General features: G+C 46.7%; 2 protein-coding genes and 1 pseudogene across 15 annotated transcripts; all 3 read left to right on the top strand.

Annotated features, from left to right (window-relative positions):
• The first annotated feature begins 23,502 nt into the window (after positions 1–23,502).
• On the top strand, positions 23,503–40,517 carry LOC125528006 (ARM repeat superfamily protein). Of its 14 annotated transcripts, XR_015618879.1 has the most exons (9): positions 23,503–23,781; positions 24,650–24,997; positions 31,258–31,473; positions 33,496–34,142; positions 38,827–38,923; positions 39,020–39,073; positions 39,154–39,278; positions 40,040–40,235; positions 40,380–40,517. XR_015618879.1 is itself a non-coding variant. In XM_087547032.1 (8 exons), exons 1-8 carry the CDS (start codon positions 23,503–23,505, stop codon positions 40,146–40,148), a joined length of 1,857 nt encoding a protein of 618 aa, XP_087403158.1. In that variant the 3' UTR covers positions 40,149–40,346. The 14 variants fall into 14 exon arrangements, 13 of the variants coding, with proteins under 13 accessions (XP_087403158.1, XP_087403157.1, XP_087403169.1 ...); XM_087547032.1 differs by lacking the exon at positions 40,380–40,517 and having other exon boundaries at positions 39,020–39,055; positions 40,040–40,346; XM_087547031.1 differs by lacking the exon at positions 40,380–40,517 and having other exon boundaries at positions 40,040–40,346.
• Positions 40,518–41,051: 534 nt separating this feature from the next.
• LOC147979646 (uncharacterized) lies at positions 41,052–42,450 on the top strand. The gene has a single exon (XM_087547044.1). The coding sequence runs from the start codon at positions 41,052–41,054 to the stop codon at positions 42,366–42,368; it is 1,317 nt and encodes a 438-aa protein (XP_087403170.1). The 3' UTR covers positions 42,369–42,450.
• Positions 42,451–47,886: 5,436 nt separating this feature from the next.
• On the top strand, positions 47,887–48,456 carry LOC147979645 (uncharacterized; annotated as a pseudogene).
• The last annotated feature ends 23,633 nt before the right edge of the window (positions 48,457–72,089 follow it).

The following is a 72,089-nucleotide window of genomic DNA, read 5'->3' as shown; positions in this document are numbered from 1 at the left end:
CAATGGAGCTGATGTGAGTATCAATACCCAATCAGAGGAAGAAAGAATGCAAATGCATCATTTTATAGAACATCTGAATAATTCAACGTTTAAATAACAAAGGAATTATGATTTTCGAATCAAGGGATCAGGAGCAAACGCTCTGATCAAGGACGGACAAGTTGAATAGACTTAGGGGTACAATCGATGGCAATCTGATTGGCCGAGGACCAGCTCGCGTTTTAAATGACATCTGAGCTGGAAGGATGAATTCTATGATCTGAGTGAGGATTGCGAGCATTCGCAACATATTGAGTCAATGGACTCAAAATGATATCGACAAAGGTTGCCAATAAGATTACTATACTTAATTATGGGATTAACCATAATGCAAGCAAGCAAGAATTTCAGGAGCAATAGGTTGCTCAGGATTTTCGGAAGACCAGATGGTATTTCGAAGAATTTTGTGAACTGCAGGAATATCTGGGGATGAGCGGATACTCGATGAGTGCGAGAATTATCCGTAGGGGTATTCAGGTGACAAAGAACAGCAAGGCAGTAAGCTCAGAGGATTCTCGAAAATACGACGAGTATTTCGGGGTATCTTGTAATAACAAGACCAACTAGGGATGTATGTAAGCATAACAACTGCAAGTATTTATCCATAAGGGTTGACGGTGGAAGGGGAAGTGTAAACACGATGAACACAAGTTCTCGGGTTAACAGCGGTGAGTATCTTCAGGGTCTTCACGTGCAGCAGACGATCATCAGTAATAAGGGGCTCTCCGGGTGAATGTGATAACGAGATCCTAATGTTAGATTTAGCAAAATTCATTTAACCCGAATAGAAGAGAATTCAGAGTCCCGGAGTAAGGATCAAGGAGTAAAAGATCCTAATACCACCCAGATGGCGACGTGGGCCCGTAAGCCGCACAGCCATGTTAGTAAAAGTTTTTCAATGACTAGACTCGACTTCGGCCAAGGAGTTGGAAAGGGGGATTCCTACAGGCAGTCGGCTCTGATACCAACTTGTGACGCCCCCGATTTAATCGTACACTAATCATAGACGCAAACGTGTACGATCAAGATCAGGGACTCACGGGAAGATATCACAACACAACTCTACAAATAAAATAAGTCATACAAGCATCATATTACAAGCCAGGGGCCTCGAGGGCTCGAATACAAGAGCTCGATCATAGACGAGTCAGCGGAAGCAACAATATCTGAGTACAGACATAAGTTAAACAAGTTTGCCTTAAGAAGGCTAGCACAAACTGGGATACAGATCGAAAGAGGCACAGGCCTCCTGCCTGGGATCCTCCTAACTACTCCTGGTCGTCGTCAGCGGGCATCACGTAGTAGTAGGCACCTCCGGTGTAGTAGGAGTCGTCGTCGACGATGGCGTCTGGATTCTGGGCTCCAACATCTGGTTGCGACAACCAGGTAGAAGGGATAGGGGGAAAAGAGGAAGAAAGCAACCGTGAGTGCTCATCCAAAGTACTCGCAAGCAAGGAGCTACACTACATATGTATGCATTGGTATCAACTGGAATAAGGCTATTATATGTGGACTGGACTGCAGAAAGCCGGAATAAGAGGGGGATAGCTAGTCCTTTCGAAGACTACGCTTCTGGCAACCTCCATCTTGCAGCATGTAGAAGAGAGTAGACTGAAGACCTCCAAGTAGCATCGCATAGCATAACCCTAACCGATGATCCTCCCCTCGTCGCCCTGTGAGAGAGCGACCACCGGTTGTATCTGGCACTTGGAAGGGTGTGTTTTATTAAGTATCCGGTTCTAGTTGTCATAAGGTCAAGGTACAACTCCAAATCGTCCTGTTACCGAAGATCACGGCTATTCGAATAGATTAACTTCCCTGCAGGGGTGCACCACATACCCCAACACACTCGATCCCATTTGGCCGGACACACTTTCCTGGGTCATGCCCGGCCTCGGAAGATCAACACGTCGCAGCCCCACCTAGGCACAACAGAGAGGTCAGCACGCCGGTCTAAACCTAAGCGCACAGGGGTCTGGGCCCATCGCCCTTAGCACACCTGCACGTTGCGAACGCGGCCGAAAGCAGACCTTGCCTAGTGGCGTTCCAGTCCAATCCGGCGCGCGCCACTCAGTCGCTGACCTCACGAAGGCTTCGGCTGATACCACGACGCCGGGATACCCATAACTACTCCCGCGTAGATGGTTAGTGCGTATAGACCAAATGGCCAGACTCGGATCAAATACCCAGATCTCGTTAAGCGTGTTAAGTATCCGCGAACGTCGACCAGGGCCAGGCCCACCTCTCTCCTAGGTGGTCAGAACCTGCCCTGTCGCTCCGCCACAAGGTAACAGTCGGGGGCCGTCGGGAACCCAGGCCCACCTCTACCGGGATGGAGCCACCTGCCCCTTCAGCCCCCATCTCCGAACAGTATCACAAGTAATGGCACATGTATAAAGTGTATAGTATATGCCCATGATCACTTCCCGAAGTGATCACGGCCCAGTAGATAGCATGGCAGACGGACAAGAGTGTAGGGCCACTGATGGAACACTAGCATCCTATACTAAGCATTAGGATAGCAGGTAAAGGTAACAACAGTAGTAGCAAGGACAGGCTATGCATCAGAATAGGATTAACGGAAAGCAGTAACATGCTACACTACTCTAATGCAAGCAGTAGAGATAAGAATAGGCGATATCTGGTGATCAAAGGGGGGGCTTGCCTGGTTGCTCTGGCAAGAGAGAGGGGTCGTCAACACTGTAGTCGTACTGGGTAGTAGCGGCGTCGGTCTCGGTGTCTAGCGGAAGAAGATGGGGAAAGAAACAATAAATATAATGCAAACAAATGCATAACGATGCATGACAAGGCAAGTAACGGTGCTAGGGGTGCCCTAACGCGGTATTAGGTGATACCGGTGAAGGGGGGAAACATTCGGGAAAGTATCCCCGGTGTTTCGCGTTTTCGGACAGATGAAACGGAGGGGGAAAGTTGCGTGTTCACTATGCTAGGGATGCGTGGCGGACGAACGGGCTGCGTATTCGAATTCGTCTCGTCGTTCTGAGCAACTTTCATGTTGAAAATATTTTAATCCGAGTTACGGATTAAAAGATATGATTTTTTAAAAGATTTTATTAATTTCTGGAATTTATTTAATTATTTAAATTAATTCAAAAAATAGATTAATGACATCAGCATGATGTCATGCTGACATCAGCAGTCAACAGAGTTGACTTGGTCAACCTGACCAGTGCACTACAGGAATCAGCTACTTTGTCGTCCGCCACGGCGGACGGCAAAGGCATGAACGGCGGACGGCAAAGGCCTTTGCCGTCAGCCGCGGACGGCAAAAGGCTCCGGCAAAGTAGGCTTCGGTAAACAGCTACTTTGCCGTCTGCTACTGATGGCAAAGTCTTTGCCGTCCGCCGCAGACGGCAAAGAGAGCTCGGCAGACGGCAAAGAAGGCGGACGGCAATAATTGCACTGTCAGTCCGTTAAGTGGCTAACGGCAGGCCTTTGCCGTCCGCCGCTGACGGCAAACTTTCTAGTGTCTTTGCCGTCCGCCGTGTGATGTCATCTACACGTCACTACATGGCATGTTCTTTGCCGTCTGCCACTGATGGCAAAGTCTTTGCCGTCTGCCACTGTAGGCAAATTGGCCAAATGGGTCAGCTCCCAGGAAGCACAGCTGGATGCCACGTGTCTTCTTTGCCGTCCGCGGCAGACGGCAAAGAGCTCGTTGCCGTCGGTGGCAGACGGCAAAGAGCCTGCATATTGGCTCTTTTATCTGTTTTTTTATTAAATCCAACAATTTTTATCACAAATATAGATGACATATATAGATATATTTCAAAAGGCCATTACAGAGCAAACATATAAGATATCCAACCATATATATTACATGCATCCAACACATAACTTCATCATAGTTCCATCATACATAACAAGTTCAACATAGAGGCATCCAACCATATATATTACAATAGTTTCATCCAACGATACATGCATAGTTCAACGATACAAAAAGAAACAGAGAAAGGGATAAGGAGCACTCCATCTATGCAAGCTTTCGTCAAGTGAATGAACTCTGCAAAATGAAAAATAAGAAAGTTAGAACAAGAAGAGTAGAACAAGAAGAAGAGTAGAACAAGAAGAAGACTAGAACAAGAAGAGTAGAACAAGAAGAAGACTATAACAAGAAGAGTATGTCATTTATGAGCTAACTTACGTGAAATGGATCATATATGAGCTAACTAAGTTGAAATGGGTCGTTTATGAGCTAGCTAAGGTGAAATTGATCATTTATGAGCTAACTTAGTTGAAATGGGCCATTTATGAGCTAGCTAAGGTGAAATGGATCATTTTTGAGGTAACTAAGGTGAAATGGATCGTTTTTTAGCTAACTTAGGTGAAATGGATTACTTATGAGCTAACTTAGTTAAAATGGATCGTTTTTGAGCTAACTTAGGTGAAATGGATCATTTATGAGCTAATTTAGTTGAAATGGATCTTTTTGAGCTAACATTTTAGTTTTAATATTTGAAAAACTTTTATTGTTTGCTTGATTTTGATTTTGAATTTGAATCGGTTTCGAACTAACGCGAGATTACTAACAGTAATCAAAGTGACGTGGCATCGTTAACGTGGGATTACTGTAGCCTAATTATCCGGGCGTCACATCGGTGCCGGATTTTCGGGGGAGATGCCGGATGTCCGGGCTGTCGGGAGGCGCCGGATGTCTGGGGTTGGTGCTGGATGTCCGGCCGCTGAGGCTTGTTCGGCCGACTGTTGGTGCAGCAGTTGGGCGGCTGCACATGCGCGGGATGTCCGGCCTCTGGCTCGGATGTCCGGCCGCTATAGCTTCAGCAGCTCCGTCTTCTTCCGTCGTCGCTTCCAGGCTTCCCTCACGGATGGTGTAGTTGTTCCTTGGCGCTTGCACTCCTTGTCGTCGTCCGTAGTATTCCGACAATACTTATGCATGCACACGAGTGGAGTGTCAAGTAGTATACCATCCTCGAAGGGGTCAAGTGAGCACGCATATAGGACATGATTCACCTTTGTGTATGTGAAGTAGATGTCGCACGAGTCACCCGCCAAACGAACTCTTGACATGGTGATGTTCATAGGATGCTCCGCATCATCTCCCCTCCCTTGGGAAAGATCCGACCTCGGATCGAAAACCAAATCACCATGGGAAAGAGATGGCTTCGCCGTGTAGAAGTGGACATTCACCAAGTACTGGTCATCTTGAAGCTCGAAATGGGCACTCTCTAATGTCGCACCATCTTGTGGTTCCTTCAAAAGGAGTAAGGACAACAAACACTTGGAAAAACAAATGTGGTTAGCGTTAGTGCAAAACCAAGCATTCAAGATGTGAGTGACCAAACAAGTGTCGTCATCATGCGAAGCATATGGTGTGACAAGGGATTGTGACATGGCATGTAAGCATATCAATCGAGCACAAGCAAAGATATCATGGGGACAAGCATGTAAATGTGAGGTAGTGATGCAAATATGTGTAACAAAAGAATAAGCATCTACCTCAAAGTCATAGCAAGAATTGGCAAAGCGCTCAATGAAAGGTCTATGGTAGGCATAAGAATCATTCACAACACCAAATAAAATGAAGTGTCTAAACGCATGGGTCAAGTGCAAGACAATCCAAGCATAATGTGCATGGGGTGTAGTGAATATCGTGTGGCACTCAACACAATGGAAAGAGAAATTGTTCATCATGTGTGAGGCAATCAAGGCAAGCATGTAGCAATCAATGGGGCATCGCATATGTGAAGTGATGACATTGTTGCAACCAAACATATGAGAGGAGCAAGTAATCCAAGAATTGGATGCAACACACAAGGCATATATATCATGACGCATGGAACGATGAAAATGACAAGTCGAAGTAAGATCTCTAACATGTGTGCAATCAAGTGGTCCAAGATGAACAACAAGTCTCATGGTGCAAGCAACACAAGTGGTATGATCCGTCATATCCATGCTCAAGAAAGATGTCACCTTGTAGGCGTGTCTTTGTGCGTCCTTCACAATGCCGAAGTACAAGCATGTGCGTTGTAGAATCGTCGTGGTAGAAGGTGGTTCGCTCTCAAGAGCTCGGATGGTCAACTCATGTGAAGTGGAAGTTGACACGAAGTTCAAGTATCCTACACATGCACACAAAGAAAGAACGTATGCGCATGGTAGATAAACACATCATCCATCATGATGGTTCTCTTCTCTTACACATAACCATTAGAAGCACAAATGCATGAATAATATGATGCAACAACGGCAATATGGCACTAGGTATATGGTGCAAAGAGGTAAGACAAGCATGCTTCACAAGAGAAATGTCAAAATCTCCAAATATATGTGAGAATGCTATGGGGGCAATCTCATGAGCAAGAGTAGAAGCATTGTTGCACTCAATACATGGCAAATCGTCTAACATGAGAGTGGCAACACATGGAGATATATGACAAGATGCAATAACAATCATGTGCAAAGCATGTAAATGGTTGTCACCAACTGCATGAAGTGAACAAGTATGAATCATTGGTGATGCAACATAAGCAAGCATAGTAATCAAGTCGTGCAAGCTAGTAGTGCGAAGATGCAACATGCAAGAGGAAATCATGGCAATCATGTCATGTTGGCAAATAATAGGCATAGGCAATAAACATGACATATCACAAGCACGAACACAAAAGCAAGATCATAGTATCATCATAGGAATGGGTCATAGATGGAACATGGCAATAACAAGCAATATCTTCACCAAGCTTGCAAATACACATACAAGTATAAGAATCAATCATCATGTGTAATGCAAAGCATGGGTCACGAATGCATGGCAAAGGCATAGTAATGAGCATATCATGGAAAGTGAACATGGCAAGATGGGCATATAATATATAATGGACAATAACCCATAGCCAAGTGAGGGCCATGTAGAAGAAATGCGCGAAGTCTTTGCGCGAAGAGAGCGGTGGGAAAGACAATCCATGGGATCCCAAATCATCATTGCTCTCTAGAGCTCGTTTTGTCAACTCGTGGGATTGCGAGGTTGACAAGTATTCATTGGTACCTACACAAAAGAGACACAAATCAAAGAAATTGTGTGCATGGTAAATGTACACATCATCCATCATGATGTGTATGTGCACGTGTGAGTTAGCACAAGATAAGCAATGCTCGAAGAAATTTGATGCATGGTATAAGAACATGTCATCCATCATGAAAGAATAGTTATTGTGTATAACACGATGGGGATGCAAATTGAGCATACAAGTATAAGGATCATGCAATGGATGGGAGTGATCAAAATCTCCTAAAATGTATGAGGAAACTATGGGGGTCTCCTCATGAGAAATATTCGAAACATCATATGGAGAAAATGGACAACATCCAAAACAATGCATATCCGAAGCTAGGTGGTCATGGCATGGCATATGCGATAAAGGATGCAAAGGGAGCATATCAATACCATCACAAGAAAAACAAATGCCAATAACCATGGGCTTGTTATCTATGCCATAATTGCAAATTGTGTTAATCTTAATGGCATATGCATAGTAACTATGAAGAGATTGCAAATATGACATGTGGTCGATCTCATGCATAGCATATGACAAGTCAAGCGGATTGGCAAACATGATGTGACCGAGAGAATTGGCACAAGAAATCCTATGTAATATGGCATCACAACTAATAGACTCCACATGGCAATCATCATACTCATCATAAAAGGGTAAATCATCGCATGGGGTAGTCACACTAGCATGAAGCATGGAAATAGGTTGATCAACATCATGCAAGCAATCAACGTCAAGAATGTCCACTAGTGGGACTAGAGCATCACCTTCACCTATGTTACCTTTGTCATTCCACTCATGTGGTGTAGGTGAGGTGAGAAAGACCAAATGGTGGTCATCTTCATCTTGATGGAACCATGTGGGGGGTGCATCACATTCCACCATGGCCATCGTCTTGTCCAAAGGTAGGACGAAGTCGTCACGAATCGATGCGTCATCATATAAGGGACATAGCACCAAATGAGAAGACACAATAGAGGTAGAGGTCAAGTCGTTAGTGTTGGACGTGGCCTCACATGACCTATCAACTATCTCACTCTCTCTATGTGGTAGTTCACTCACTCCCTCAAAATAGGTGCACTCAAACTCACATATGGTGGAGTCACTCATCTCACTCAAGAGGTGGGGGTTGTGGTTCTCCTCACATGGGAATTGGGGCAACACATCATATATGGGGCTAGTGGTGAAGTCACTCTCGCTCTCAATATGGTGGCTAAAGTCACTCAAATCATCACATGTCGTCGTGGTCGAAGGGAAAATCCCATGCTCAACCATATCATCGTCGTCGCCTTGGATGAAGGCTGAAGATGGCACAACATCACACTCGCCTCCTAAGATGGAAGCATCATCCTTGCTCGCCACCTTGTCGCTCGCCTCCAAAGCTTGGTCCTTGAGGGTTTCCGTAGTTGTAATCGTCGCCGCACCGTCTTGAAAAAGAGTCATGGAGGACTCGGCATCATCAATGCCATAAAGAGGGATGGCGGTGAAGTGGAACTTGGGAGCATCGTCTTGGAGCTCGTCGGGCTTGGACATCGTGGTGGTACTAGCCCCATGCTCGTTCTCATGAAGCTTGGTCGTCGCGAAGTGAGCTTGGGGTGGATAAGCTTTGGCCTTCATGAGTTCTTGTTCCGCCTTGAGAGCACCAATGTAGTTGTCGTCGAGAGACTTGTAGTTCTCGAGGAAGATCGTCTTGGAGATGTTGTTGTGCAATCCCATCATGAAGTGGAACTTCATCGAAATGGGGTCGTCCACCGACTCGTCGCAAGGCAATCTTCATCTCCTTGAAGTACTCGTCGATGGACTTGGATCCTTGGATGGTGTTCTCTAATTGGCGTTGAAGTTGTTCCGTGTAGGTTGGAGGCACAAACTCTCGCCGCAAAGCTCTCTTCGTCTTAGGACAACTCATGTCGTAGGTCTCCGAAGGTGCGTGAAGCCACCATGTGGACGCGTAGTCGTGGAAGTTCCTTGTGGCGCACTTCACTTGATCTTCGGGAGGAACTTGATGTAGCTTGAGGTAGTCGTCCATCAAATGCTCCCACTCGAGATACTCCTCGGGTTCTAGAGTCCCATAGAAAGGAATCTCATGGTCGATGTCGAGGTCGTAGTAGCTCATGGAAGTCACGGACTTGAGCTTGGGGAGCTTATCTTGAAGTGCTTGTGGGCGAAGATGCCGTATGTCCGTAGGCGAAGATGCCTTTAATTCGCTTGGAGAAGATGCCAAGGGCGATGGTGAAGTCGTTGAGCGGTTGTTGGTGTTGAGCTCTTGACCTTCACGTTCATGGTGGTGATGGTGTCGATGCCGATGTGACCTTGCCGAAGATGGTAGCTCGGAGGCATGTGCTCTTGAGCGTCTTCTCGAAGATGAGGAAGACCGATTGTAGGACTTGATGAGGGCTTTGATCTCCTCCATTTGAGCTTGCATCTTGGCGTCGGTGGAGTTTTGTGTGGCATCGAACTCATCGTTGTTGTTGTAGACCGAAGATGAAATGCCTTGCCTATCCATCACTCCAAGAGAAAAGTGTGAGTGGTAGAAAGAGAAGAACGATTACCAAATGTACCTTGACCGAAGTTGAAAGTGGATCAATGATCACTCCAATGTGGACAAGGAAATAACACAATTGGTATCAATTCTTGTCGGTTTCTCACACCTACACAAGTAAGGCTTATGGTGGAGCTCGGTGAGGATAGTGGCACAAAAATTTAATGCAAAATGTTAGCAAGAGTCAATAATGTTGAAAGAGATTCACAAATTCACAAGTGAAACAAGTAGACCAATAGCAATGAATGGCACACGGAAACACACACAGAGATAGATAAATGGGGTCGTGCAACCAAGGAATGAGCACAAAATGTGGAATCCACGGAAAACGCTCGTGTTGCACAACTCAAGAGAGACTCTAGCATGATTGCTCTATAGGAGGATACGACACTTGTGCACAACCTATAAGATGCAAAATGTATCGACTTTCTATCCCAAGTATGCTATATATGTATGATGTTCCGGTGGTATGATCCAAGATGATCGGATATGACAATCTTATATGCAATGTGGTATGATGCTATGGCACTTGCTTACAAGCTTCTTTGCTCTTTCTCTTTTGCTTAAAAGCTTATTCTCCTTTCTTTTTTTTGTATGGCCACTATGCGAAATGCACAAACCAAGATAGCAATTGGGTATATACGGGAACAATCTTGTGACACAAGGGATGATATGATACCAATATGATATGGTATGTATGCAATGTATGGTGTAGATCACTAATGTGCACAAGTAATGTTGCTGGCAATACTCAAAGGCTAGTCTCGATAGGTAAGTGACACAAAATGGGCTAGGGGTTAACAATGCAATGGCAAGGGAATATACAATGAAGGGATACCACGATACCAAGATGATATGGAGGTTACCATCCTTGGCAATGATGAGTGGCGGTGATCTTGATGGAGATACCAAGATGATGTAGACTCGTCCCTAAGTAGCCGAAACACCTTAGGAAACGAAAAAATCGCGAACTCAAAATCTCAAACGTCAAATGTCAAATGGTGGTAGCAGGAAAGCGGTGGTGGTTTTATGGAAGTTCAATGGAATTGGGGAATGGCAATGATGGGTTGTGAGTACGCAATGCGGAAGTCGAGGGTCAGGTGGTGGACTATACACGGTGTCGGAGTTGGAAGCAAGGTCCCTAAGTAGCCGAAACACCTTAGGAGACACAACTCACAACACAAACAAAATTGGGTTAAGTTGGGATGGTGGAAGTGTATGGTGGTCAAGCCTATGCGGTAGTGGTGGTGGTTGATGAAGAAGCAACCGTACCTAAGTAGCCTAGACACCTTAGGAGACTCAAATCACTCCTCAAGCAACCACTAATGCGATGGGGAATAAAATTGGTTAGGTTGCGAAAGTCGGTGGTGGTTATGCGAAGGTTGTGGTGGAAGCCCTAGGCAAAGATGCCAAAGTTCCAAAAATTTTATGGAGTCAAATGGTGATGGTAGTATTTTTGTTGGAAGGGGGATGTCAAGAGCTTTTCAACGAGTTAAAGAACGCGAAAATCGGACTCCGGATGAATTAGTTATGGACAAAACGGTGAAACGGGAAAGCTGAAATGTACAGGGGCCGGACATCCGGGGCTCGGGCCGGATTTCCGGGGGTGTATGTCTAGAACCGTGCGGATTTTGCATTCCAGGTGCCGGATGTCTGGCCCGATGGCCCGGATGTCCGGCCCGACGATTCCAGATCTCGTTTAGGGCGGAAATTTTCGAATTGGGGGCAGAAATTGATGATTTCAACGGCAAAATTTGATGGATTTCGTGGATGGAAAGTGGTGAAACTTGGGGGAAAGATAGATCTACTCAAGACACAACGAATCCATGGATCAAAATCAACAAAATATCATCACACCAACAAATCACAAAAAAATTTGGGGCTATTTTTGTGGGGAATTTTCGAAATTGGGAAAGAACACAACAAAATTAGGCTAGAAAACACAATGGGGAGGCTCCGAAATCGTGATCAACGTGGCTCATGATACCAAGATGATGGTATCAAGAGACAAGCGGGCTCTGATCCAAGATGATGTAGGGTATAACCCTAGTGGCCCGATCTTTCACGAAAGGAGCGGATCCCGCGAAGAACGCGAAAAACACGAGGAGGGAAACGAGGGGAAAATCACGAGGGGAACACAAGAGAACACTCAAACCAACAAGTATGATCACACATGTGCTAGATCCTCGAAACACAAAGAGAGATACAAGATCCAAAGTCAACAACGGACGATACAAGAGGTAACCGGTTCTTCTCCGTGAGGAGGTCTTGAATCCACAAGGGGATCTTCCCGTGAGGGGTCTTGAATCCAAGGTAGATCTTCTCCGTAGAGGGGCCGCGGTCTCTCTCGTGGAGTAGATCCGATACGGATGAGCGAAGCTCTATCTCTCAAACGAGCTATCACAACACTAACCCTAACTAGAAGAAGGTGGAGGAGTATATATAGTCTAACTAGAAGGAGGTGGAGGAGTATATATAGTCTAGAGCCACGAAGGGGTAAGTGAGGAGGGGATACATGGGCCTTTGGCCCGGTTAGGCACACGCAGGTGCCGGACGTCCGGGGCTTCGGGACGAGCCGGATGTCCGGGGTCGCGGCCGGATGTCCGGGCTGAAGTGGAGGTTCAGCTGCTCTCTGGATACGTCGGTGCCGGATTTCCGCGGGAGATGCCGGATGTCCGGCCTCTGGCCCGGATGTCCGGCCGCTATAGCTTCAGCAGCTCCGTCTTCTTCCGTCGTCGCTTCCAGGCTTCCCTCGCGGATGGTGTAATTGTTCCTTGGCGCTTGCACTCCTCGTCGTCGTCCGTAGTGTTTCGACAATACCTATGCATGCACACGAGTGGAGTGTCAAGTAGTATACCATCCTCGAAGGGGTCAAGTGAGCACGTGTATAGGAGATGATTCACCTTTGTGTATGTGAAGTAGATGTCGCACGAGTCACCCGCCGAATGAACTCTTGATATGGTGATGTCCCCGATGCTCCACATCAGAATTGCTTACCTAGGCATTTGTATTTTCTTAGAGGAATCTGCACTATGCTCTTATGCTTTAGCCATACCCATCTCATTTTGTTTCTTGTATAATTGCCTATCTAGGCATAAAAATGGGATCTGTGCACACGTCTTATTTAGATCCCTGGGTTCTCAGCCATGTTGACTTCTGAATAGTTATTCATTGATGTTTTCTTATGTTCTTCTGTTAGCGCAGGTGCATTAGCTAGGTATGCATGTATGTATGGAAAATTTGTTAGGCATCTGTATTTTGTTAGAGGAATCTGCACTATGCTCTTATGCTTTTAGCCATACCCATCTCATTTTGTTTCTTATATAATTGCCTACCTAGGCATAAAAATGGGATCTGTGCACACGTCTTATTTAGATCCCTGGGTTCTCAGCCATGTTGACTTCTGAATAGTTATTCATTGATGTTTTCTTATGTTCTTCTGTTAGCGCAGGTGCATTAGCTAGGTATGCATGTATGTATGGAAAATTTGTTGGCGAAGGTTCAATTGTTTTAGTTCAGTTTGAAGGGCTCTCCAAGCTTAGGATCTTGGTTCAAGAACTAACGAATTACTTTGCTTAGCTGTCTTGCCGGTGGTGACAGGTTTTACTTTGTGAGGTGGATGAGGTTGTGGCAGTATCTATCTTGATAAAGCGACCGATCAGGGCGCATTAGAGGCAGAAGAAGAGAAAATGTTTGGGGCGTATATGGCGTTGAACATTCAGTGCTTATGTACTTTGTACATGCACGGCCAGTTCAGTAACTAGCTGGCCTTTTTTACTGCATTGGTGCTACTACTTTTCACATGCTAGCTTATTCGAAAAGCGTCAACAGTGTGCAACGTAAACATTCCGTATTGAAAGAACAGAAGCAGAAGTGTGGAGATGATGTAAATGGTTAGTCAGGGAATTCAGTTCCGATAAGCTTACCTAATGACATGTATGAATTTGAGCCTGAAGTCATTTTCAAAGTAACGGAAGTATTTTATTTGTCCTTTTCATGTCAGTGGTCGATGATGCTTGCATGTTTTATAAAAAAAAAGAGACTGATGAGGACATCAATACCATTGTTACACCCACAGCCCCTACTGTTACATATACTGGACCAATTACTAGAGCTCGCGCACGCCAATTAAATTACCAGGTACTTTCGTTTCTTGGTAATGATTCTAATGTTCATGAGATTATGATGCTGCCTAAATTGGATACATTTGTTTTGCTTACAAATGAAGGGCCTAGCTTGGAGAAGGATGAACATTGGAGCAAGAACACGCATGGAGTTGATGGCATGCGCAAGGGGATCAAGAACGGAGTTACAAGTGATGATTTCAGGACTTTGAAGCCGCCATAAGGAGTGCATGAAGCCTTGGACGAAATATACAAGATGCCACTTCATAATATTCGTCCATAGGCTATTCTAGGTGCTGCGTCACCTTATTAATGGGCCATGCCCATGTAATTTCGAAATACTTAAGTATAGGCTATTTTTAGAGTCCGTATGTGTGGGAAAACAAGAGTTAGGGTTGGTTTCGGACCCCACCCTCAAGGGCCACGAAATTCCCCCCTCTTCCTCCATATATACAGCCCTTAGGGCGTCGTTTAGACTTTGGGTTTTGTTTAGATTAAAAGTTCGCCATAGCTGCAACTTCGCGTACTTCGTTTGTGTCCAACGACCAGACCAAGACGTCACAGAACCCCACCTTGATCAATAAAGCTTTCATCTTATATTCGCAATATCCAGATTGCAATCTCAGTTTCTTGCTTGTTCTTCGTTTGCTCGCAGGAAACAGACCCTCGTGGTCAAGTTGATCGTGCTCCGGCGTGGTCAATAACCCTCGGAAGTTGGTTTAGCGATTGCTAAGGCGCGACGTCTCGCACGTTCGTAGTCGGATCGTCAAGGTCAACTCCCACAAAAAACGATAGCCACCATCTCATCGAAACATCGGGACACCTTAGCCTCTATCAAGTGGTATCAGATTTCCAGGTTGCTCGGTGAGATTTTACAGTTTTTCGTAGATTAGATCGAGTCTGTTCTTCATACCTACAGTCCACGAAAAAGCCAGAAAAAAAATTAGGGTTAGTTCATCATATCCGAACCACTCCGAGCCTTTGCATAATCTTTTTAGGGTTTTTGCTTTGTTGAATTTGCGGTTGCATCTCGTGTCAAGTTGCTGGTCTTAGAGTCTAGTATTTTAGAGTTTCGAGTTCTGGTCACAAGTTGTCACGCCGCCGCCGCACCATCATCATCGCCCATCTACCACTTTTGCTTATCCGCCACCGCTCTGAATCCATATCCATATACCACCACCAATCCGTATCCATATACCACCATCAATCTCTATCCATATACCACCACCGCTACCATATACCACCACCGCTGCCATATACCACAACCATATATCCACCACCAATCCGAGTTCTTCTCATATTAGGTTTGTTCTTGAGATCAATCTAAATTCCGATTCGTGTTTCCTTGCCTGCGTAGGTCTCGAAAAAAAAAAAGTCTGGAGACCCCCGGGCAGTTTTTAGGCCAAAATTTTCACGGGCAAATTTTTTTTCCCTATCCTATTTTTAGACTTTTCTGAGTCTTTTGAGCCACGTGCCATCATAGTGATTTTTTGTCGCACTTTTTCGTCGTCGCTCCCCTGATTTTCGAAAAAAAAGTGAAAAAAAAATTTCGTGCCCATCCTATCAGTTTGACGAGGGAAGAGTTTTGAGACACTCGCCATTATAGTGATTTTTCGCAAAAAAAAGAGGAGCGCAAAAAAAAAGAGGAGCGCAAAAAAAAGGAGCGCAAAAAAAAGAGAGCGAAAAAAAGAGAGAGTTCCAGAGTGTGCTTTTCCCTTATTTACGTGCAGCGCCGTGATTTTGTTAGTGTTCTAGGCTCGCGTCTCTAGCACGGTCTAGCCTAGGACCAGCACAGTACCGTCGTTGAGCGTTTATTCAACTTTGCATCTCTGAATTGATTATTGCTGACCCTTTTTGCTACCATATTATAAGCCTTTCCAGCTCCACATACATCTACGTCGTGCGTTTGACTCTCCCTGGCAATCGCTCTATCCAAGCTTTTGAGAGTTTTTGACTACAACCGTTGCCGATCACCGCCTGCTGCTGGGTAAGAACTGGTAAGAATTTGAGATTTGCTTGACGGATTTGTGACACCCGCCACCACCACCACTTGTTAGTAGTCTGTAGGATCATATTCTTGTGTGTTTCTATTGCTGCTAACCATGCCAGGATCACAAGCCGACGAGACTGACTGGGAGAACTTGACGAACAAGGAGCTTCATGATACGTTTCAGCAAATGATGAATGGACAGGTGCAAGATGTGATAAACAAATTTGAAGAGGCCATGGAGAAGATAGATGGCATGGAGAAGACGTTTGAAACAAAGCTCGATAACAAGTTTGCTGAATTGCTGTCGCGTTTTTCACCACCACCACTGGCTGCTCCTGCCGCACCTCTGCAACAACAGCAACAACACCGACTACCTCCACGTCGGGAAACAACCCTCCGCCGAGCGAGCCGTGTCCCTCTTCAGTCGGGCCAAACTGCTGGTGCTGCTGTTGATACTTCTGTGGCTCCTACTGCTGATGTGGAGGAGGATGCTTATGTGGGAGATTATGAGGATGAGGTTGATCAAAATCAGAACTACGTGCCACCAACAGCACAGCAACCACCAGGTCGTCCACATGCAAATAATGACAATGGTAGGGCTCACCCTCAGGTACGAGATCATGACCATCTCCCTAAACTAAAATTGAATATTCCACCATTTGAGGGTAGATATGTTCCTGATATATATCTTACTTGGGAGTTAGAAACTGAACAACGATTTACATGTTTACAATATCCCGAGGAGAGACGTGTTCCTGCTGCTGTTTGTGCTTTTACTAGTTTTGCATGTGTTTGGTGGTCTGAGCATTGTAGATTATATCCTATTCCGGCTACTTGGGCTGCTTTGAAAACTGCTATGCGTACTCGTTGGGTTCCACCATATTATCAATGTGAATTACTTCAAAAATTGCAGCGCTTAAGACAGGGAAAAAATTCTGTAGAAGAATATTATCAGGAATTACAAACTGGCATGATTAGATGTGGTATTGTTGAGGAGAATGAACCTATGCTTGCACGTTTTATGGGTGGATTAAATAGAGAGATTCAAACGATTCTAGAGTATAAGGAGTATACTAATATCACTCGTTTATTCCATCTTGCTTGTAAAGCTGAACGTAAAGTGCAGGATCGACAGGCATTGGCGCGGACTAACTTTTCTGCAGGTCGACCTTCATCATGGACACCACATGCATCATCTACTTCCACACGTTCTGCTACACCGGCGCCTCCGTCGGCTGCCACCTCCAACCGTGATACAATAAAGCAGGCACAATCACCACTATCTGCCAAGAGCACACCTTCTGGGCCTGCAAAGAGCTCTTCTTCATCCATGGCATCATCAGGGCAAACACATGATATTATTTGTCGACGTTGCAAGGGTGGAGGTCATTATGCGAGAGAATGCCCATCTAAGCGTGTGATGATTGTTACTGAGGATGGTGGGTATGAGTCCGCTAGTGACTATGATGAGGAGACTTTGGCTCTTATTACACGTGACGAACACGGTGGAGACGATTCTGATCATGAGACGCAATACATGGCTCCTGAAGATGCTGACAGGTATGAATGTTTAGTTGCTCAACGTGTTTTGAGTGTGCAGGTTACACAAGCTGAGCAAAATTAGAGGCATAATTTGTTCCATACAAAGGGAGTTGTGAAGGAACGTTCTGTCCGCGTGATCATAGATGGAGGGAGCTGCAATAACTTGGCTAGCATGGAGATGGTGGAGAAGCTATCTCTCACCACAAGACCACATCCACATCCTTACTACATCCAATGGTTCAACAACAGCGGCAAGATTAAGGTAACACGTACTGTTCGTGTGCATTTTAGTATCTCTACATATGCTGATTATGTTGATTGTGATGTGGTACCTATGCAAGCATGTTCCTTATTACTTGGTAGACCATGGCAATTTGATAAAAATTCTGTACACCATGGTAGAAACAATCAGTATACTCTTATTCATAACGATAAAAATATTACTTTGCTTCCTATGACTCCTGATTCCATTTTGAAGGATGATATTAATAGAGCTAATAAAGCAAAACAGGAGACAAATAAGAGTGAAAATCAGATTGTGGCAAAAGAATTTGAGCACCAAATGAAGCCTAATAATAAACCATCTACTGTTGTTTCTGAAATTAAATTGAAAAGTGCATGTTTACTTGCCACCAAATCTGATATTGATGAGCTAGATTTTAGCAAATCTGTTTGCTATGCTTTTGTGTGCAAAGAGGCATTATTTTCATTCGAGGACGTGCCTTCCTCTTTGCCCCCTGCTGCCACTAACATTTTGCAGGAGTTCGCTGATGTCTTTCCACAAGACGTGCCACCGGGATTACCACCTATTCGAGGGATTGAGCATCAAATTGACTTAATTCCCGGTGCTTCGCTACCCAACCGTGCACCATACCGTACCAATCCAGAGGAGACGAAGGAGATTATGCGTCAAGTACAAGACCTGCTCGACAAAGGTTATATACGCGAATCCCTTAGTCCTTGTGCTGTTCCTATCATTTTAGTGCCGAAAAAGGATGGTACATCGCGTATGTGCGTTGATTGTAGAGGCATTAATAATATTACTATTCGTTATCGTCATCCTATTCCTAGGTTAGATGATATGCTTGATGAATTGAGTGGCTCTACAATATTCTCCAAAGTTGATTTGCGTAGTGGATACCATCAAATTCATATGAAATTGGGAGATGAATGGAAAACAGCATTTAAAACTAAGTTTGGATTATATGAGTGGTTAGTCATGCCTTTTGGGTTAACTAATGCACCTAGTACTTTCATGAGGTTAATGAACGAAGTTTTACGTGCTTTCATTGGACGATTTGTGGTAGTTTACTTTGATGACATATTGATTTATAGCAAATCTTTGGAGGAACATTTGGAACATTTACGTACTGTTTTTATTGCTCTACGTGATGCACGTTTGTTTGGAAACCTTGGAAAGTGCACCTTTTGCACCGACCGAGTATCTTTTCTTGGCTATGTTGTTACTCCCCAGGGAATTGAAGTTGATAAAGCCAAGATTGAAGCTATTGAGAGCTGGCCGCAGCCCAAAACGGTCACACAAGTGAGGAGTTTCCTTGGCCTCGCTGGTTTCTATAGGCGTTTTGTGAGAGATTTCAGCACCATTGCTGCACCTCTCAACGAGCTTACAAAGAAGGATGTGCCTTTTGTTTGGGGTACCGCACAGGAAGAAGCCTTCACGGTATTGAAAGATAAGTTGACACATGCTCCTTTACTCCAACTTCCTAATTTCAATAAGACTTTTGAGCTTGAATGTGATGCTAGTGGAATTGGATTAGGAGGTGTTTTATTACAAGATGGAAAACCTGTTGCATACTTTTCTGAAAAATTGAGTGGGCCTAGTCTGAACTATTCTACTTATGATAAAGAATTATATGCTCTTGTTCGGACCTTAGAAACATGGCAACATTATTTATGGCCCAAGGAATTTGTTATACATTCTGATCATGAATCTTTGAAACACATTAAAGTCAAGCAAAACTGAACCGTAGACATGCTAAATGGGTTGAATTCATTGAGACTTTCCCTTATGTCATTAAACACAAGAAGGGTAAAGAAAATGTTATTGCTGATGCCTTGTCTCGTCGTTATACTATGCTTTCACAACTTGACTTTAAAATATTTGGTTTGGAGACCATCAAAGATCAATATGTTCATGATGCTGAATTTAAATATGTATTGCAGAATTGTAAGGAAGGGAGAACTTGGAACAAGTTCGTTCTTAACGATGGATTTGTGTTTCGTGCTAACAAGCTATGCATTCCAGCTAGCTCCGTTCGTATTTTGTTGTTGCAGGAGGCGCATGGAGGAGGATTAATGGGACACTTTGGCGTCAAGAAGACGGAGGATATACTTGCTACACGTTTCTTTTGGCCAAAGATGAGACGGGATGTTGAGCGTTTTGTTGCTCGCTGCACTACATGTCAAAGAGCTAAGTCACGACTCAATCCTCATGGTTTATATATGCCTTTGCCTGTACCTAGTGTTCCTTGGGAGGATATATCTATGGACTTTGTTTTAGGTTTACCTCGAACAAAGAAGGGGAGGGATAGCATATTTGTTGTCGTGGATAGGTTCTCGAAAATGGCACACTTTATACCATGTCATAAAAGCGATGATGCTGTTAATGTTGCTGATTTGTTCTTTCGTGAAATTATTCGCTTACATGGTGTGCCAAATACTATTGTTTCAGATCGTGATACTAAATTTCTTAGCCACTTTTGGAGATGTTTATGGGCTAAGTTAGGGACTAAGCTGCTTTTTAGTACTACTTGTCACCCCAAACTGATGGACAAACTGAAGTAGTCAATAGAACATTGTCTACTATGCTTAGGGCTGTTTTGAAGAATAACAAGAAAATGTGGGAAGAATGCTTGCCTCATATTGAATTTTCTTATAATCGCTCATTGCATTCTACTACTAAGATGTGCCCTTTTAAAATTGTGTATGGTTTCCTACCTCGTGCACCTATTGATTTGTTGCCTCTTCCATCTTCAGAGAAGGTTAATTTTGATGCTAAAGAACGTTCTGAATTGATTTTAAAAATGCATGAGTTAACTAAGGAAAACATTGAGCGTATGAATGGTAAATATAAACTTGCTGGAGATAAGGGTAGAAAACATTTTGTGTTTGCGCCTGGAGATCTTGTTTGGTTACATTTGCGTAAAGATAGATTTCCTAATCTGCGCAAATCAAAGCTAATGCCACGTGCTGATGGTCCTTTTAAGGTGTTAGAGAAAATAAATGATAATGCATATAAACTTGAGCTACCTGTAGATTTTGGGGTTAGTCCCACTTTTAACATTGCAGATTTGAAGCCTTATTTGGGTGAGGAAGATGCGCTTCCGTCGAGGACGACTTCATTTCAAGAAGGGGAGGATGATGAGGACATCAATACCATTGTTACACCCACAGCCCTTACTGTTACATATACTGGACCAATTACTAGAGCTCGCGCACGCCAATTAAATTACCAGGTACTTTCGTTTCTTGGTAATGATTCTAATGTTCATGAGATTATGATGCTGCCTAAATTGGATACATTTGTTTTGCTTACAAATGAAGGGCCTAGCTTGGAGAAGGATGAACATTGGATCAAGAACACGCATGGAGTTGATGGCATGCGCAAGGGGATCAAGAACGGAGTTACAAGTGATGATTTCAGGACTTTAAAGCCGCCATAAGGAGTGCATGAAGCCTTGGACGAAATATACAAGATGCCACTTCATAATATTCGTCCATAGGCTATTCTAGGTGCTGCGTCACCTTATTAATGGGCCAGACCCATGTAATTTCGAAATACTTAAGTATAGGCTATTTTTAGAGTCCGTATGTGTGGGGAAACAAGAGTTAGGGTTGGTTTCGGACCCCACCCTCAAGGGCCACGAAATTCCCCCTCTTCCTCCATATATACAGCCCTTAGGGCGTCGTTTAGACTTTGGGTTTTGTTTAGATTAAAAGTTCACCATAGCTGCAACTTCGCGTACTTCGTTTGTGTCCAACGACCAGACCAAGACGTCACAGAACCCCACCTTGATCAATAAAGTTTTCATCTTATATTCGCAATATCCAGATTGCAATCTCAGTTTCTTGCTTGTTCTTCGTTTGCTCGCAGGAAACAGACCCTCGTGGTCAAGTTGATCGTGCTCCGGCGTGGTCAATAACTCTCGGAAGTTGGTTTAGCGATTGCTAAGGCGCGACGTCTCGCACGGTCGTAGTCGGATCGTCAAGGTCAACTCCCACAAAAAACGATAGCCACCATCTCATCGAAACATCGGGACACCTTAGCCTCTATCAGAGACCAACCAAAGGGTTAACTGTGAGCACCGTGCGTCCGAGCTGAGACTCGAACTCGGGTGGGTTGGCAGCAACCCCAGCCAGCGGGGCGATGCCCTATCCTTGATTGCATGTTTTAGCAGGTTATCAAAGGACAGTAATCATATACACACGTTATAAACAAATAAAACACTTTCATGAAGCATGTAGACAAATAGTGCCACTGATAAATGAATTTTTTTAAAGCACAAATGGTGTTTAGTGGGTCTCTGTCATTTTGTGCGATGGGAGATGGGAGATTACTCAAAAATACACATATTTTCAACACGACTATGTCTTCAACGAGATTCTATACTACCAAATTAAAATGTATAGGTACATCTCAATGTAGACAACAAGCCTCCATTATTTTTTTATTAAAGAGGATTAACTTTTATTCGAAAAAGGAGGGGGTTAAATTTGCTATCATATGTGCTTGTCCGCAACTAAAATAAGGATTTTTTTTCAATGTGAACATGGATTCAACGGTTTTCTGCGCCATTTGGCGCAATGGAAATAACCACAAAAATTTATTTGCATGCGTATACATCCCTATATGGAGATAATTACAACACATGATATACGATGCCTAAAAGAAGACATAGGAGGAGTAAAAATCGCCAGAAAGAGGGGAAATACAAGATCCAGATAAATGAGAAATTGAAGGAAAGGATAAAACTCACCAGTTGAGTACGCCTCTCTGGGAATGCTTCTCTCGCTCAACTAAGGAACCAAAGAGGAAAAGGGGATAAACATGCTCGATGGATTCAGTCACTGCCGCTTCATATTCTACTTCTTACAAGCCACACATAGCATTGTTCGTGGACTGGGCTAGGTAGTATATGGGCATTTCAAATACCCATGACTCCATATGCATAACACAAATATGTTTTTTTTGCACATGGAAAATAAAAGTTTGGTACAAACACCGCTAAAAAATACATTCTTGATTGGTATATACATCTTATACAAATATGTTTTTTAATCAGATTTTTCATCATGATAACCATATATTCAACTAATAAAAAGCTTCCTGAGCTGGTCTATACATGTTATACAAATACGAATTTTTTCAAACTTGGATTTCGTAATATGCTAAACATATTTTCACTTTTTCAATATATCTCATGGTTTAACACAGGAACTTTCTACTACCAATGTCGAATATGTCCTTACAAAATGAAACTATTTTCATTGACAACATGATTTTAGCGGGTTTCTGCGTCATTTGGCGCAACGGGTCAACTAGTTTCTTTTCAAGACCTCTCGAGGTGTCGCTTTTAGACACCCGTTTGGCATTTCTTTTCAAGACCTCTTGAGGCGTCGCTTTCAGACACCCGCTTGGCATTTTTCCTTGGAATTTCTCGGGCGGTCCAACGCCTGATGTTCCATTTCATTTCTTTGATTAGGTATTAACATGATTTATTTATTCTTCCGCACTGTATTAATATTTATCATGCCATGCTTTAATTTTCAGTCAGCACATGTATATAATATAATTCATCATGAGCATATGCATTCGGTATATCTTTTGTTCACCATGTTTGCGAGTACATTCAAACATGAGAAGTACTACAAAGACACCCTGGCTATTGTCTTGACCAGATGACGACTCATAGAGAAGTACTACAAAGACACCCCGCAACTGGGCCATCGAGGATTTTCGATGATCGAAGGGGCTCACGCGGACAAAACCATGCATGCCAAATGGGCCGCCGGGGATTTTCAAGGTTTCTGAGACTCGCGAGGATTATCCTCTCAAATCTCCTTCAAAACTTCATTACCAAATGAGGTCTTAGGAGTAGACATTTTTTAGGTTGCTGGACAATGTCCAATAGATACTTATAGAAACAAAAGTCAATCTTTTTCAAAACTTCGAAAATACCATTTTTAGTTTTTAAAAAATTTCGTGCTCCACAGATGCGCATTCCCCAATTCCCAATCCTATCGCCACAACACGACGCGACGCACACTTCTCCACTCTCTGGAACTCTCGCCATGCTTCCGGCTCTCGCCGCCGCCTCGCCGACGCTGCAAACCTCTCGCCCGGTCTCCCGCCTCCGGCGCAACCACCGACACCATCACGGTGTTCATCTTCACCTCCACCACCGCTTCCCTCCCTTAGCCGCCGACGGCGGGGGTCGCGGTCGCTTTCTCCTGGTCGGCACATACGCCGCTTCTGATGGTAGCGCAGGACAGGTTAGCTCTCGTCCTCTTCACAATATGGCCTTAAGTTTGTTCATAATTTCGTACGCCTTACTCAGAATTCCCCATTTCGTATTTCACAAGAAGCTATGGCTAGGCTGCTCAGTTGCTTGAGTTGTTTTTGCTAGTTTTCTTGGGTGCCAGATGAAGCTGCAACCATCTTTAGTCTTTACTAACTTGACCTGGATCAAATAGTGATACGACGTTATGACATATTCGTGCATATGATTGGAAGTAACACTCAACATAAATCATATCTAAATGGGGGAGAGTTACAAGTCAAAGAAGAAAAACTGTAGGAGAGTTCTTAACCAAGAACTTGCTCTAGTAATCCAGTGATAGTATACACTGTTTCTCTCTTGTACATTATGTTAATACAGTAGGACCTTCCCTACTGTCTTCCCAATAAAAAAAATTATCCGCCTTTTTGAATTCTGAGGGATTGCTTGGCATCAAAATAATCAAAATGCTCCATATCTGCATATAGTAAGTTCTGTGTCAATTCCTTGTGAATGAGCGCAAGTAACCTCTGTACCAAAATGTAAGACGTTTTTTGGTTTTGCATATGGCATAAAAATGTCTTACATTTTGTTACGAAGGGAGTATTTTATATGGGGAGAGTTCTGATGGCATGAGCCACAATCAGATAGGTGAGATAACCCCACTGCATGATTCTTGACTTAGCTTGTGATTTAAATTACAGAAAACAACTAAAATTGACCCTTGTGGTTGTGGTCTTGTCGAGTCTTAGGTCTTAGTATTTATGTTACAAATATTAAATCTGTAGCATGAACATTCTGTGCATTCACTTTCTTTTTGTTGCGGTTTGAAATGTCAGATACATTTTGCTTGCTTCTATTAGGATGTTGGTAGTCCCGAGAGCATGGCAAATTCAGGATCTGCATATGTTGGTCTCTTTGTCCGAATGCTTGGCTTGGATAATGACGCTCATGATAGGGAACATGCTATTTGCACACTCTGGCATTACTCCCTTGGTGGACAGAAGTGCATCGATGAGATAATGCAGTTCCCAGGTTGCATCAGCCTCATCATCAGCCTCCTAAAGTCAGAGTCTGCTTGTGCTTGTGAAGCAGCGGCAGGCCTTGTGCATAATATAACTTCAGTGAAGTTATACAGGGATGTGGCAATTGAGAGTGGAGCAATGGAAGAAATCTTTAGCTGTATCCGTAAATCCACGATAACCCCAGAGGTAACTGCAACGTAAGCACCAGCAATCGAAGGTTTTCTTCTTTCTTCCATTTTGACTGCAAAAGGATACAACTGTTGCCATTTCTGACTTGCTTGGTAAATGGTGACTATGGATAACCAGGCTGGAAGAACCCTCTGCGCAGGGCTATTCCATGACCTGGTGGGGCTGCATGACCGGCGATCTTCCAGCGGGGAGTAGCTGTTGAGCAGAGATAGGGAGCTAGATCTTTATTAATTCTTGATGCCTAGACTTCACGTACGCGGCTCCTTCCTTATGTAGAGGTTTGCCTTACAGATTCCAAATATGAAACGACTTATACTCTCCTAATACTGCCTGCTGATTCCTATACATACACAAGTAGGACTCCCCATAAGTGACTACTTCTTCCTTTAATTAACTGCCCCACATGACATCTCTCTCTCTCTCTCTCTCTTTTTGAGTAAAACGGGAGGGGCGACCCCTACCTTCAAATTTCACAAAAATAAACCCGTAAGCAGAGCGCTTACGGAGCAGCAGTTTTACACAATGGGGTACACACCAGAGAGAGGAGAGAATGCATCATAAAAGAGAAGGAGAGGGGAACGAGGGAGAGATAGAACTAGAAAAGCTTGCCCAATCTCCAAAGAAAGAAGTTCGTCTTTCTTCCCCCTGTGCGCCCAGATTTTACCATGCCTGCACATTGTTTCGCAACTACCGCTGGAGGGATGGTAATGCCGTCGAAGACCCTTTGATTCCTCGCCAACCAGATAGACCACAGTGCAGCGATTGTAATCAGTTCCCAGGAGCGTCGTTTTTGTTCACAGTGGAGCTTCTGCCTGTCGGTGAATATGTCAGCCGGCTCATCCGCCCCATCCACTTGGATGCCGAGAATGTCCCATATATGTTCCATCCTGCTGCATTTCAAAGTCATGTGGGAAACTGTTTCTTGGTCGCTGCAGCCAAAGGGGCAGGTGTCATCGTCGACAAGTCCTTGTCTTTTCAGAACCACTCTGACTTTGATCCGACGTTTGACAAGTAAACATGCAAAGGTTTTGCATTTTTTGGGCGGTGAACAGTTCCAAATGTTACTGCAAGCTAGCTCATTGCACCCTCCAAAATTCATAAGCTCATAAATTTTCCTGACCCAGAAGTTTGCGGAGTGATTCATTCTAAGGGCCTGTTTGTCCAAATAACCTCGAGTCCTCGACTCAAGGTGACCATCCATGTTGCAGAAGTCGCAGTGATGAGGATGACAACTCAATTGCCTGTGGGAGCCGGTAGAAGAGGCGGAGCACGAGAGCGGGAAGCAGTCGGTGCAGTAGATGGTATAGCAGGTGAGCGAGCACTAAGCACTAAGGGAGGCTCCAGCAGACCAGCACCACGTAAACGAATCTCCTCTGTGCAGATCTCTGAGAGTGCCTCCACAAGAGTGACACGAGGGACGCATGCAAGAATGCTGGGGCATCGTGGCTCAAACTCCTTACAGGGTCCGAGTCAAGAACTCATAAACACGGTGAAGTTCCAAGTCCGAACGAAAAGTCTGGCAACACGGACAAGAGGCACTAGCAGTGAGGAGAATCGAGCTGACACCAGATAGAAGAACTCCGAGCATAAAACTCATCGACAGTGGCATCAGCCTGCTAAAGTGCATTCTCCCGGTGAACCACTGACAAGTGCATAGTGTCACCCGAGGGCTGATAACGCTAGCGAAGGTGAGTCCACTTCTGGATGGCCGTAAAGAGTCCCACAAACTCAGACGAGAACTGAGGCAGGACACCGACAAAGAGGACGGCTGCAGACCGAGCACCATCATCAGCCCTCTGAGTATAGTTAGTCCGCACACCACGGTAAGTGTCGCAGGGGACAGCCGGGGGAGGGGGGGGGAGGGGAGCAGGTCGCGGCCTGGAGTAGGGCGTAGCCAGGAGGAGAGGCGGCTACGTACAAGGTAGGTTACAGTTGGACTTGGAGTCGTACGGTGTGTAGACAGGGTATGGCGTAGTGTCCTAGTAGGACTCTTGTATCCTAGGCATTTTATATAATGAGGGGTAGACACACGATGCAACGTATGCCAACATAATAGCATAGGCACGCAGGGGGAGCTAGCGCCCGGGCAGTCGGGGTACGGTATTGTGACGGTGTCACGGGGAGGAGCGCCTAGTAAGGCCCCGGGGATGTAGCCGAGTTCGGTGAACCTCGTTAACAAATCTCGGTGTCGTGCCTTATATGATCGCTTGGTCCTCGGATGGTCGATATGCGCCTTGGATTAATTCTAACAAGTGGTATCGGAGGAAAGTTTGAAAGGTTGTGAGGAAACTGTAGATGATCTAGAGGATGGATCTTCGTCGAGACGGCGTGAATGCGTGTGAAAGTACCGATCAACAAAGCTATGGGCTGATCGGTGAAAGATTTGTCCATGGAAATCGCAGTTGTCGACGGGATCGGTAAAAGCAATAAGCAGGCGGTGGCAGTAACGCCGCGCTCGGGGTGAGATCGGTTCGGTGCAGGTATTTGTGGGCAGATTGGATCTAGATCAAATCAGACAACAACAATGTTTGGGCAGCTGCCAACAGAGGCGCGTCGGCGTGATGCGCGTGGCCGAAGCCAGGCGAAGACCACGTCAAGAAGGCCCAGGTGGGCAGGCAGCAACATGGCCCAAGCTAGCTGGCGGGTTGGCCTAGGTACGGCTGTCCAAGCCGGCAGGGGATCCTGGACTATGCCCATGCATGTATGAGAGGCTGAGCCGGCTGAGGTGCGTGGAAGTTCAAGCCGTGACGCGAGATTTGTTTATGGAAAAAGGAGGCACAAGTTTCAAGGCAAAGGGGTCACGTCCAATCCATTGGTATGTGGTTTGGTATGTTTAAGATTTTGTTTGCTATGTACGTGAAGCTACCAGGAAAATCATTTTGGTTCAGTCGTACTACTAAGGAGACAATGACATGGTCGAGTTGTTCGAAGACAAAGACGTTGGCATGGTTTGAGTTTTTTCATGAGTTGCCCGGCTATATAATTGAAGGAATGAAAACACATCCATGAAGGTCTGGAAGTCGTAAGCGGACATGAACTGATCAGAAGCTATATCCGACGTGTGCGTTGTTCCATAGGAGTGGACAGACGGTGATTGGTAGTGAAGGTACAGGTCAGCGGTTTGACAATTGTTAGACATGATGAGCCAAGGAAGCGTTCTGTTGAAGGGCTATGTTCTACATGGGCGTCGAGCAATGCATAGTGATTTGCTGGGCTGATACGGCGTGAGGTGGAGCATGGTTGTAGTCGTACAAATTCAGCTGGGGTCAAACATACAAGGCAGTGACCTAGACAGTCTGGTGGATCAACATGGATGTTGGTCGGTACAGAAGACGACGGTGATTTCAGCGAGAACGACACAGGAGCGTGGTGCTGATGGTGACCGACTTCTAGGGCGTGGAAACACGTTGTGCGGGCCTGAGGGCTTGTGCGGCTTCGACAAGACTATGACGCAGGGTTGATTCAAGGCAGTGCACACATGAGAGCTTGAAGCCGACAGGGCGAGGGATAGCAAGGCGCAACTACATGGAGTCATGTTGAAGGTGGAGCTAGAGTCTAGCGGAAGACTTCACTCAGTGCTGATGGAGGGGCTACGGTGTGAGGATTAGGAGAATCGTAGCCTATTTCAGCGGGAAAGCAAGAGACATGTGGTTTGGACTGGGTACCAGTGGTCTGATGGAAATGTGATACTCGGCATCGGTCAGTGAAGATCGGTGGTTCTCTACAGTGGGGGTTGAGAAAGTGTGGGCTAGCTACATGGGAGACTCGACCAGGACAGCAGAGGCTCGACGTGGTGATAGCGGGAAGGCGTGTGTGGTAAGCACGGGACACAATGACAGACCAAGGCACTGTTGGTCGGATGAAGTGTGCAGAGGGTGCTGAAGCAATGTTGGCGAGTACCAGATTCAAGTTGGTGACTGGGTCTATCGGGGCCGGTTGATTGACATGAGTTGACCATGGAGAATATGAGAAAGTGGCGGAAAGTCTGAATTTGTCAAAAGTTGAGAGAGTACATGACCGTATATTCTGCGGTGTTCAGTGCACATGGCAAAGTGTGGATGACAAGTTCAGAAAGAGGCGGAGTGCTATAGCTGTGGGACATTTCAAAGACTATCAGGAAAAGGGTGAGACAACTGCGAATTTGACTCGGGGTGGCACAGGGCAACGGTGAAATTCCTTCAAAGTTCAAAACCGGCAGTCGAGAAAGAGCTAAGATGTTGAGTTCGGGTAACTCATTTGTGGCGTCCAATATGTGAGTTGTTACTTACACGTAGACAGTGATCGGTGTGTGATGGCGTCGAACGGATACTCCGAAAGTTGAGAGCACAAAGTAGAGTAAATATTAACTTAATTTTGCTCGAGTTGTGATTGTGGGGAAGACAAGAAGGGACTACAGTTGCAGGTGGAGTCATATGGAGTTTGCGAGTAGCAGCAATACTCATGGCCTAACTCAAGTCTAATCTACATGGAAGTTTGACGCATGGACAAACCCAAGGTGGTGGAGAATATTCGCCAAGGTGGAGTTTGTTAGAATTGTGTGAAATATTATGTACAAGGTTGGTTACAGTTGGACTTGGAGTCGTAGGTGTGTAGATAGGGTATGGTGTAGTGTCCTTGTAGGACTCTTGAATCCTAGGCATTTTATATAACGAGGGGTAGACACACGATGTAACCTATGCCAACATAATAGCATAGGCACGCAGGGGGACCCGACGGCATGTGTCGTCGCCCGGGCGGCCGGGGTACGGTATTGTGACGGTATCACAGGGAGGAGCGCCTCTAGTTAGGCCCAGGTGATGTAGCCAAGTTCGGTGAACTTTGTTAACAAATCTCGATGTCGTGCCTCGTGTGATTGCTTGGTCTTCGGATGGTTGATATGCGCCTTGGATTAATTCTAACAAGAGGAGATTGGGCTAGAGGGGAAGGCACCATGAGGAGGGAGAGAGAGATGCGGTGGCGGACAAACGCAGAGGAGTTGCGCTGACGGCTGTAGGGAAATGTAGCCTGATAGCATATTAGAAGAAAGGCAACTCGTATTGCGATGAGCCCAAAGGGCTTGATATATGGTACAAGAGAAATAAACAGTAAACCCCTTCTACAGCTAACCTAAAATTTGGATACTCAAAAATAGTTTTAGGCATGTAGAGAGAAGGTTCTAGCTAGGCAAAGAATTGTCTACTTTTACGACAAACGTAAAATGGGATACTTCAATTTTCAAAAGCAAATAAAAGCTGAAGATCCGACGGTGGGGAGGCCAGGAGGCGTATCCGACAGCTAATGCGGCGCCGAACTCGATTTCATCTGGTGAAGGTCGTTGGGGCTGGGATGCTCGCTAGAGCCCAGCTGGGGGGGGGGGGGGGGAGGTACGGTGGGAGCTGGGGGTGCTGCCTAGTCTGGCGTCGCCGGCGGTGTCCGAGCGCCAACAATTCGGCCCGACTCAGCGGGGGTCGCTGCCGTTGCGCGTGCGTCGTCGTCCGGCTCCTAATTGAGCTCGGTGGGCGGTGGTGAGGCTTTGGGGCTCATCTTGGGCGACGACGGGGCTAGGGGACGACTGGAATCAGAGGGACCGGGCAGTGCCTTTCGAGCTCGGGGCGGTCATGTGGCGGAATTGGGCGGCGCGTTGGCGGTGGGGCTCAGGGTAGCCGGCGGCCGAAATCGGTCGGCGCGGTGGCGGTGAAACTTCACCACACGGTGGTTGCTTTGCTGTGGCCGTGATTTTGGTTTTAGGCTTTGGACTAATGGAAGCCTATATTTACCAATTGGATAGTAAAATATAGGCTATAGCCTAAATTTTTAGCAATCCATAAAGGTCTGTTGGAGCCCTTTTTTGAGGCAAAAAGCCTAATTTTTCAGGTCTTAGGTATTCGGCTCATTTTTAGGCTAAGCTGTTGGAGATGCTCTTATACTGTTCTCGATGCCTAGGTGTCACATGGCTGCCTCCTTATGTAGAGGTTGCATTACAGACTCCTTTGACTTGTACTTTCCTAATGCTGACTGCTGATTCCTATACACACACAACTAGGACTCCCTATTCAGGTTAAAAAAAAATTAGGACTCCCTATAATTGACTCCTACTTTCTTTAATTAAGTAGGTCCGAATCCTTGATTGGATCGGTTGCCAGCCCTAGCCTGACTCGTCTGGCTTTCCCTACGCCTATAGGGGATGCCCCACATGACAGGCAGATAAACTTCATTATGGAAGAATCTTGAACTACCTAATGACTTCTCCAGACATACATTCTTTATTTCTCTTGCAGATAAAGGAGCAGTGTTTGTGTACCATTTGGAACTTCTCTGTTGACGAAAATTTGAGATACAAGCTTTTGGGGAGTGATATGCTAATACCAATAGTTAGGTTCCTAGATGACGAAGACATAAAAGTGAAAGAAGTTGCTGCTAGTATCACATCATATTTAACTTTAAGTCATTCTTATCATGGAGCTCTGGTCGAAGCTGGTGTAATTCCAAAACTGGTAAGTTGTGGCTCATTTTTGTTCTTGTTAAATAATCAATTAATGTCTACACATGCTTGCATCACATTAACCTGTGCCAGAACTTTAAGTCACTCTTACCATGGATGCTCTGCGCATAATTTTATAACTCTGCAATGCAATAGTCTTCATATTGTAATAATATCAAATATTAGTAGTCTATCTTAAAGATAATCTCAAGTGGATGTATGCAAACAAATGCGTTTTATTTCAGAATCAAATACATTGGTGGCACATGAAGTTGCGTGTGATGATCACTTTGGTGCATGAAGTTGAAAAATACAGTGAACCGGTTCCAAAACTTGTGTGACCGTGCAAATACAGTGCTAATTAGGTATGTATCATTAACCCTGGCTACGTGGTGCCTGCTTGTCAGCATGTGGGGTGGAGAACTAGGAAGGAAAAAGGGGCGTCTTTTGGGGTTCAAACTGAGTACCTCAGGTGCTACATCCTTATGAGCTAGCCACTTGACCAGGCACCACTACACGTCTAATATGTAAATCCATAGAATTTTATACTAGGATTCCTAGAAGGCTAACCAGTATCCTGCATGGCCAAGGTGTCTGCCCGCTCTGCAACGTGTACTTGCTCGGCTGACACCTCCCGCGCCTTTCACGAGCGCATCAGCATAGCACGCATGGCTTCCGTCGCTTACGACAACGTCGTCTCCTGCCGACACTGACGTCCGCTCGTCCTCTGGCATATACATCTGCCTAGAGGTGGCGCGTTGCTGCATGTGCGTGCTCATGCCGGCGAGCATGTATGCCCGCTCTGGCCGTAAGTAGCTGTGCCGGTTCAGCGCCTCTGCATGTCGTGCAGCTTGGCCCCAGCAACACGATCACGGGGTTGCCGTCCCCTGCCGCCTCCATCTGCTCCTGTGCCAGCTGACAGCTCTCTGATATCTCCACCACCTCCTGGTGCTTGCCCTGCTCCAGAGCCGCCTGCGCTGCGACAATGTCCTACCGGCCTCCACACGGGCTCGCCTTGGTTCCACCTCTGCCGACCATTCCGATGCGTGCTCTGGCCTCTTTACCATGGTGTCCTTGTCCGTCACGCTCACGTCAGCTTTGGTTGCCACGTTTCTGTACCTGAAGATCACTTTCACCAGAGCAGTGGTGTCGCCATCGGTCGCTTCTGCTCTAGGGCATGCAAAGTAAATATGTAATTTCACCCAAGAGCCTACCCCAACTTGTTTGAGCCTACCCAATATACATCTGTCCTCTTCAAAGTAATATGAAATTACATATTTACTTTGCACTAGCACCGTGCTGAATTGTCGTTGCTACAATTTTTTAGCATAAACCAGGCTTCATTAGCTTCAAATAAATTTTATATCATCCACCAATAAAAAGTCTAAGGAATTCAAGGGGGTATCCAGCCAAACATGTGGTTGGGTAATCCTTCAAGTGGTAATTTATCAAGTACAAGTAATATTCATTATTTTGATTTTGGGCACTTATTTTGTGTGAGATTCTTATGGCAGATGTACGTTCTCTAAACTCTGTTATTTCGTATTCATCCAGTGCCTGAACTTCCTGTTGGTGCATATGAAGTTCTCAAATGTGTATCTTTTCTTGCTGGATATTAAATTTTCCATTAGCTACATTGACAACTTTCGTTATTTCATTTGTATTTGCAATCTATGTTAAAATCTTAGTGGTTATCTATTTGGGTTACAGTCTACCAATATCATCTATATCTATATCTATACCAATATAAAAAGACCCAAAGGGGCAGATCCAACTGATCTCGGCCATCAAACTAAGTCAATCCAACGGCCTAGACTGTTCCAATGGCGAGCATTCAACATGTTTAACGTGCAATTAATATCATACCAAATATTGCACTAATCACAGAATTAACACACAAATAATAGCATACCTAATATCCGCATGCAATTAATATATTGACTAAATATTAACGTGCATTGCACATGCGCATTTACTAGTTTGCTTAAATATACTTGTTAGCATTCCTTTAAATTTATCTTCAAATTGTTTTTAGGTTCATCTTCTGCAAACCAAAGACGATGATTATAAAAGTATCAGAAAGGAAGCTAGAAGGTCGCTCGTGGAACTATCCATGGATGATAGTTACCATGCCCTTATAGTGGGTCAGGGTCTAGTCCGGATTCCTCTGGTTGGCTCATCCGCTTATAAAGCCTTCAGACCTCAACCTCATTCATGGCCCTCTTTTCCTGATGGCTCGGAAATTCAACGGAGTTCTCGGCCTTCAAAATATGGTGCAACTGAATTGCTTCTTGGCCTGATTCTAAATGAGAAGAAAGCAGAGCCAGATGAAGCTAAAATTAATGCTATGATAGGGCGTTCTAATCAGCAATTTCTTGCACGCGTTGGAGCTATTGAGTTTGATTATGAAGGGAAAGAACAATCTGGATCTCAAAGGAATGATCACCACACCATCTTACCTTGGATAGATGGTGTTGCACGGCTAGTTTTAATAATTGGTCTCCAAGATGTCTCTGCAATTGCAAAGGCTGCTCATGCAATCGGTGATGCATCAGTAAATGAACACATGCGCACTTCATTCATGGAAGCTGGGGCTGTGAAATCTTTACTTCAGTTGCTGATGCATAATGATGTACCTGTCAGAGAAGCGAGTGCTTATGCATTGGAAAAACTAAGTGTCAGGTATTATTGTCTTCTCTTTATTCAAGCATGTTTTTTGTCCTTCTCTTTTGTTTCTTTTTTGAGACCTTAGCCCTCGGTTGGCACACGGCTCCAACCCAACCGCCTAGGTCTGGGAGTCTGCTCGGGGGTTGCTGCTGGGAAGACCTGGGAGAAGGCCGCCGACGCATGGCATGGTTCGGTTGGACCGAAGGGCGTGAGCCCACAGACAAGCCGGCTTGAGTCATGTGACCCTAGCTCGGCTAGGTATATTAGGCGAGCTTGGGACACTCTCGGGGACATCAGATACTTTTTTTGTTGAGGAAATGCCATCATGGCTATTTTTATTTCATCTCAAATAAAGATACATCATCCACCATAAGACTATGAATAAAAGAGGGAGGTTCGTCCGTTGACACACACACGGAGGATCAACCCTAGCCCTTCTAGCTGGCTCAGGAGCCACGCGGTTCAACTCGCGCGCGCAATGCTCAATAGCAACATGCCCAAAATTATTACAAGTATCAAAACAATCTTTAAGAGGAAGTACAATAGTGGGCTATAAGCCTGCTTACATGGCATTTTTGCCTAGGTGGAGGAGAGAGACAAGCAAAAAGGGAAAGAGTGGGCTCTAATGCAAGAGCCAGCCTCTACACGTGCTCCTAGGTAGAATGAGTAAATGAGAGGAAAGAGAAAGAGAGAAAGTGAAAAAAATCACTAGCCTAAGATATGAGTGAATGATATGCTAGCTCTTGATGACATGGCAATCTTATATAGCCAGTTGCCAGCCGCTACTGAATTAACCGCTCCTTGGTGAATCTCCTTAACCAATTCTGCACAATCAGAGTGAACCAGCAGATCATGAATGCCCAAAGAATCTGCAAGTTGCAACCCCTTCTTCATCGCCAAAGCTTCTGCTGTATATGCATCTATTGTTGGCCCCAAGTAGCAGATCTCTGCTGCGATGAAATCTCCACCAACATCTCTCAGAATTACGCCAGTGGAAGCTATATTCCTTCCATATTCAAGCGATGCATCAACATTCAATTTGACTGTACCCTGTGGTGGTCTAGCCCACATCACATCCTTTGCCGGATGACCTATAGTAGCCGCCCGGTGAAAGTTCAATGCAAGAGCTTGTATTGATAAGGCAGAACGATCAGGCATCGTGATCTTCTCTCCTTTTGCACACTGTCGTCTTTCCCACCATAAAAACCAGCTAGCCACCGCTATCAAACATGGTACAGGGATTTGAGCAAGATATAATGGATCATCACTCGAACTACAAATCAATTCATCTAGTACAGCAGAGCTAGCCATATCAAAGTTGAGAGCTTTTTCCACTTTCTCCAATAAACCCAGGTTCTCCCAAACTTTGTGCGCTCGACCACATTCAAACATAGCATGAGGATGTCTTCAGTACGTTCCTGAAGGGCATGCAGTATTAGTTTTCATATGCCGGTTAGCAAGAATAGATTAACACGGAATAACTCCATGTAACGTCCGCCACACATGAACCTTAATTTTGCCTGGGACTTTCAGTTTCCATAGTGTAACTCCATGTAATGCCCTGCTGCCGTGTCCGGACGGCTACCGCGACGGTGCTGGAGGCGCGGGCCTCTCGCACGACGGCGGTGGAAGTGGTTCCCTCCTGCTCGGCCTTGGTGCTGCTGCTCCCGCCGCTTGGATCTTCTCTCCGGTCTTCTTGGCCTCGTGGTGGTACTCGCAGCGAGACGACGTTGGTGGCGGCGCAACCATGATGGCGCATGGTGTTGGGCGGTGGTTTGGCTGGTCGGCTCCGGTTGGCCGGTGGGGTTTGGAGTGCGGGAGAAATCCTTGCCGGTTCGTCCGGTCCCGATGCGGTGACACCGGCGGGTGCCACTATCCCTTCTTGGAGGGTGTCTGTAGTACCTATCCCCCACCTCCCTCCGCGTACTGGGGGAAACCCTAGGACTTGTCCGGGCAGCAACGTCGTCGGCGTCGCATCCCTTCTTGGAGATGCTGCTTAGTTCATGGTAGATCGGAGCCTCGGGCTGTGGTGGTTTGTTTCCGGAGGGCGCAGCGGTCGCGGGTCTTCAGCGCTTTGTCGAGCTGCCGCTGTTGGCATTTATTTCTTCTTCTTTTTCTTTGGGCTTGATGTGCTGCTCGCCCCAGCATTGCGATGTGTACAATGGTGGTTTGCTTTGGAATACAAAGCGGGGGGAAACCCTTTTTCGGTAACTTCAGTATTAGGACCGAAATAAATAGAGAATTTGCTTTCACTTACTAGCTGGCTCAAAGCTACACAGTACCTTTTCAGAATATTGCCAAGGACTTCCACATTTTGTGAATATTGCAAAGTACACAGAAGGAACAAGGGGAGAGGGGCCCCCCTGCCAAAGCGCCCTAGTGGGTATAATCTCGTCCGTCTCAAAATTATTAAACCTGACATGGTATCTTACTGTACTCGCACACTGCATAACCATCTCCACCCATGCCAAGGAGAAGCCCAACCTAAGAAGGATGGCTCTCAAAAAACTCCATTCAACCGGGGCATCCGATACTTTATCGGTCATCCTAGAGCTAAGGTTTCTACGTACCACCATTCCTCTCCTCTCCGCCGCTAGGCCGAGAGTTGGTAACCCAAGAAACAGATCTCTCCGCGATCTTTCGATCTTCGGGCGGCGTGGCGGTATCCTGATGGTGGCGCTGACGGTCGAGAGAGGCGGGAGGAGGCGGTAGGAGCTGGATCTGCGGTGGCGAGGGTCGACGGCGTCTGATTCGGTGGCGGGGCAGCGGGATTTCGTGGCGGCAAGCTGCGGATTTGGCGGTGGCAGGCCGCGGATTTGGCGGCGGCGGTGGTGGTGGATATGGCAGTGCCGGCAGCCGGAGAAAGGAGGGGGGTGATGGATCTACGGCGGCGAGGCACGACGACGGTGGATTCGATGGTGCGGCAGTGGGATTTGGCGGTGGCGGCTCGTGGTAGAGAAGATGACGCGTGCAGGGAGGGGGGCGGTTGGGAGGTTTCAGCTGCGTGCGGCATGTGGGTCGCAGCCGTTTTTGTGTTTGGGCAGCCAGCTGTGTGATCGAAATTTGCATCACCTTGAGCTGGTTTTTTGGGCAGCCCTAAAGTGGGACCACAAAAATATGTATTTAGGGCTGCTGTTGGAGCTCCTTTTTCGGCTGAGGTGATGCAGAAACCGCCCTATTTTAGTGCTGCTGTTGGAGATGCTCTAAGACAACCAGGTGCACAACCTCAACCCTAACGGCATTCTGCACATCGCGTGCTTCATCATGCTATGCGAGTGTTTCTTGGGGTCTCTGCCCCATTTCGGCCTTTGGATGAAGCTCTTTATGGTGAAGGTGCACAAGAGCCGCAACGACCTGTCCATCAGAGGTGGAGCTGGCATCCAGATGAAGCCCAAGGGCAAGTACTCAAGTTGGCGCAGCCAGACACCGTCAAGAAGTGGCAGCCAAATTGGTTCTATCCCGCCGACATCCGGACGTACGCCGGGCATCAAGGACTCCTTCCATACATCACCGGAGCACCGAACCGATTGATGTTCTGGGGAGCGAAGCTGACCGCCACTAGGTTGCATGACATCCGACTTCTCCACAATGAGGTGCTGTGGCTCATTGGGCGAGGCTCGCCCTGCTAGATATCTTGGTCACCTGGCTAGATCGACAGATCCAACTCCTCCAAGCAAGAGAGCACCCGATTTACCAGTATGCACTCCTCGATGGCTTGACCTGAGCCAGACCTGGGGAGTAAGAAGACCATTCGCGTACGGACCTGGCCGGCTGCCTACAGAAGGAGCACGAGATCCCGATGCAGCCTCCCGTGACGCTGTATTCACTCGTGAATCCTCCGGCCAACATAAGTAATCCAAATTGAGCCCTCTTCCTTTGGTTCATACTGTTGTGTACGTCAGTCTGATTCTGAATCCTACGGCCAACATAAGTAATCCATAACGTACATGGAGGTTTGACGCATGGACAAATTCAAGGTGGTGAAGAGTATTCGCAGAGGTGGCATTTGTTCTAATTATGTCGAATATCTTATACATGGTAGTTTACAGTGCGTAGATAGGGCATGGAGTCTTGATCGCGTACGGCAATTCTACCCTGGGACTCCTATATAATACTATAGGGGAAGACACATGATGTAACTTATGCCAACGTAATAATACAAACAAATGCAGGGGGGGCCGGCGGCTTCTGTGGGAGTCCGGATGGCCGTGTGCAGTATTGTAGCGGTATCAACAGGGACGTAGCCGAGTTCGGTGCACCTCGTTAATAAATATCGGTGTCGTGCCTCATGCGACTTGGTCACAAAAAATTGTTCCATATCCTCGCTCGGGGTCTGTCTGGAAATGGAAAATAGTTCTCTCTCAGCTGGTCTCGCCACAGTGACAAGAAAAACAAGCGAATAATTGGATTAGAACACAACCGTCAACCAAAATCGGGTAGGGTGTATTTATTATAAAAGAAAGCCTTGCCTCACTGTAGATCCATACACGCCTTGATTATTCTAACATACTACAACAGTGAAGAGTTATATAGAAGATATAGTGTTTCTGTATGGGTTACCAGATAGCATAGGGTTGATATGGGCGCAACATGATCAGTTATTATTTCTACAAAATTCTGATAGGTTCATGATTTTGCATTACATATGTTTTCCTTTCATGACAATCAATGTTCTTTATTTCTCCTTTTTTTTACATAGTTCCGAAGTTTGTGAGAAGATCAGAGTAGAAGATGGCCGAGAGCTGCTTGTAAATGTACTGAAGGATTCAGATACCCCAGTAGAACAATTGGAGAAGGTCACAACTCAGAACCTTTAATATTATCAGTTTAACTTTTAAAATTCCAGTGTAATATTGCCATTATCACGTACTAACTTGGCAGTTATGATTCAGATAATCCATATACTTTCTCGAATACTTGATATGGAGGTCAGCATGATTACTGCGGTTAGTTAGGCTTCTTAATATGTTAAGTGTACTTTATTGTGTTTCAACGAACCTGAATTACAATATTTCAAATTTATCAGCCTGATTACTATGCTAGTACTGGGTCTGAGGATATAGCGGACGATGAGAAGTGCAGTCAAGGTAATGTAGATGGTGAGCTCAATGGAACGTCCCAAAATTTATTGAAACAAGACGAGTTGGATAGGTTCGTTCAAGCCTTGTTAGATTCCTGAATATCATTTACTTCAGTGAAGTTCACAAAAACAAATTGTCACTTTTTGCCATCTCTATCTGTAAGCAAGTGATGTTTTAGCTTCATGCACACATGAAGTTTCTCTATAGGATCCTCATATTAAATCTGTCAATGGTACTCCTAACAATTGAGGTTAAGCACTGGGGTCTCTGAAATCACAAATGAAATGGACTACCTAAGCTTTTCTACTAATTAATGGCTTTATTATTACCCCGTACACATTACTTCATCGCTCAATATCGTTTCAGCACTCCTATTCAATACACAGTAGTGATTTGGGTTTATCGACAGAAAGATAATAATTCTTGGTACTGTATCACATTTAACTGGGACAGGAGTAAAAGAATATTATTTTGATGGGAGTTGTACTTTTGCTGGTGAAGAAGTCTTCTCCTTGGAAAAGCTTGAATCCATGTCATAGCAAGCTGTTTACAAGAACTAGGAGCAAGAGTTATATCATTTTATACTTTTCATACTTGCATACTGTAGAATAATTACATTTGTAGATTGAATCCATGAAGTTGATACTAGTTTAATGACAGATTCTGTAGCCATGTTCTCCGCTGAAGCTAATGTAATACACTAAATCGTCTGTAATTATTTCTCCAGAAAGTCCGTACAGAGAATTGATTATATCTTCTGTGGTGGACCTGCTGATGTGTTTTATTACCTGGATTAATGCTATTAACATCGGTTACTGATGATTGTAACAGTTGTAGCGATTCAATCTTTGACCTTGATGTCATCTCACGCTTAATCAAAGTTCTTAAGAATCATCTCCAAGCCTGCAAGAAAAATGTGCTACTCTCCTGGAGAATTTAGCAGCTTGTGAGCAACATGGCACTGCAATGACTGCTGCCCGATCTGAGTCAGTAATTGAAGCTGTTCTAGAAATGGGGGTTATTCATGGTAATTAGTTTGATTCATTTATGCATAAACATTATAGATGCAAATGCAGACTTAACTTCTTGACTTATTTTGTAACCATCCACCAAATAGATCGAGTTTTGAATTTGGTTACTTCCACTCTGAATAAGTTCGTGAGTTTTACAGGAGCAAATGAATAAGGCCATTCGGTACATACTACAGTACATAATCATCGTGCACTTTCGAGAAAACGCAGGGGACTCATTGGGTAAGAAATTAGGGAGTCGATCCTAGCGCTCCCCTTCTCTCCCCCTAGCGCCCCCCCTCCCTCGCCGGCGGCCACTCCGGCCCCGGCGACCACCAAACCCACGCCGGCGCCTGCTCCGGGGCCGACGTCCACCTCTTCCTCCTCGCCGGTGGGCACTCCGGTCCCCGGCGTCCACCTCCTCGCACTAGCTCGTTCCTCGGTGCCGTTCGCCATGGCATCTCGGGTGTCCCTCTCGGCGTCCTCCTCCGGCTCCTTGCCCCTCTCCCCTCCGCCGCCGCCGCCTCCTAGGCCGGTCTTGCTCATTGGTCGTTGTGCCCGACGGTGGTGGGCACGTCGCGTGGTCCAATCATGTGGACCGAGGCTGCAACCCCCTCCCCCCTTCCTCTGGCGGTGGGCGAGGCGCCCTGGCAGACGCAGGCCGGCGTCGGGCGGTAGCCCCACAGGCGCGCTCCCCGACCAGGCCGGTGCGCCGCTCCCCTCCGGGCAGGTGGCCCAACATCCTGCCGTCGTCGCGGCCGTCGAGGGGCCGGATCCTGGCGAAGCTTGTTGGCTGCTGCTACAATTGCGGGAGCGACAAGCACATCTCGGCCATGTGCACTAACCCGCCGGTCTGCGTGCGCTGTGACGGGGAGGGCCACATCTCGCGGGATTGCACGCGTCCGCGCCCCCGCCCCCGCAGTTCGTCTCCGGTGGATCCTCCGCGACTTCCGCCGGCTCTCCGTCATGGCCACGCCCCGCCGTCGTCTGGGGCGGCACGCACTCTGTCCCCGCCGCTTCCGCCTCCCCCTCCCGGGCCGCCGCCGGCGGGCGCAGTTCGGATCGGTGTTCCGTGGAGTCGGGTGGTCAGCGCTGGGTCGGTGGGCAGCATGGTGGTGCCCGGGCCGGCTTTCTCGGTTCCGTTCGAGCCGGTGGTTGCGGGTGAGGCGTCGCCCCCCATGGTGGATGATCAGGTGGATGTGTGCTTCCTGGAGTCGGGCCCCGACCTCCGGGCGCTCGAGAAGGAGCTCTCTCGGGCCGTGGTGGTGACCGTAGTTGGTGATCGAGACGCGGCGGATCTGGCTGCGGTGGCTGGAGTTCTTGTGCAGGAGTTTGAGCTAGCCTGGCTGGACATGTCCATTCGAGCATATTTCCCTGAGGATTTCCTTGTGTTGTGCCGTTCGTCGGAGATCAGGAGCAGGTTGCTCAGGCGTGGGCGGGCTGGCACGCACCAGTTTGATCTCCTGCTCGCGCCCTGGTCTCGCCACTCGCACGCCACGGCCATCTCCATGCCGTTCCTGGTGCCGCTGGTGCTGCGGGGCATTCCGGCGAATGCGTGGACTCGGCGCACGGCGGAGGTTCTTCTGCATGGCCTGGGGGTGGTGGTCAAGGTCGGGGCATCGACCGCGGAGCGGAGCGACATGGCGGGGTTCCTGGTCTGGCTACGCACGGACGACCCAACTCGTGTCCCCTTCAGGCGGATCCTTGCCGTCGAGGAGCCGAACAGGCGGAGCAGAGTTGCTGTGCAGGTGGATGGTGGTTCTGATGCCCTGTGGTACCCGATTGGCATTCGGCTGGTGGCTGAGCCGATTCACCTTGGGCGGCAGGCCGGGACGCCGCCGCCGCCGCCGTCGCCCCCTCCCCCGCCATCTGCTGGCCACGGCGGCAGTGGCTCGCGCGCCGATGACTTGGGCGGGCCTCCGCCGCCGCCGCCTTCGCCGCCTCGCCGGGCAGATTCCTCGTCGGCGTCGGCCCCTTCGCCTGGCAGAAACCGGGCTGTTCAAACCCAGGGCGGCCAGCGGGCCATTCAAACCCAGGCTGGTCAGCGTGAGCTGGCAGGAGATGTCACGCCGCTATCCTATTTTTTTTTTGCGAAACAAGAGCTATCATTAAACAGTAGCATTACAATCATTCTGCAGGCATTCAACTAGAAACCTAGGAACAAAGTTGATCCATAAACATCTCCTTCTAATCGAAGAAGCCTGCTTAGCACAAAGATGTGCCCCTTCATTAGCTCCACGCCCAATGAAGTTCAGTTGGAAAAATTTCAAGTTGCTACTGAGCTCTTCAATCTCTTGGAGAATCGGTGCAATTTCTGATCTTCCCTGCTCTCGACTCCTCCAGAGGTTGACTACCTCTCTCGCATCAGTTTCTATTGTGATGTTGCCGAGGCCTAGATCGCAAGCCAGTTTAGTTCCATCCCTAACAGCAAAAGCTTCCATAATCAAAGCATTTTCAGCTTGTCCATACCATAAAGCTTGGCCTCTGATCAAGGATCCAGAATGGTCACGTAGGACTAGACCTGTAGCTCCCTCATTCGAGTTCACCTGGAAGCTAGCATCCACATTCATCTTCAGACTTCCTTCTTGCGGCGGCTGCCACTTGACTTGCACCTTTGGGCCACACACTTTATTCTTGCCAGCAGCAACACAGAGATCCATAGCAATATTTGTTGTCCACTTAACAGATTGAGGCACCATTCTAACTTGCTCCTCATGGTGCCTAGCATTCCTCTCCGACCACACAGCCCATCCTCCACAAAGAACAACAGCTGCATCATCTAAAGAAATCATCTCACTGTCAATAAGGTCTATGGCCCAAGTACCCGGATGAAGGTCAGGTAGCTTGAATGAAGTAACAGCCTTCAGCTGTTGCCAGAAAAGTTTTGCCCATGTACACTCAAACAGTGCGTGCCTAATAGTCTCATCTCGCCCACATGATTGGCAAAACGAAATTTTCTCAATATGTCTATCCTTCAGAACCTGACGGCAAGGAATAAACTTCTTGATGATTCGCCACCAAAAACTACGAACCTTAGGAGGCACTCTCATCTTCCATAGCTTCTTCCAGAAAACTTGTTCAGATCCTCTTGAGCCCATCACTGGATTGATAGTAGTATTTGCTACAAGAAGCGCCCTATAAGCAGAGCGGACTGAAAAATTACCGTTCCTTTCCAAATGCCATCCCCACAAGTCTCCATCAAGGCGACCAGTTGGAATTCTCATAATAGCCTGGGCATCGACCGGAACAAAATTTGTTTCCAATACTTGTTCATCCCATTCTCCCGTAACCGGGTTCATCAATTCCTCCACAAGGTTAACATCCGATGAAGGAAGCCTTACAATTGGTTTTAAAGTTGAGTTTGAAGGTATCCAAGGATCATCCCAAATTCTCGTGCTTGCACCTCACCAATGCGTTTAATTAGGCCCAACTTTAGAGCTTCACGGCCATACAAAATCGCTCTCCAAGTATGAGAAGCATTCCTCTTATTTCCGGCTGTCAATAGATTACCTTCATGATAATATTTACCTCTCAAGACCCGAGCAAATCAATCGCCACCCTTGCTTCGCTAACATAGCTTTATTGAAGAGTACGAGATCTTTGAACCCCATACCACCACAAACCTTTGGTATAGCGAGATCCTTCCATTTAACCCAATGCATTTTCCTTTTTTTTTCATCTCCTCCCCACCAGAACCGAGCCAGTACTGCAGTGATCTTTTTACATAACTTCTTGGAAAGTTTGAAACAGCTCATCGAGTAAGTTGGAATAGCTTGGCATATAGACTTAATAAGCACCTCACGTCCAGCACTACTAAGAAGTTTAGGTGCCCATCCCGCCACAAGTCTCTTAATAGTAGCCAAAATATGTTGAAAATTCTCATCAGTGGACCTTCCCAGAGCTGTAGGGAGACCCAAATATTTCTCAACTAGTGCCTCAACTGTAATCTCCGTGCCTTGATGGAGAGCCGCCTTCATATTGTCATCAGAATTCCCGCTAAAAAATATAGCTGACTTCTGTTTGTTAACCATTTGGCCCGATCCAATACGGTATCTTTCCAAAACTTCTTGTAATCTATTAGCACCTTCAGCTGTCGCCTGAGTGAATACCATACAGTCATCTGCAAAAAGAAGGTGAGAAATCCATGGACAGTGAATACCAACTCTCACTCCATGAGATAAATGTCCAGCTCCATACTTCTTCAACATACAAGAAAAGCCTTCTGCACATAGGAGAAAAAGGTACGGAGAAATTGGATCACCTTGCCTAATACCCTTCGAAGGTTTGAATATTTGAGAGTAATTGCCATTAACCCTAACTGAAAAAGAAACTGTTTCCACACAGGACATAACTCTATTAATCCATGCATCTGCAAAGCCAAGTTTGCTCATGATAGCTCTCAAGTATGACCATTCTACACGATCATAAGCTTTTGCCATATCAAGCTTCACCGCACAAGCCCCGGATTTTCCTTTCTTCCTCTTCAAAAAATGGATACACTCATATGCCAAGAGTACGTTGTCCGTAATCAGTCGGCCCGGAACGAAAGCGCTCTGCTCTTCAGAGATTAATCCTTGCAGTAACGGTCTCAATCTCAAGGCTAACACCTTCGAAGCTAATTTGTAAAGCACGTTACATAAAGAAATAGGCCGATATTGACTGAGATGTTGCGGGTTTTTAACCTTCGGAATGAGAACCAACACCGTGGAATTAACCATCTCAGGCATTTGACCACCTTCCAGGAAATCCCTCACTGCCTCACATACCGTATCTTTTAAAATGTTCCAATGACGGATGTAGAAGCCAGCGGTAAATCCATCAGGGCCTGGTGATCTATCAGGATGCATCATAAAAAGAGCTTGCTCTATTTCATCGTTCGTAACCGGTGCACAAAGTCTACTGTTCATTGCATCATCCACCTTCCGATCAACCCAAGAAGTCACCAGATCTGGGTCGGTTCCATCTTGAGCAGTAAACAGTCCCTGATAATAATTGAGAACCTCTGCTTCTAGCTCAGGTTGAGAATTAGCAACTGATCCATCTTCCCTCTTCAGCGACTTAATTTTGTTAATACGTGCACGTTTCTTAGCCTTGGCCTGAAAAAAAGACGTATTACGATCTCCAGCAGCTAGCCAAAGGGCTCTTGAACGCTGTTTCTCCAAAGCTTCCTCCCTAGATAGCAACTCTGAAATTCTGGCTATGAGTTCCATCTCCTCTCTGCACGGTCCGGATAAAAGCGAATTTTGTCGAACATACCCCAGCCGAGCCCGAAGGGATTTCAACTGTCTTTTCACCGATCCAAACTCAGATTTACTCCAATTCTATAGTCTCTGCCGCACCCCACTCGAAGCTGCACTTATCCCTTGCAGATTACTAGTATTAACGTGCCACGAATCCTCTACTACTTGTGTATACCGATCGTGTCGAGTCCAAGCATTCTCGAATCGAAAAGGTCTACCTTCCCTTCCTTCCTCCATCCATTCAGACTTCCTGACAGAGATGAGGAGAGCACAGTGGTCAGATTCGGCACACTGGACATGGTTAACCACTGTATTATCAAAACACTCCGCAAATCTATCATCCCCCAAAGCTTGGTCAAGCCGGACCTTGATGTTGCTATCCCCTTGTTGTCTATTGTCCCAAGTGTAAGGTAGGCCAAAGTAGCCCAAGTCCTCAAAACGGCAATATTCAATGGTATCCCTAAAAACCTCCATCTTCCACTCCTGCCTCTCATTACCACCTAGTTGCTCGGAGGCATGCAAAACTTAATTAAAGTCGCCCGCACAGACCCACGGGTTATTATATTCCCTTCTCATGAATTTCAGTAGGTCCCAACATCTTTTCCTCTTTGTTCTCTTCAGATCACCATAGAATCCGGTGAATCGCCACTCCATATCTCCAACACTATCATCCTGAACCATGACATCAATGTGTGACCCGCTAAAAGATTTCAAAGTCACAATTGAGTTGTTATTCCAGTATAGGCAAAGTCCTCCACTTAATCCCACACAGTTAACTCCAAAAGCATTTGTGAACCCAAATCTCCATTTTAGCCCTTGTGCTCTCTTGGCAGACATCTTGGTCTCCGAGAGAAAGACCAGACCAGGGCGTTGCAACCTAATTAGGTTACTAATCTCACGAACTGTCTCGGGCCGCCCACAACCCCGACAATTCAAGCACATGATATTCATTGTTCCCGGCGGTCATCCTCGAGGGATGCCGCCGATTCATCCAGTATATGACCTAAAACAGAGCTATCCAGTGCCTCACCATCTGCCCTTATGGTTTTCTTCTTGTTCGTATTTTCCTGGTATGGCACAGCTGGACTAGAACCCTTGCTTCCATCAGACAAGTCAACGATGTAAATTGCTGTACCGACAGGCAAAAAAAGATGCTTCTTTATACCAGTGTAGCATGCGTACTGAAGAAATGACATGTTTCTTGGATCAGTAGAACCAGCTTCTTCCTTCAGGTGTACTGAATGATTTCCTAGTACCCAACTACCCCCTGGATCTGGATCCTCCTCCACTGAGACTCCATAATCAAAGCGAACAGTACATATCTCCTTATTCGTGAACTTCGCTGCATAGTTCCGTTTCAGTTCAGTTGGCTTCTCAAAAGGATTGAAATTAAGACGGACATGATCAGAACAAGATTGCTCTTTTATTAGATGAATACCAAGACCGACATTAGCACACATATGAATGGGTCCCTGAACGTGTGCACACACACTAGCAACCTCGTCATTCTCTCCCAAATTCACTTCCAGTACATCTCTTACGGAATTAAACTGAGCTTCGATTCGAAAACTCCTCCCAAAATCATCATCCATAGGAACAGGTAGGTTATCCCCATCCAGCAAGAGTGTCATCACATCCGCCTCCACCGGGCCATCAATAACCCAGTTCTTCCTGGTCTGAGCACCTTCAGTACTGGCTGCTGCAAGATCTCCCGAAAAGGCGAGGACTGACCCTTGGAAAATGATGCAAGGCCTTTCCTTCACCTCACAATTCTGCTCCCCTTTCATAGATATAAAATCCTGCGTCCGCTCCTCACCTTGATAGGGCAAAATCCCCACCTTATCTGTCATCAATACGATTTTATTCACTATAGAAACCTTTTGCAGCCGTCCAAAATCATGCCCAAGGAATTCCCTAGCCCTTTCTCTCATCCGACCCAAACATCTCAGGGGATCTTTGGACCTCTTGAGCAACTCTGACCCATGCTTTCTGAAGGAGGTCCAGTCAACTAGTTCAACCGCATCGTATCCGATCCCCATCCCTCGAGGAGCCGTACAACCTTCAATTTCCGGCGCCGCCGCCATCGCCCCTGACTCCGGCACAAACCCAGAACGCTAGGCAAAGAAATCAGCTATCTGGGATAAAAGGAAGAGAAAAAAAATAGGAATTTGGGACTGTAAAAGAAATGGCTAGCAGATAGGAACAGGAGAAAAATGACTTGAGAAAGGACGGGAGAGGATATAAAGGGATCATAGAGGAAGAAGGAAACTAGAAACTGAGATTAGGGGAGGATAAGAAATCCAAAAGGAAGAAGATAGAAACAAGAAGAAGAAACGGCAAGAAGCTAGTCGCCGGCAAATCGCCCAAGTCGCCAGTCAGTTACTGTAGCAGGGGAAAGTGGTTGGGCATTGTATGTTGGTGTTATGTCATGCCGCTATCCGAGCGCAGGGAGGACCCTGATCCTGTCGGTTGCCAGGGTACGTAAAGCGTGGTGGGCCGAGGCACGGTGCAACGTGTCATGCAAGCAGAGGCCAGCAGGGCTGTCTCCCCGTTGGAAAGCAGAGTGGGGGTGCTGGTTGGCTAACCGGTTCAGTGGACGGGCCCGCAGATCAGCGCATCCGGATCGCCAGGTTCGGTGAACCAAGTGAGGGGAAGTCCGAGGCCGCAACAGACAGAGGGCGAGACTGACAGAGCAGTGTTGATAGAACCTGCGGTGGCGGGACCGGAGCCCATGCAATCAGTCAGGATTGGCGGATGGGAGGTACAAGTGGACCAGAGCGAATCTCGCGACGCCCATGGCTCCGATTGGCGTGCGGATCTCACCACGCCCTAAGTGGATGGACCTGAGTTGGACAACAGCCTGTTAGGCAGCCCGCGTGGCATGGGGACCCCGCTGGGCCCCACCCTGCATGCGGATGGGACGCGCCCATGCACGTCGAAGGAAGGCTGGTTTCTGGTAAGCCTGTCGCAGGTAGATGGTGAAACGGATCCGGGGTGACCGCAGGGACACTCCCAGGGGCAGGTGGGGACGCCACTCCAGCAGGCACATACACATATGGCCCCCTCCCAGGCCCGTCTCCGCAGGAGCAAGTGGCGCAGTTATGCTCGGAGCTGCGTAAAGCGCTCTCACCTTTGCTAACCCAGCCTACATCCAGAGAGCTACCTAAACAGCAGAGGAGGCCACGGCAGAAGCGACCAACGGTGACCTCGCCGCGCCGGTGTGTGAGGCTGGCAAAGGGTGGGAGGGGCTCCAAGGCTTCAAAGCAACAGGCGGTGTTGATCCGGAAGCTTTGCCTAGCCAATGAAGGGAACCAGATCGATGATGATGCACTGCAAGCCTACGTCAAATTGTTCGATAAGCCGCTGCTTGACTGCCATGTGAGGGCGATCTTGGCACTGTTTGGGTGGGATGCTTCGGTGCTGCCCTTGCAGTGCGAGGAGGCAGGAGGGGCCGAGGGCCAGTAGTACGAGCCTGTGTGGCACGTGGTTCGATGGGCACTCTCCATGACTTCAAACCTGCCTAAAATACTCGTGTGGAACGTGCGAGGACTCAATTCGCCGGCTAGAAGGAATGCGGTGTACCAAGTAGTTGTGGCTGCAAATGTGAGCATTGTATGCCTCCAAGAAACCAAAATGGAGTCCATCTCCATTGATGTGGTTAGACATTGCCTGGATAATAAATTCGAGCATTTTTACTATGTGCCTGCGGTGGGCACACGCGGTGGTATCTTGATCGCTTGAGACAGCCTAGTGGTCTCACTCTCAAACAGGCACGTAACGGCGGACACGCTCACGGCTCTAGTCTCGCAGGAAGGGAAACCACATTGGTGGCTAACCAGGGTGTATGGCCCTCAGAGTGATGTGGCCAAAGTAGATTTCATGACGGAGTTGATTTTAACCTTTTAATCTCCATGGACGACAAGAACAAGCCTACCACGAACAGAAGGATGATGGCGAGGTTCCGTGCTCTGATAAATAGGCTTGAACTAAAGGAACAATACTTGAATGGAAGAAGATACACTTGGAGTAACGAACAAAGAGACCCGACACTCGAGAAGACATATATCCAAACAGCTTGCTCACTGCTCTGGGCTCATCAGTGTCAGATCATTGCCCTCTTCTACTGGATACGGATGCTGAATTCCATCTAGGCAAGCGTTTCAAATTCGAGTGCTTCTGGCCCAAGGTGGAAGGGTTTTTGGACATGGTCCAGGAGGCATGGGACTCGATTCAGTCGGTGGGGAATCCGTTTACTGTGCAGGACAATAAGCTACACGCAACTGCAAAGGCACTGCAATCATGGAGCGACAGGTGGATTGGAAAAAACTCGCCTGCAAATAGCCTTAGCCATGGAGGTCATTGCTAGACTGGATGCCACCTCGGATAAGAGGCCGTTGGAGGATCAGGAACACGGTCTTCGCAAGCTGCTCATAAGGAAATTGTTAGGGCTGTGCTCGCTGGAGAGGACCATTGCGCGGCAACGATCGCGTTTTCTGCAGCTGAGGGAAGGAGAGGCCAACACAAAGTACTTCCAGCGACATGCGAGGCACAGACAACGCAAGAACGTCATCACGGCTATCCAGGCCAACGGGGAAACACACACGGGTCAGGAGGATATAGCTAAGGCGGTTGATGACTACTATGGGCGGCTGTTCGGCTCGACGAGAGCAAGGGAGATGACGATCAACCTTGATGTGCTGGATTTGCCGACCCATGATCTAGAGCGGCTGGAGGTACAATTCGAGGAGGAGGAAGTTTTCAAACATCATTAAGTCAATGCCTCTTGACAAGGCGCCAGGCCCGGACGGGTTTACCGGGCGTTTCTTTGCCACTTGCTGGCATGTGATCAAAGCCGATTTCATGAGGGCGCTGGACCACTTCCATAGAGGGGATATGAGGGGAATGGCTGCTATCAACAAAGCCATTGTCACATTGCTACCTAAGAAGCCAGGAGCGGTGGATATAAAGGACTTCAGATTCAATCAAAATAATTAACCCTGGTTCGACAGAGAATTCATAATCCTTATCATCAATAAGATAGGTGAAGTAGCAAACTTAGGATCATATTTCATTCTAGCATTCAAAGATTTTTCTTTATACTTGCACAATAATTTCTCTAGATCATCTCTATCCCTACAAGCAAGAATATCTCTAGTTGTCTCCTCGTTCATAACATAACCTTCCGGTACCTTAGGCAATTCATATCTAGGAAGGCTAGTTCTAGCAGGTGTTTCAGGAGATTCAGTTTCAAGCTCATCGTCAGATTCAACAACGTCATGTTGTATTACTCTAGCAATTTGTTTATTAAGAAATTCACCAAGTGGCACGTCATCATTATCAAGCAAGGTACTAGCATCATCATAAGCATTATCCATAGCAGAAGTAGTATCGTCAATAACTTGCAACATATTAGAATTAATAGCATGTGGTGGTGTTGCAAGTTTACTTATAACAGAAGGTGAATCTAAAGCAGAACTGGATGGCAGTTCCTTACCTTCCCTCGTCTTTGAGGGGAAAATGTTAGTCTTAGCATCCTTTAGATTCTTCATAGTGATAATATGATAATAATCCCAAGTGACTCAACAAATATAGCTATACTCCCCGGCAACGCCGGCAGAAAAAGGTCTTGATAACCCACAAGTATAGGGGATCGCAACAGTTTTCGAGGGTAGAGTATTCAACCCAAATTTATAGATTCGACAGAAGGGGAGACAAAGAATATTTGAAGGTATTAGCAGCTGAGTTGTGTCACGGGATGTCCGCGGCCACCTATGGGATCGGGTGGCCCCTTGCTGGTTCGGCAGGGGGACGTCGCGTTGCACAAAGAGCAGACCAGCGTACGACAGCGTGGTAGAGAGCACACAAGCGATTTACCCAGGTTCGGGTCGCCGCGAGGCGTAAGAACCTACTCCTGCTTTGATGGATTGATGGTGGAATGAATGTGGTGATGCGTAGTACACTTGCCCGACAGGGTTCGCCTCGGGACCGTAGCGAATACGCGCGTATGGTGGCCTAGGTTCATCAACTTTCCAACCCCTCCTACGAGTGCCATGGGCCTCCTTTTATAGATTTAGGGGTCACCACCATGGCAAAGTAGTCATTATCCACTTATATGATAATGAACAGTGCTATCATACCTAACTCTGCGGGCTGACAAGGTGCATTAAATGCGCCGCTTGGTGTCACATCACTGGTCACCCGACAAGGCTTGCCGGGCTATCTTGCCAGCTCCGCGCCTGTTCCCTTGACACGTCACAGGACGGGTGTCATCTGTAGGCTTCTTCTGTAGGAAATCGCCGCCATGTGGCGAACGGCTGCCACTTAATCATCTTGCGGGTTGACACCACACTGATTGACGACGTGGGTCATGCTAGAGTGGTTGATGGGGTAGTTCTGCCCCCACGAGCCCCGGCAGACCTTGCCGGGGTGCCTTGGTTGCCTGCTTCTTGCGGTGGCCTTGCCCCTTGCCGGGCTCGCCTGCCCGGCAAGGGAGGCCCTTCCCTTGCCGATATCTTGCTCTTCTGGCTCGATATTGGTGTCTCTGGACTGCGTGTTGGTTCTTCAAATCTCTTGGTCCTTCAATCTCTGGCTTGGGTTGGTGCTTCAATCTTGATCTTGTGCCTGTGCACAGTCTGGGCAATAGACCCAGGGTTTGTTGCACCGATAGAAGCCCCTGGGCCTGCCCCGAACGCGTTGCTGAGCGTCGTCGGGGTAGGGCCTATAAGTGTATAGGCAAGGTTGCTGAAGGGGTTGGCCCCTTGAGTTTTTCATTGCTACTTCATCAGCCTTGATTCCGGGCCAGTTTCCGGTTTCCCCGTGCGTGGTGTAAAGCCAATAGTGGTGGGGCCACTCCAGTGATGTCCCGTGAATGACTTTAACGCACAGGGTAGAAACCGCCAATTTACTCTTCCCACAGTGCGCCCTTATCCTTAGCCACATATACAGCATGCATCGCGCGGGGTAGGTAACGGAGGCGCGTGGCACGGGAGAGTACCTCGAAAAGGGCCCACTCGTCTTGAATTGGCGGAGGAGGGCGGTGATCACCCGTGGATGGAGCAGCTACCCTTCCCCGCCCGGCCTATAAAGGAAGGCGCGGAGGAGGGCAAATCCATCCATCTTCGTGGTCCTTCTCTCCTCATCTTCCGTTTCTGCTGGTCATGTTGGAGAAGGAAGCGTGGGGCCAGCCCCTGGGCTCCTCTTTGGGGTTATCATTGTCTTATGCTGGTGTTGATGCTTGGGGAGTGAGCCTGGTCCTTGATGTGGCGAGTCTTTTGGTATCTTCGGTGTTCGTCCGGGAGGAGGGGCCAGAGATTATTGGTAGTCCCAGCACCGCCCCTCCCGGAGGTCTTGGGGCTAACGTCGACGAGAGGCGCGCCCTCCTGCCCGCCAAGGTGGGGTGCGGCGTGGCTCGCCCCCCTGGCCGTTCCGGCTGCTTGCTGTTTCTCCACTGGAGGTGTGGGGTCGGAGTCTTGGCGCTTCCCGGGAGCAGCAGTGGTGAGGAGAAAGGGGGGAAGACGAAGAAGGTGTGTGGCAGGGGGTCAGGTCAGAGTACGATGGCGTGGATGCCTTCGCCTCTGACCGTCGTCCTGCCGCCTCGTCTTCCCGCTCTTCCCCTCCCTCCCTGACACCGTCATCACCAGCCTCTTCGGGTGATAGCTGGGGAGGGATGTTCTCTTGGTGCCTTCTCCTCGCCTCCAGCAGTCTTCTGACTGAGCTTTGGTGGATGACTCCACCGGCGCTCAAGCCGGGGCTTCTTGCTGGCTTTGGAGCTGGTGACCAGAAGGCGCCGCCCCGTCCCCCGCACTCCTCCTTTGAAGCCTCGCCACTCCCGGTCTTGTCAGGACGTGCCTTACGGGCCCCGACAGGACTGGGTGGGCTCCTGCTTGGGTGCTCCTTTTCTTGTCTTTTCCTCCTTCAGCCGTAGTGCCTGAAGGAGGGAAAACGAAAAGAGGGGATCACGGGGCACTTATTTTTTTAATCTTGAACTTGTAGGCAATCGCCAAATTTTAATTCAAATAATGTAATCCCTCGAGTTCATCTTTGTGTTCTCTAATGCTTGAACTTATATCAGCATGTCAATGAAAGAGATAAACCTTGTCGGGAACCCGTGCATGTATATGTCCATGCAGAGGTGGAGTGCATCTTTATTGTTATTAAACGAGCTTTCCCCGGCAGGATTGATGAGGACATCAATACCATTGTTACTCCCACAGCCCCTACTACTACATATACTAGACCAATTTCTAGAGCTTGCACACGCCAATTAAATTATCAGGTACTTTCGTTTCTTGGTAATGATTCTAATGTTCATGAGAATATGATGCTGCCTAAATTGGATACATTTGTTTTGCTTACAAATGAAGGGCCTGGCATGGATAAGAGAGATGAACACTGGAGCAAGAACAAGCATGGAGATGATGGCATGCGCAAGGGGAACAAGAAGGGAGTTACAAGTGATGATTTCAAGACTTTGAAGGCACCATAAGGAGTGCATGAAGCCTTGGACGAAATATACAAGATGCCACTTCATAAATTTCGTCCAGAGGCTATTCTAGGTGCTGCGTCACCTTATTTTTGGGCCAGGCCCATGTAATTTTGAAATACTTGATTATAGGCTGTTTTTAGACTCCGTATGTGTGGGGAAACAAGAGTTAGGGTTGGTTTCGGACCCCTCCTCCAAGGGCCAAGAAATTCCCCCCTCTTTCTCCATATATACAGCCCTTAGGGCGTCGTTTACACTTTGGGTTTTGTTTAGATTAAAGTTCGCCATAGCTGCAACTTCACGTACTTCGTTTGTGTTCAATGACCAGACAAAGGCGTCACAGAACCCCACCTTTGATCAATAAAGTTTTCCTCTTATATTCGCAATATCCAGATTGCAATCTCAGTTTCTTGCTTGTTCTTTGTTTTGCTCGCAAGAAATAGACCCTCGTGATCAGGTTGATCGTGCGCCGACGTGGTCAATAACCCTCGGAAGTTGGTTTAGCGATTGCTAAGGTGCGACGTCTTCACACGTTCGTAGTCGGATCGTCAAAGTCGACTCCCATAGAAAACGATAGCTATCTCATCGAAACATCGGGACACCTTCGCCTCTATCAACTGGTATCAGATTTCCAGGTTGCTCGATGAGATTTTATAGTTTTCGTAGTTTTAGATCGAGTCCGTCCTTCATACCTACAGTCCACGAAAAAGCCAAAAAAATAGGGTTAGTTCATCATATCCGAACCAATCTGAGCCTTTGCATAATCTTTTTAGGGTTTTTGCTTTGTTGAATTTGCAGTTGCATCGTCGTGTCTAGTTGCTGGTCTTAGCTTCTAGTCTTTTAGAGTTTCGAGTTCTCGTCATAAGTTGTCACACCGCCACCGCACCATCATCATCACCCCTGCCATCTACCACCACCGTTTATCCGCCACCGATCCGTATCCATATACCATCACCAATCCGCATCCATATACCACCACCAATCCATATCCATATACCACCACCGCTACCATATACCACCACCGCTTCCATATACCACAACCGCTGCCATATCTTACCATCATATATCCACCACCAATCCGAGGTCTTTTCATATTAGGTTTGTTTTCGAGATCCATTTTTTTTCCAATTCATGTTTCCTTGCCTGAGTAGGTTTTGGAAGAAAAAAAAGTCTGGAGACCCCCGGGCAGTTTTTAGGCCGAAATTTCGGTAGCCGAAAATATTTTTTCTGTTGCGCCCCCGATTTGACCGTACACTAATCATACATGCAAATGTATACGATCAAGATCTGGGAATCACGGGAAGATATCACAACACAACTCTAAAAATAAATAAGTCATACAACGATCAGTGACTAAACAGAAATAATATGAGAATAAAGTAATAGCAAGTTTTCTCATCATGTGTAAAAAGGGTGGCTATGTCATTCAACTTAGTAAGATGTGCCACAACAGTTTGAGTTTCATAACTATGGAAAGGATCAAATTCACCCAAAGTAATTAACTCTGGTTCGACAGAGAATTTATAATCCTTATCATCAATAAAGATAGGTGAAGTAGCAAACTTAGGGTCATATTTCATTCTAGCATTCAAAGATTTTTCTTTATACTTGCATAATAATTTCTCTAGATCATCTCTATCCCTACAAGCAAGAATATCTCTAGTTGTCTCCTCATTCATAACATAACCTTCCGGTAGCTTAGGCAATTCATATCTAGGAAGGCTAGTTCTAGCAGTTGTTTCAGGAGATTCAGTTTCAAGCTCATCATCAGATTCAACAACATCATGTTGTATTACTCTAGCAATTTGTTTATTAAGAAATTCACCAAGTGGCACATCACCATTATCAAGCAAGGTACTAGCATCATCATAAGCATTATCCATAGAAGAAGTAATATCATCAATAACTTGCGACATATTAGAATTAATAGCATGTGGTGGTGTTGCAAGTTTACTTATAATAGAAGGTGAATCTAAAGCAGAACTGGATGGCAGTTCCTTACCTCCCCTCGTCTTTGAGGGAAAAATCTTAGTCTTAACATCCTTCAGATTCTTCATAGTGATAATATGATAATAACCCCAATTGACTCAACAAATATAGCTACCTCCCCGGCAACGGCGATAGAAAAAGGTCTTGATAACCCACAAGTATAGGGGATCACAATAGTTTTCGAGGGTAGAGTATTCAACCCAAATTTATAGATTAGACACAAGTGGAGACAAAGCATATTTGAAGGTATTAGCAGCTGAGTTGTGTCACGAGATGTTCGCGACCACCTATGGGACCAGGTGGCCCCTTGCTGGTTTGGCAGGGGGACGTCACGTTGCACAAAGAGAAGCCTAGCGTACGGCAGCGTGGCAGGGAGCACACAAGCGATTTTCCCAGGTTCGGTCATCGTGAGGCGTAAGACTCTACTCCCGCTTTGGTGGATTGATGGTGGAATGAACGTGGTGATGCGTAGTACACTTGCCCGGCAGGGTTCGCCTCGGGACCGCAGCGACTACGCACGTATGGTGGCTTGGGTTCATGAACTTTCCAACCCCTCCTACGAGTGCCATGGGCCTTCTTTTATAGATTAAGGTGTCACCACAATGGCAAAGTAGTCATTATCCACTAATATGATAATGAACAATGCTATCATACCTAACTCTGCGGGCTGACAAGGTGCATTAAATGCGCCGCTTGGTGGCACATCACTGGTCACCCGGCAAAGATTGCCGGGCTATCTTGCCAGCTCCATGCCTCCCTTGACACGTCGCAGGACGGGTGTCATTTGTAGGCTTCTTCTGTAGGAAATGGCCGCCATGTGCCGAATGGCTACCACTTAATCATCTTGCGGGTTGACACCGCACTGATTGACGACGTGGGTCACGCTTGAGTGGTTGGTGGGGTGGTTCTGCCCCCGCGAGCCCCGACAAACCTTGCCGGGGTGCCTTGGTTGCCTGCTTCTTGCGATGCCCTTGCCCCTTGCTGGGCTCGCCTGCCCGGCAAGGGAGGCCCTTCTCTTGCCGATATCTTGTTCTTCTGGCTCGATTTTGGTCTCTGTGGACTGTGTGTTGTGGTTCTTCAAATCTCTTGGTCCTTCAATCTCTGGCTTGGGCTAGTGCTTCAATCTTGATCTCGTGCATGCGCAAAGTCTGGGCAACAGACCCAGGGTTTGTTACACCAACAGAAGCCCCCGGGCCTGCCCCGAATGCGCTGCTGAGTGTCGTCGGGGTAGGGCCTAATAAGTGCACATGCAAGGTTGCTGAAGGGGTTGCCCCCTTGAGTTTTCCGTCGCTGCTTCATCAGCCTTGATTTCGGGCCAGTTTCTGGTTTCCCCGTGCGTGGTGTAAAGCCAATAGTGGTGGGCCCCTCCAGTGATGGTCCGTGAATGACTTTGACGCACGGGGTAGGAACTACCAATTTACTCTTCCCACTGCGCGCCCTTATCCTTAGCCACGTATGCAGCATGCAACGCGCAAGGTAGGTAACGGAGGCGCGTGGCGCGGGAGAGTACCTCGGAAAGGGCCCGCTCGTCTTGAATTGGTGGAGGAGGGCGATGATCACCCGTGGATGGAGCAGCTACCCTTCCCCGCCCACCCTATAAAAGGGAGGGGCGCAGGAGGGCAGATCCATCCATCTTCGTGGTCCTTCTCTCCTCATCTTCTGTTTTTGCTGGTCATGTTGTAGAAGGAAGCCTGGGGCCCGGGCTCCTGTTTGGGGTTATCGTTGTCTTATGCTGGTGCTGATGCTTGGGGAGTGAGCTTGGTCCTTGATGTGGCGAGTCTTTTGGTATCTTCAATGTTCGTCCGGGAGGAGGGGCCAGAGATTATTGGCAATCCCACCATCTCCCCTCCTGGAGGTCTTGGGGCTGACGTCGACGAGAGGCGCGCCTTCCTGCTGAAAGTGCGTTATATTGACTAGAGGGGGGGGGGTGAATAGGCGATTTTTATGAAAGTCTTTAGAACAAGGGAGTTTTGAAGACAAACGATAAAATTAAACCTATTACCATGCAGCGGAAGGTAGGCTACACTAGGCAAACCATAGTCAAGTATTCAATGAAGTGAAAGCACAAAGACTAATAGCAGCTAGGTAGTAAGGATCAGGTAGGAAGATATTGTGAAGCCAAACAGAACACGCAGTCACTCAGTGAAGACAAATGATAGAGCAAACATAAAATGACTTCACAAGGAGTAACAGTAAGTAAAGTGAAGTGAAGATGAAACCAGTGACTCGTTGAAGACAATGATTTGTTGGACCAGTTCCAGTTGCTGTGACAACTGTACGTCTGGTTGGAGCAGCTAGGTATTTAAACCTTAGGACACACAGTCCCGGACACCCAGTCCTGAACACGCAGCTCAGGACACCCAGTCCTCACCGTATTCTCCTTGAGCTAAGGTCACATAGACCTCGCCCAATCACTCTGGTAAGTCTTCAAGGTAGACTCCCAAACCTTCACAGACTTCGTTCACCGGCAATCCACAATGTCTCTTGGATGCTCAGAACGCGACGCCTAACCGGCTGGAGGATGCACAGTCCTCAAGTGTAATAAGTCTTCAGATCACACAGACAAGAAGACTTAAGTGATGCCCAATTCTCTCTGGCTCTGGTGGTTAGGGCTTTATCCTCGCAGGGAATTCTCTCTCAAAGGCTTCGAGGTGGGTTGCTCTCAAACGACAAAAGCCGTACTTTCAATCTGAGCAGCCAACCATTTATGGTTGTAAGGGGTGGGCTATTTATAGCCACTTGGCAACCCGACCTGATTTGTCCGAAATGACCCTGGGTCACTAAGGAACTGACACGTGTCCCAACGGTCAGATTTCAAACTCACACGGCAACTTTACTTGGGCTACAAGCAAAGCTGACTTGTCCGACTCTGGACAAGATTCGCTCTCATAGTCTTCACTCGAAGACATAGGTTTTTGGTTTAGGCATCACTTCAGTCATTCTGACTGGTTCTCTTGGACCCCACTTAACAGTACGGTGGTTCCTATGAATCAACACAAAAGAAAAAGAACTACGAAAGATCTAAGTCTTCGAGCTCCATAGGCTTCATATCGTGTCTTCTCTTGTCATAGTCTTCAATGTGAATATCTTCATATAGCACCTTCGACTTCAATGTCTTCATAAAGTTTTAGGGGTCATCTCTGGTAGTAAAACCGAATCATGAGGGACTTCTACCTGTGTTATCCTGCAATTCTCACAAACACATTAGTCCCTCAACTAGGTTTGTCGTCAATACTCCAAAACCAACTAGGGGTGGCACTAGATGCACTTACAATCTCCCCCTTTTTGGTGATTGATGACAAACTAGTTGAAGTTTTCAACGGGGAATATAATCTGTGAAATTGTAAAGGATAAGGAATTGTCTTCATAAGTTGTAAGGGCTCCCCCTGAAGATGTGCATATAAGTTAATTTGCTTTTGGAATGCAAATGCACATGGCAGGTGGTACTTGTGGAGATCCACTTCAACTTATGATGACAATCCACTATGCATGTGAAAGTATATGAAGATAATGACATGCATAATGGAAAATGGACGTCTGCAGAATGAGCTGAGTGCGGAATTTATCGTCGCACATGCGGAATTTATCTTCGCAAAACAAGGTGGCAAATAAGTAGCAGACGACCATCTGGTTTAAGTGTTACAACTCATAAGAACCAAATGTAGCAAAAACGAGAGTTGTAAGCATGAAGCAAAATATAAGGCACCCGCCCATATGAACCCGCTTGAAGACTATCAATCTCATATGCTTCTCCCCCTTTTGTCAGTAATGACCAAAAAGGTTTGAAGACATAGAGCCTCTACTAGTTCCCATGAGGAGTAGGTGAAGTAGCAGGATTGTTGGTGTTGTTTGGCGGTGCAGAAGAACTTGGAGGTGCTGAAGGATATGGCGGTGAAGTAGCATCATCTTCTTCCTCAATAATTTTGGCAGTGACTGTGGCAGTAGAGGAAGAGAACTCAGAGTCTTCAAGGGATGGAGTTCCTAGCAGCACAGCCCTTCGAGGAGGTGTGGAGTCAAACTTGAATCTCTCAGTGAAGCCATCCTCTTGAAGATCAGCTTCAGAAAGCATCATCGTTAGCCCTTTCCATGTGCGGCGACAGGTTTCATGGGCAACGGACGCATTCTTGGTGGCAAGATTTCGAGTGCGATTAACATCCACCAAGAGGCTTTTCATCTGACGCTTCAGCCAGTCATGATGCCTATCTTGTTTCTGATGTAGAGCCACAAGAAGCTCCCGGTCGTTGAGAACACGAGTGCGCTTCTTGGGTCTTAGAGCAGTGGCACTGTCAGTGGCTTCAGTTGAAGCAGGGTGTGGTGCACGTGTAGTGCCAGCCAAAGGATACACCCGAGAAACTGCTTCAACGCCTTCAACGTTCTGAGTAAAACTCTGATGTTCTGCATTCTGAAGACTTAGAGGTTGCTTGGCAAGCTCAGAATATATGGCTTCAGTAGACATGTCCACGTCAGGCAAGAAGATCCGATGGTTGCGGGCTGAGGGCTGATATGAGATGGCGGAGTGTAGCTTGATCAGCCGCATGACCCAAGGGGCGTAGAACTTCAAATCAAACAGATCCATGCCTGATGCAGCAAGTTGGCGTATGAAGAAGTCCTGTGCATTGAAGCATTTGCCATGAAGTATATAGAAGACCAAAGTCTTCATTGCACCCTGAAGCTTGGCATTTGGAGAGTGCCCTTTGATAGGCCAGAGAGTTCGCCTGATGATGTGATAGATGATTCTGGGCAGGTACTCAAGGTCTTCAACGAAGAACTCTATGGGATACGCAACATCTTGGGGCAATGGCTTCATCATGCTGAGCATTTGACTCATATTAGGTTCTGGTCGCTGAAAGATGCTCTCAATAGCTTCAGCATGCAACTGACAGCCTTGCTCGAAGAGATCGCCAGGAGTGGGCAAGCCAGTGAGCTCAATGATGTCAAATGCATTGGCTTCGTGATGAACGTTGCCAGTCATCCACTCCAGTACCCAAGTCTTCGGATCTCTGCTGTACCCTTTGATGTGGAGTGTGGCATAGAATTGTAGCAACAACTCTTCATTCCAATGCTCTTCATCAGTGACAAACTGCAGCAGACCCACTTGCTTGAAGCAATCCAACGCTTCTTCTAGACAGGGCAGACCAGCTATAGCTTCAACGTCAAGGCGCTTGTGTGGGAAGATGCGACCTTGGTTGTAAAGAATGCAAGAGTAATAGCTTCGCTGAGGATAGCTTCAGAACCGATCAGATGATATCCTTTCCCTTGAGTAGGGGTTCCTGGAGCTATTGAAGAACGTGTTGTCTGCCCTGAAGCCATTGATGTTGAAGGAGCCAGGTGCTGATGCAGGACCTGGAAACCTTGGCAGTCTTGGGATTGGCTTCTGGACCTGAGGCCTGTGCTCAACATGATAGTTGAATTGGGGACCGGCAGTAGACTCAGGAACAGAAGTGGCAGGATCAGTGACTTCGCTGTCTTCTGAAGCTTTTGCTGGGGAGGGCTCCACATTAGCTTCGTTGTTGGTTGTGGCAGCCTCAAGATTTTCATCCTCCACTTGACTAGCTGGAGGGTCGGTCACAGGCACGTTCTCCTGGAGAACTGCTTCTTGGTGGAGCAGGGGAGTGGGATCTTGTGGTACATCTTCTTCCGCGGCTGATGCAGCTGGAATGTCTTCAGCATAGACTTGAGGCCTTGGACCTTTGCGAAGCTTGCGGAACGCAGACGACGCCGGTGGAGTTGGAGTGGGCTGGGCCTCATAGTCTTCTTCCTCTTGTGGGCGATCCGCCCATGAAGCATCCTGTGCAATTGGCGTCAGTGGACGACCAATGCTGATGAGTTTGCTGTTTTCAAACTGAGGAAGGACTGCATCATCTTCTACATTGTCATGATGACCAATGTCTTCAGCAGCATGGGATCAGCTGCTGGAATGTCTTCAGCTTCAGGAGCCTCTATGGAAGCAGGCTCATGAACTGTCAGTTGACGTTCTGCGTCAGGATGAACCATAGAAATGGGTTCAACTATCAAGGGCTCTGTGGTAGCAGCCCGAGCTTTCTTGGTCTTTCTCTTTTTCTTGGTGGGGGCAGTAGGAGAGCCTTCAGAGTGTTTCCTCTTCCTGGCTTCAGCCTCAGCAGTTCTTGTCTTCTTGAGCTCTGAAGCTGTTGACCGGCTCTTTGGCTTCGAGCCAGTCATTCTTGTTGGGAAGACAATCGGAACTGCTTCTTGCCTTGGTGCATCAGATTCAGCCGTAGCAGGCTTCTTCTTCTTCTTTGCGGCCATCCTGGGGTCGATGCCAGGACGCCCAAGTGCTTTGCGCTTCTCAGCCTCGTTATAGGCTTGCACACATCTGTCAGCCAGAGTCTTCATGCGCTCACACGAACCCTGAGCTTCTGCATGCTTCTTCACAAAGGCTTCCTTGAGCTCGTGCATCATTGTCTTGAAGTTCTTCACTTCTTGCACGCTGAGCTTGGCCATATGCTTCTTGAACTGAGCCTTTTCATAGTCAATCTTCTGCTTCAGTTCAACAATGCGCTGGGCAATAGCAAGTTCTGAAGCAATGGCGCCTTGGAAGGCGACACTGAGGCCAATAGGTAGCTGCAGATCTTCAAAGCTGATGTTTGGCGTGTCAAACCACTCGTCAATGAAGTTGTGGATGATGGTGACATCAAAGAGAGGCAGATCATTGAAGATTTCTGCTTCTTCTTTGCTCTTGATGAGTTGCTCAAGAGCGTCATCTGCAAGATCTTCATCACTTGACAGATCAATGTCGTCATTGCGCAGGATGGCAACAACTGTTAGCTCTTTGCCAGTGTGAGACAGAGGCATCTTGGCCTTCTGGGGCTTGGAGACGCGTGATAAATCTTCAAACTGCACACTGTCTTCAGGAGGTGCAGTTGCCAATGGCTTCGCCCTTGAGATTTTGGGTGAAGAGGCAGGCTTTGAAGCTTTAGGCTTCTTCATCTTCTTTGGCTTCAGCACCGCAGGAGCTTCTTCTGATTCAGAGTCAGCTGGAGGCTCATTCACTGCGGTCCCTTGAACTAAGATGCGGGTGATGAGGCCTTCAAGGTTGGCATAAGGACCGATGACATTGGGTTCTGCTTCGCGTGTGCCATCTGCCCTTGGTGCTGAGGGACCAGGGTTGAAGTCTAACCCAAATTTCTTCTTGTTCTGCTTCGCTGAGTTTTGGGCAAACTGGAAGTTGCGCTTGAACAGATTGTCGTCACGACACCAGAGTAGTGACGACGGATGTGCATCATCAGGCTGTGGCCCACGAACCATGCATGGATAGAAGCTTTGGGCAATAGCTTCATCTCTGGACCTGGGTAGAAGATTCTTGTATAAGATGTCTCCCCACGGTCTTTTGATGGCACTTTTCTCAGCATACTCTTGGGTTGTGAAGCGGTATTTGAACCATTGTTCTGCCCAATAGCGTCGAATCCATTGGATTCGGGTCTTGCGCTGACTATAATCCTCTTCAGGATCTGTCTTATACATTTCTGCGAGTTCATCAGGCAGATCTATGGATGTTCCGCCATGACGTTGTCTGCCCCCCTTCCTTGCTGCTTTCTCTGAAGCCATAAACTTTAACTTGAAAGGCTTCAAGATGTTCAACGACTTCAAAGGCTTTCTCTTGCTGGACCAACAAGAACTGGCTTCAGGAGAATTTATGTGATGCTGTAAGAATTCTGCAAATGAATGCAGACTATGAGAACCAAAGGATTCTCCCAAGGACATGTACCTGTGACAGCATTAAGGGGCGAGGGAAGGGGAAGAGGTCATATGCATTCTCAGAAGATTTTGAAGATAAATCAGTTTAGAAGACATTGACCTCATCGTGCGAAGACATTCACTCATAGATAAGAAGTTGGTTCCAGATTTGTACGAATCCACAGATCAGTACAAGTGAGGAATCTAACTACTTTGTGAAGCACAAGTGAATATACTAGGCATGTTATGAGATGCAGTATGAGAGCGATCTAGCTTGTGTGAATAGAAACTGCCTGTGGTAGAAAGTGACAGATCAATAGGATCAACGGTGCTGTAAAAAGGGAGTTCTATTTACCACACTGAGAACTGCTAGACGGAGTGGGAGATGAGGCCGAGCAGTTCACTCGTCCGTGCCCTAACTTGGCGACGGAGGACACCTACGGCGACGGCGGAGAGGATGATGTCCGCGGTCAGCGTGAAGACGGTGTCGGAGAGGTTGCGGCAGCGAAGCGCTTCATCACCGGCGTCGTTGAGAGCTAGCGGTGGCGCTAGGGTTCGTGCGAGGGTGGAAGAAGAGATAATTACCGCTGTGAGTGTGTATTTATAGGCACAGGGGCGGCACTGTGCTATTACACAGGTGCCCCTGGTGATTCGCATCTGAAGAACACGTGGCCAGTATGCGGAATTTTGGGGTTTGTTCCACGTCCCACATACGCCTGGATTGTCGGGTGGTCGTTCCTACTTCTCCGGATTTCATGTGGAGGAATGAGCATTAAAAACGGACTTAATGGTTGTCTCTGTATCTTCTGCTGACAAGGACGCAGAGAAGACATTCGACAGTTTCAATAGAATGCATATGACTTGGAGAGATAGAGTTTGAGATAGAAAGCATAGAGAAGTTGGGGTCCGATCACATTCACTTAGTTCAAAAGATTCAACACGAAGACATAGCTATAAGTGAATGCTGTAGAGGACAGAACACTAGCATATATATATATATATCTATAATCAACATAGTGAAGATAATCATGAAAATATGTTGAGTTCGAAGCCAAACCAAATGTGAAGACATTGCAAGGTAATGCCATGAGTGAAACACTTCAAAATAGAACGTTTGGTGGTGGCGTTACCCACCGTATAGGAAGTATTAGACCCAGACACGGCGCACAATTATCGTGGCGCTCCGAAGTCAAATTCCACATTAATGTATTCACACTTAGAATGTATGTCTTCATTGATTGAAGATATACTTTACTTCGTGTGTTGCACATCTAAGTCATCAATATGGATAAGGGTTAGGATGTGTGCCTGATCACAGGACATTTGAGGATTCTGAGATATTTAGCTCACACCGTAGCTTGCAAAACCTCTTCTCATCCAAGGGCTTGGTGAAGATATCTGCCAATTGCTCTTCAGTGTTGACGTGTATGATATCAGTGTCTTCCATCACAACATGATCTCTGAGAAAGTGATGACGAATTTCAATGTGCTTTGTCTTCGAGTGCTGAACTGGGTTGTTAGCAATCTTGATGGCGCTTTCGTTGTCGCAGTAAAGTGGCACTTGCTTCAGATGAATGCCATAGTCCTTGAGTGTTTGCTTCATCCACAGAAGCTGAGCGCAGCAAGATCCAGCAGCAATGTATTCAGATTCAGTAGTGGAGAGAGATACACAATTCTGCTTCTTTGAAGACCAACATACAAGTGATCGTCCCAGAAAGTGACATGTGCCTGATGTAGACTTGCGATCAACTTTGTCACCAGCATAATCAGCATCCGAGAATCCAACCAGATCAAACTCTAAGCCCTTTGGATACCATAATCCTAGAGTTGGGGTGTGAGCCAAATATCGAAGAATTCGCTTCACAGCTAAGTGATGCGACTCCTTTGGTGCCGCTTGAAATCGAGCACACATGCAAACACTAAGCATAATATCTAGCCTAGATGCACATAGATAAAGTAAAGAACCAATCATGGAGCGGTATACCTTTTGATCGAACTCTTTACCATTGTCGTCAGGACCCAGATGATGTTTGGCTGGCATTGGTGTTGTGAAGCCTTTGCAGTCTTGCATACCGAACTTCTTCAGGCAATCTTTGAGATACTTCTCTTGAGATATGAAGATGCCATTGCGTTGTTGTCGTATTTGAAGACCAGGGAAGAACTTCAGCTCCCCCATCATGGACATCTGATATTGCTCTTGCATCATATATCCAAACTCTTCACTGTACTTCTGATTGGTGCAGTCGAAGATATTCATCCACATATATTTGGCACACAAACAGTTCACCATCATATGTCTTCGTGAAAAGAGTGGGATCTAGGGAACCAGGTATGAAGCCTTTGCTCTTCAGGAAGTATTTGAGTGTGTCATACCAGGCCCTAGGGGCTTGTTTGAGGCCATATAGTGCCTTGTTGAGCTTGTATACCATGTCAGGATGTTTTGGATTTTCAAAGCCAGGCGGTTGTGCAACATACACTTCTTCTTCAATCTTGCCATTGAGAAAGGCACTCTTCACATCCATTTGATATAGAAGTATGTTATGATGATTTTCATAGGCCAGCAGTATGCGTATGGCTTCAAGTCTAGCCACAGGAGCAAATGTTTCATCGAAGTCAATGCCTTCCACTTGAGTATATCCTTAAGCAACGAGACGAGCTTTGTTTTTGACAACTTGACCATGCTCGTCTTGCTTGTTGCGGTATATCCATTTGGTGCCTATTATATTGTGCTTCCGTGGATCAGGATGCTTAACCAGTTCCCATACATTATTCAGCTCAAACTGTTGAAGCTCTTCTTGCATAGCTTGAATCCATTCAGGTTCTATGAAGGCTTCTTCAACTTTCTTGGGTTCTGATATTGAGACGAATGCAAAGTTCCCACAGAAATTTGCTAGCTGAGTTGCCCTTGAACGAGTGAGTGGACCAGGTGCATTGATGCTATCAATTATTCTTTCAATCTGCACTTCATTGGCAACGCGAGGATGTACAGGGCGAAGACTTTGCTCTTGCTGTTCATTGTCGTTGTTGGAAGGAATGTCTTCAGGCTGAGCATTGTCTTCATGGTGATCAGGTGCTGAAATGATAAGTTCTTCTTCAGGATGAGCTTCAGAAGGTATAATTTCTCCAGTTCCCATTAGCTTGATTGATTCACCGGATGGAACTTCATCTAGCACACTTGGCAGCTGCTCTCTTTGTGACCCGTTGGTCTCATCGAACCGCACATCCACTGTTTCAAGCACTTTGTAATGAAAGAGATTGAAGACTCTGTAGGAGTGCGAATCCTTTCCATATCCAAGCATAAAACCCTCATGTGCTTTTGGTGCAAATTTTGAGGTGTGATGTGGGTCCTTGATCCAGCACCTTGCACCAAATACTCTGAAGTAACTGACATTTGGCTTTTTGCCAGTAAGGAGCTCATAAGATGTCTTGTTCAGTAGCTTGTGAAGATAAACACGATTGATTGTATGGCAAGCAGTATCAATGGCTTCGGGATAGAATCTTCTTGGGGGTCTTGTATTCATCTAGCATCGTTCTGGCCATCTCAATTAGTGTTCTGTTCTTGCGTTCGACGACGCCATTCTGTTGTGGCGTGTACGGGGCTGAGAATTCATGTGTGATGCCCAAGGTATCAAGATATGTATCAAGGCCAGTGTTCTTGAATTCAGTGCCATTGTCACTTCCGATGTGCTTTATCTTGGCGCCAAAATTGTTCATAGCTCGATTGGCGAAGCGTCTGAAGACATCCTGCACTTCAATCTTGTAAAGGATTATGTGCACCCAAGTATATCTAGAATAATCATCAACAATAACGAAGCCATAGAGGCAAGCAGTAGTAGTTAGAGTTGAGTAATGAGTGGGACCGAAAAGATCCATGTGAAGCAGTTCGAAGGGTTGAGTAGTAGTCATGATTGCCTTCGAGGGATGTTTGGCCCTTGTCATCTTCCCTGCTTCACAGGCGCCGCATAACTGGTCTTTCTTGAACTTGACGCCCTCGATGCCTATGACATGCTTCTTCTTCGCAAGGGTGTGGAGGTTCCTCATGCCAGCATGTCCAAGCCTCCGATGCCAGAGCCAGCATTCTGAAGCCTTTGCTAGAAGACATACTGCAAGCTGTGGCCCTGCTGAGAAATCTACCACGTACAAATCATCTTTTCGATACCCTTCAAACACTAGAGACTTGTCAGATTCCATTAGTACAAGGCAACAATATTTTCCAAACATTACGATCATGTTCAAATCGCAAAGCATTGAGACAGACATTAAGTTGAAGCCAAGGGATTCAACAAGCATGACTTTATCCATGTGTTGATCCCTTGAGATTGCAACTCTACCTAGACCCAATACCTTACTTTTACCAGTGTCAGCAAATGTGATGTGGCTCTTGTCGGATGGACGTAAGGTTGAGTCCATAAGAAGACTTCTTTTGCCAGTCATGTGATTTGTACACCCACTGTCAATAATCCATTCTGAAGACGCTGGTGTCGTACCCTACAGTGCAGTTAGGGGGATAGGCTTCACCAAGAGCATTGTGAAGCAAAAACATTTGACGAACCAGTGGGTTATGAAAGCTTAGATCCAGGTTAGGACTAATAGGGAGTGTAGCAAGCGATTCAGGTACGAAGTACATAGTAAGACCATTTGGGCATTTGATCTTGCGCCCTACAAGATTTTTAAGGTCCCCAGCAATAGCGTCAAACGATTTTGGTTTTCTGCTGGAGACCTTTCCCTGCAAAAGAGAGTTAAGCCTTCTTAACCACCCACATCTTCAAGGGTGGCTTAGAAGCAATAAGTCTAAGTGCAGCATTTGAGAATTTTGGCTTTGAAGCCTTAGCAAACAGTCTTGCAGGCGGACAATAGTACTCATAAGAATAAGCAGAATAGTTCTTGGTCTTATGAACATGGCGGTTTGATGAACCGCTCTCATATTCATATGCCTGAGTATGATTTTCCTGCAAAACTTTTGCGTTAGTGCGACTCAGGTGAGTCCTCTGTCTGTATGAAGCCTTTGGACCGTATGAAGCCTTTGGTCTGAGGTTTGTCTTCTTCACGTGAGGTGTCATGATGACATTCACAGGAAGACTCTCCAGACACCTTTTCGGAACCCAGATCTTCTTCATAGGCGGTCCATTCCTGCAGTTAGTACCAATGTACCTGGCAAACACTTCACCATTCTGATTCTTAAACAGTATATAGTTTGCATCAAAGGATTCATCAATGATAATGGGGTTAGCACAAGTGAAGCCAGATAGATTGGATGGATCTGCTGAAGGTTCCTTTGCAGCAACCCACATGGTTTTGGGGTACTGCTTAGGTTTCCAGTAAGAGCCATCTGCATTCATTTTCCTTACGAACCCTACACCCTCTTTCCTAGGGTTTCGGTTCAGAATCTGCTTTTTCAGGACATCACATAGCGTCTGATGCCCTTTAAGACTTTTGTACATCCCTGTTTCAAGCAATGTCTTCAACCTAGCATTCTCATCAGCAATAGCGGTGGTATCCTCAGCAGAGGGGTTAGTTACCGCATCAACAGTTGAAGATATTGCAATAGCAGTAGCAGTAGAACATTCAGCAATAGAAGTAGCATTCTCACGCTCAATGCATTTAAGACATGGTGGTTCAAATCCTTCCTGAGCGGGACTGATCTGTTTGGCGCGAAGTGACTCGTTTTCCGTTTGAAGATCTTCATGAACCGCTCTCAATTTCTCAAGATCTTGCTTCCTTTGAAGATAATCATAGGAAAGCTTTTCATGAGTTGTTGAGAGAGTTTCATGACGACTTTCAAGTTCCTGATACTTAACGTGAAGATTTTTTATGTCTTCAATTAAGGATTCAGATCGAGTCATTTCAGCACCTAACAGATCATCGCTTCTGTCTAACAGTTTTTGAATATGTTCCATAGCTTTCTGTTGTTCAGTTGCAATTTTAGCAAGTGTTTTGTAGCTAGGTTTTGAACCACAATCAGAGTCATCGTCACTAGATGTTTGATAGTGAGTAGTGCGTGTGTTTACCTTGGCACCGCGTGCCATGAAGCAGTAGGTAGAAGCAGAGTAGTCCTTGTCATTTGCATCGGTGTCGGTGATGAAGTCATTGTCTTCAGTGTTGAAGATGGACTTGGCAACGTATGCTGTAGCCAGACTTGCGACGCCTGAGTCAGATTCCTCCTCAGACTCCACCTCCGCCTCCTCAGAAGCAGACTCCTCCTCTGAATCCATTTCCTTGCCAACAAACGCGCGTGCCTTGCCAGATGAGCTCTTCTTGTGTGATGAAGACTTTAAAGAAGACTTGGAAGAAGACTTTGAGTATTTCTTCTTCTTCTTCTTCTTCTTGTCGTCAGAGTCATATTCCTTGCTCTTCTTCTTCTTTTTGTTCTCATTGTCCCACTGTGGACACTCAGAGATGAAGTGGCCAAGTTTCTTGCACTTGTGACATGTTTTCTTCTTGTAGTCATGAGCAGGAGCTTCATCATTCCTTGAACTTGATCGGGAAGACTTTCTGAAGCCTTTCTTCTTGGTGAATTTTTGGAACTTCTTGACAAGCATAGCAAGTTCCCTTCCAACGTCTTCAGGGTCATTAGAACTGCTTTCAGATTCTTCTTTAGATGAGGAGACAGCTTTTGCCTTCAAGGCACGAGTTCGCCCATAGTTTGGACCGTAGATCTCTCTTTTCTCCGAAAGCTGAAACTCATGTGTGTTGAGCCTCTCAAGTATGTCAGACGGATCGAGTGTCTTGAAATCAGGACGTTCTTGAATCATCAGGGCCAGGATGTCAAACGAACTATCAAGTGATCTCAGCAGCGTCTTGACGACTTCGTGTTTGGTCATCTCAGTGGCACCGAGGGCTTGAAGCTCATTTGTGATGTCAGTGAGTCGGTCAAATGTGTGCTGGACATTCTCATTGTCATTTCGCTTGAAGCGGTTGAAGAGGTTGCGAAGGACATTCTCATTCTCTGGCTTGGGCTAGTGCTTCAATCTTGATCTCGTGCATGCGCAAAGTCTGGGCAACAGACCCAGGGTTTGTTACACCAACAGAAGCCCCCGGGCCTGCCCCGAACGCGCTGCTGAGTGTCGTCGGGGTAGGGCCTAATAAGTGCACATGCAAGGTTGCTGAAGGGGTTGCCCCCTTGAGTTTTCTGTCGCTGCTTCATCAGCCTTGATTTCGGGCCAGTTTCTGGTTTCCCCGTGCATGGTGTAAAGCCAATAGTGGTGGGCCCCTCCAGTGATGGTCCGTGAATGACTTTGACGCACGGGGTAGGAACTACCAATTTACTCTTCCCACTGCGCGCCCTTATCCTTAGCCACATATGCAGCATGCAACGCGCAGGGTAGGTAACGGAGGCGCGTGGCGCGGGAGAGTACCTCGGAAAGGGCCCGCTCGTCTTGAATTGGTGGAGGAGGGCGATGATCACCCGTGGATGGAGCAGCTACCCTTCCCCGCCCACCCTATAAAAGGGAGGGGCGCAGGAGGGCAGATCCATCCATCTTCGTGGTCCTTCTCTCCTCATCTTCTGTTTTTGCTGGTCATGTTGTAGAAGGAAGCCTGGGGCCCGGGCTCCTGTTTGGGGTTATCGTTGTCTTATGCTGGTGCTGATGCTTGGGGAGTGAGCTTGGTCCTTGACATGGCGAGTCTTTTGGTATCTTCAATGTTCGTCCGGGAGGAGGGGCCAGAGATTATTGGCAATCCCACCATCTCCCCTCCTGGAGGTCTTGGGGCTGACGTCGACGAGAGGCGCGCCTTCCTGCTGAAAGTGCGTTATATTGACTAGAGGGGGGGGGGGGTGAATAGGCGATTTTTATGAAAGTCTTTAGAACATGGGAGTTTTGAAGACAAACGATAAAATTAAACCTATTACCATGCAGCGGAAGGTAGGCTACACTAGGCAAACCATAGTCAAGTATTCAATGAAGTGAAAGCACAAAGACTAATAGCAGCTAGGTAGTAAGGATCAGGTAGGAAGATATTGTGAAGCCAAACAGAACACGCAGTCACTCAGTGAAGACAAATGATAGAGCAAACATACAATAACTTCACAAGGAGTAACAGTAAGTAAAGTGAAGTGAAGATGAAACCAGTGACTCGTTGAAGACAATGATTTGTTGGACCAGTTCCAGTTGCTGTGACAACTGTACGTCTGGTTGGAGCGGCTAGGTATTTAAACCTTAGGACACACAGTCCCGGACACCCAGTCCTGAACACGCAGCTCAGGACACCCAGTCCTCACCGTATTCTCCTTGAGCTAAGGTCACATAGACCTCGCCCAATCACTCTGGTAAGTCTTCAAGGTAGACTCCCAAACCTTCACAGACTTCGTTCACTGGCAATCCACAATGTCTCTTGGATGCTCAGAACGCGACGCCTAACCAGCTGGAGGATGCACAGTCCTCAAGTGTAATAAGTCTTCAGATCACACAGACAAGAAGACTTAAGTGATGCCCAATTCTCTCTGGCTCTGGTGGTTAGGGCTTTAT

This window comes from Triticum urartu, chromosome 3A (genome assembly GCF_056163025.1).
Source record: "Triticum urartu cultivar PI428250 chromosome 3A, HENAU_Tu73, whole genome shotgun sequence".
Classification (NCBI taxonomy): Eukaryota; Viridiplantae; Streptophyta; class Magnoliopsida; order Poales; family Poaceae; genus Triticum; species Triticum urartu.
This window is presented reverse-complemented; position numbering and strand designations above follow the sequence as displayed.

What these genes read in the sequence shown, in the direction of transcription:
- LOC125528006 (XM_087547031.1), top strand. Translation starts at nt 23,503, where the DNA reads ATGCGCATTCCCCAATTCCCAATCCTATCGCCACAACACGACGCGACG. An exon ending in CTGGTGTAATTCCAAAACTG is followed by an intron (nt 31,474 to 33,495) that starts GTAAGTTGTGGC and finishes AATTGTTTTTAG; the next exon opens with GTTCATCTTCTGCAAACCAA. An exon ending in TTGGAAAAACTAAGTGTCAG is followed by an intron (nt 34,143 to 38,826) that starts GTATTATTGTCT and finishes TTTTTTACATAG; the next exon opens with TTCCGAAGTTTGTGAGAAGA.
- LOC147979646 (XM_087547044.1), top strand. Translation starts at nt 41,052, where the DNA reads ATGTGCACTAACCCGCCGGTCTGCGTGCGCTGTGACGGGGAGGGCCAC.